Source organism: Chrysemys picta, chromosome 2, assembly GCF_011386835.1.
Source record: "Chrysemys picta bellii isolate R12L10 chromosome 2, ASM1138683v2, whole genome shotgun sequence".
In the NCBI taxonomy this organism is placed as follows: Eukaryota; Metazoa; Chordata; order Testudines; family Emydidae; genus Chrysemys; species Chrysemys picta.
The window spans coordinates 109,065,584-109,137,672 of record NC_088792.1 but is presented as its reverse complement, the minus strand read 5'-3'; the positions used below and the strand labels follow the sequence as shown (position 1 = coordinate 109,137,672).

The 72,089-nt window shown below is 43.1% G+C and overlaps 1 long non-coding RNA gene across 1 annotated transcript; it reads left to right on the top strand.

The window, feature by feature from the left end:
* The first annotated feature begins 23,700 nt into the window (after positions 1-23,700).
* LOC101953164 (uncharacterized) lies at positions 23,701-46,356 on the top strand. Its single transcript, XR_010598454.1, has 3 exons — positions 23,701-23,783; positions 27,249-27,318; positions 44,255-46,356. It is a non-coding gene; the product is annotated as an uncharacterized LOC101953164 (long non-coding RNA).
* Positions 46,357-72,089: the final 25,733 nt, after the last annotated feature.

Genomic DNA, 72,089 nt, shown 5'->3' with positions numbered 1-72,089 from the left:
AAGATTCCACAACATCCCTTGGTACATCTTATGGTTAAAAAACTTCTCCTAATGTCTAAAATTAATCTCCCTTGCTACAAATGAAGCCATTACTTCCTGTCCTAACTTCAGTGGACAGGGAGAACAATTAATCACCATACTCTTTATAATAGCCCGTAACATATTTAAGATTATCAGACCCCCTGCTCAGTTTTCTTTTGCTCCTCCCCCCTGCAAGTAGTTTATGCAAACTAGATTTTTTTCAAAAATGTTGCTTACTCTAATTAACTTTTTTTTAATATGATTTCCATAAATACCTCACTCAGATATCCCTTCATGATTTCCTCTCAGAACTTCTTGTGACCTCTCCTGTTATGTTTTTTAAATGTAGTTCCTGTAAAGATGCATCATAATAACATTTTCTTGAAGAAATCCTCTCCTAAACTTTTATGGCACCATATGAACATTTTTTTTTAAATAAAAAGTTTGCATGCTACATATTTTCACCCATTTAACTGCTACTCCAGAGGCATCTTTGCACCTTCTTTTCAGAGTGCCCCTAATGTTTGGAATTGCATTTCAATATTCAAGTATAGCTTTTAAAGAAGTGCTCCATATTCACTCCAGTAATACATGCTCCTATTTTATGTTTTTGCCTGCAGCAACAAAATCCCAAATCACCTAAACTGTCCCAGCTCTCAAATAGTAATGTAGCTTTGGTTTTATATTGAGCATTGCTTTCCTAGCTTATCATGTTCTCATCTGTATGCAAAAGTGTGATACACTACATAAACATGACATATGAAAAATAATGTTAATAGATATTAACAAAAAATTGATCACTTGCCGTTTAAATTGGGTGTTATTCACATTAATCCTGATCCTCAAGCCATAAGCCACAAATTTCAAGAGGTTGAGATAGCAATTAAGTAACTATATAGCCAGCAGTTAGCAACTACACATACAAGTTAGTTTTATGTCCCTACTCAACCTTAATTAAACTGCAAGAACCAACTGACTTGAAACTTTAGGGATTTGTATGTTTGTTTTGGGGTTTTGCTTTGCTTTTATTGTTTTGTTGCAATTCTGCATAGATTCAACAGAATAAGGCCATTTTTTTTTCTATTTAATATCCATCCTTTGGTATCCAATCGTAATTTTTTTTGTTAAGGGACTTCCGTTACCAAAAAAAAAAGGGGGTGGGGTAAACAAAACTGCAGCAATGAGACACTCAAATTAATCAGGTTTGTTGGTTTGACTTAGGACGTGACACCCTGGAAGCAATTACTTGGGAGAAAAGACTTCACGGCAACAGCAGCTAACTGGCCCGAGTCAAGGGACAGGCGGGGTGTGGAAGCAGCGCCCTGTCAGCTGCAGGGTGTCTCCCCTTCGCCCTCCCTAGCAGAGATGGCAACAGCCAGCGGTGCAAACCCCACACAGGGAGCAAGGCGCAGTCCCTCCCCTCTCCGTGGACCCGACGGACCCGCCACAACGGCGCACGGGACCCATTCACCCAACTGCTCACGAGCTCCCACACCCCGGCACCGCCCACCCCGCCAGCGCCCAACAAAAAAGGTGGGGGCGGCCTGTGGACGCTCCGAGGCTTGGTACTCGTTCTCGCGAGAGTTCTTTAACTGCCCTTTTTTCCGCCTTCCCAACACGTCTGTATCCCGCTACCGCCACAATCCCGCGAGAAGGAGCGAATTTCTCGCTCTCCCCCCCGCCGCATCTTTACCCAGCCCCCGCCTAGCTCTGCCCCTTCATTGTAGCGCCGCTAGCTGTTTGTCCCGCCCCCACGTCCCAGCGCCTGCGCACTGGGGCTCTGCCTCGTGGCTTCTTTATTGGCGGGAGGGCGGAGCTGCTGGGTTGGCGTCGCTTAGCTGGTGGTAGCCGGCGGGTGTGGGTGGCTGGCTGTATGCGCGTGCCTGGGTGCTGAGCCCACCTGCCTGGAGGAGGAGAGAGGCAGCCCCTCCACCCTTATAAAGTGGGAGGGTGCAGAGCTCGTGCGGGGTGGGACTTGTGGGTTGACTCGTGCTGCTCCTGGCTGCAGTCAGGGGATGGGAGAGCCTGATGAAGCCCCAGCCTGACTTGAGACACTGTGCTGTGCTCCGCCAAGATTCCCTCTGTTAAGAAATTAGTGACTCTTTGCCCTCCCTCCATCAGTTTCTAGTTAACCCGTTTCAGGGTTTGAGACCGGAGTGGGATGGGTTGGTCTCTTTGGCCTGATAACTGGCCTGTGGCGGTGGGTGATGCTAGGAGGGCCGGCTCCAGGGTTTTGGCCGCCCCAAGCAGCCAAAACAAACCAAAAAAAAAAAAGCCACAATCGTGATCTGCGGCAGCAATTCGGCGGGAGGTCCTTCACTCCCAGGTGGAGTGAGCGACCGTCCGCCGAATTGCCGCCGAATACCTGGACCTGCCGCCCCTCTCCGGAGCAGCCGCCCCAAGCACCTGCTTGAGAAGCTGGTGCCTGGAGCTGGCCCTGGGTGCTAGAGGTTCCAGGGGAAGGTGGGGAAAACAACAACAATCTGGGTGTGTGCTAGGTATCCTAAAATTCAGGATCATTTTGCAAATTGCAGAGCATCAGTCCAAAGTACTTTGTATAAAAACGCTCTTCCTAGAAATGAGTGCAAACTGAAGCATCAAAAAAGGAAACTCCTGATTCCAGTATTGAAAATCTTATTGAGGGGTAGGTCATTGCCTCACTCCTTTCAGAGCTTTTTCTGATATGTAATAGACATGCAGTATATTTTCTGGGTGGTGATGAGCAGTTCCTTCTTTACCCCTAAAGCAATTAGCTGGAGCCATCAGGCATGAGATTTAATTACACTTGTTTTAGGTTGCAGAAATTAGAAAGCTTAACTTTGTCCAGGAAATTGTTCAGGTCTTCATTAAACATAGTACTAGTGAGGACAGCAAACCTGTGTACGTGTTATATTTGCTGTACTATGAATATGTAACTTTTCTAAGTATCTTTTTTGTTTGTTTTTAAATAAATCAATGCAAACAAGATCTAAATGAAATAAATTCCAATGAGTGTTTTTTTTTCTTTGCTGCTTTTTATAGTGTTGTACGTTGAGGACTATAATATTCTTTTATTTTAAAGGTGTTATATGTTTTCATGTGTTAATTGGCCATTATGCCAAATGACAAAAAGCATCAATTTAAATTACTTGCCTGTGCAATACTTTCTTAATATGGAAGAAGAAATGCAGGGGGCTACATACAGTTCTTGCTATCATTTACTGTAAATGAATATGAATGGGGTTAATAGTAATATGGCATCTTATATAATTCTCTTAATTCATACTAATTCTGTTATTCCCTATCCTTCAGTCTATGACAGTGTTTAGTCACATACTGAAATAAATCAAACAGGGAAAAAAAGATCTTGTTGCTTTTTAAATTAAAATGTTACATTTATAATGACCTTTACTAGAGAAGCAAAGCTCAAAAATTAATTACGCTTTCTATAGGGGAAAATATTTACAACACAGGTCTTCAGTCAAAAACTTTTCTTCAAATAAGAGTGAAACTGTCATTTCCCACATTGTTCTCTGTTATTCAGTTGGTAATAAAAAGCTACTGATAGTCACTTCAGTACCTGCTTCTATATTGTCTTAAGTTACTGTCAATAAACACATAAATGAACATGTGATAGGGACAAACCAGTATTGTTTTTATAAAGGAAAATTATGGCTCTCAAATCCACTAGAATTCTCTATTTATGTCAATAAAATACTAGATAACAGATATAATTTGATCTTCAAAAAGTCTGATACAGTCCCTCACAAGAGGTGACTATGGAAGTAAAGGGTTTATCTATGCAAACAATTAGCTCCACGGTGAGCTGGGGTGTTAATCTAGCCCACCTAGCCCAATGCCATCTAGCTGATGTGCATAAACAGTTTGTTAGAGCGCTTTGACATACTCCCTTTTGAAACAGGACTAGATCAAAGCACGCTAGTGGGCTGTTAATGCACATCAGCGGAGTGCACACAAGCAGACCACAGTTGGTTAGTGTGGGCTAGATTCACACCCCAGGTTGCTGTGAACTAGATGTTCTTGTGGACAAATCCTAGATAATCCTGCAGTGAGAACATGGCCGGTAGGTATCCTCTGTCTTCCCAAACAGCCTGACGTTGCCCCACCCATGCTCTATCCCCAGATCCCATCCTGCCTGTTGTTCCCTTTGTGCCAGAGGCTGGGGCAGGCAGGCTTGGGGCCGCACTACGCTACCCATCCTCCTGGCGCTCCTGCCATGCTGTGTGCCCAGTGCTGGGGCTGACGGGGGGCTCCAGCCATGCCTCCTGCTCAGCACTGGGGCTGGAGACGCCCCAGCTGAGCCACCCGCCCAGCACTGGGGCTGGCAGCTCTGGGGGCAGCGGGCTGCGGGTTGGGCCAGGTGGCCCCAGACCCCGCGGCCCGGGGAGGCTGGAGCATGCCGGTTGGGCAGTGCAGCCTGGGGAGGCTGGGGCTGTGCTGCCTGGAGCTCTGGGGGGGAGGGAAGGGTTGGGCACGCTAGCCTGGGGCAGGGGCCAGCGGCCACAGTGGGGGCACTGAGCTCTGATGGGTCTGGAAGGGGCGGGGCCTTGGGCGGGAGGGGTGGGGCTGGGGTGCTAGTCTCCCCAAGCCAGGGATTCACCCGTCGCCCATGAGTGAGAAGTAAAATTATGATTTACAGATTACAAAGTGATTAAGAGGCAGCATACAAAGACTAAGAATAACTGGACAATTTTGGAAATGGCAAAAAGTTAACAGTTGGGTGTTCCTTCTTTCGTAGGGCCAGGGTTACTTAATATAATTATTAATGATCTGGAAAAGGGGATAAAAATGAGGTTCCAACATTTTCACATGACTTATTTAGAATAGTCAAGACTGAGGAACTTCAGTGGGATCTAAAAAAGGTGAATAGGCAACAGGTAAAGCAGGTAAAGTTCACTGTTGGTAAATGCACATTGGAAAGAATAATCTGAATTATTTATACACGTTTCTCAGTTCTAAACTAATTGTAACCAATCACGGAATCATGATTGTAACTAATCATGTTTGCCAGAAGCTGGGAATGGGCGATGGGATGGATCACTTGATGATTACCTGTTCTGTTCATTCCCTCCGGGGCACCTGGCATTGGCCACTGTCGGAAGACAGGATACTGGGCTAGATGGACCTTTGGTCTGACCCAGTATGACTGTTCTTATGGAAAAGGCCTAGTTCACTGTGTTAAATTAAAACTTAAAATCAGTGGTCATCTAATAAAATTGGCAAAAATATAAAATTGGTAAAAATAAATATTTTTATACAGCATATAATTAACCTGTGTTACTTAGCACAAAGCAACACTGAGTCTGAGTTTAGCAAGTTTGTAAAAGGATTACATGTTTATGTGGCTAATGCAAAGAACATTCAGTTACACCTATGTGTGAATATCTATCATATCTATATGAGTTAATTACCTGCCATTGTTTAAAAACAAAAGATAATCACTAACTTCCTTAGTTTAGGAACTAACTTCTGTGAACATGTTAATCTATAAATGTTCGTTATGAGGACTCTTGAATCTTCCCGTGGAGAATCTGATACCAGTGTTGGAGACAGGGTACAAGGAGTAAATTGGACACGGATCTGACCTGTTATGGCAACTAAATGAAAGCCCCATCAGGTCATGGAGAAACCCCTGTGATAAGTGCTGGCAGATAGGGGATCCTGAAAACCACTGTTGTGGATGACCTGAGGATCTTATCCGTGCAACTGGTGAAGTGGAACATGAGTAACTATGTTCCGCTAGTTGGGGAAAACAAATCATATTGCAGTTTGGTACAGTGGCATTATGCTGAGTTAGAAGAGATAATCAAAGACTCATTAAGACCTTTAATAAAGTTATGGTATAAAAATTCTAAAATTAACTTAGATTTCTTAAAAAAGAAAATTAGGCTAAACTCTCAGAGTTCTTAACATATATCTGCTGGTATTTACAGTAGTCTTTGCAAATACTGGATATTAGTCATGTACTGTGTAGTAGTCTTACAAGGCATAGAAAATAGAACTGTGAATTTGAAAGTGTTTTAGACCTTATTCATATTCATGCTTAAAGTGTTTTTTAAATGATTAATACAAAAATGTTCTATTTTCTATTTATTTAGTTGCTTAATTCTTTAAACTGTGCTTGTCAAAGGTAGATGGTTTTAATTTTTGTTGCATACATTATAGTAATTGTATTCTTTAATCTTCTAGCTAAAGTGGTTTAAATCATTTTAGAAAATGGAATATAAAGAGCTCTTTGAAAGCAAAGTAGTCAACAAGAATGGAAAACTAGGAAGAAAATGTAAAAAAAAAACATTCTAGTTAAAACTATATATGACAAATAGAACAAGCTTTAGACAGAAAAATAAATTATTTATAACTGAAGGAAACTGGGAAGTAAAATATATTTGACCACATACTTTTCACCAAAATTAAAAGAAATACAAACTCATGGAAGATTAAAAACAAAGGAATACTGAGAAAATAACACAAACTGGAAAAAAATGATACAATTCAGCAATAAAAAGCAAAACAATAACATAAAGAGCTAGTGAACAGGCGACCGCAGACAGAGGAGTTTGAGAGGGGAAGAAAAAGATCCCCCTGCTGAATGAAAAGGTGCAAGTACTAATTTTGGGGTGAGTGAGTTTGGCTGTTTGTATTTTTCTTGCTCTTTCAGGTTTTGAACGTACAGGGTCAGTTGGTATTGAGTGTTTGGGGACTGTTTGAGCCTTTGTTCCCTGGATCTTCTTTGATCAGCCTCAATCAGCTTTGTGATCACTCTCCTCCGGTGTGATGAATGAGGGGGTAGAGCTGACCTAGGAGAGAAGGCCTTAAAAGCCAAAAACTAAGCAACCAAGGGGAATTTGAGAGGGAGTTTGTAAAAGGGAGTCATAATATAATTGCAATGGTTAGGAAGGGCCGCCTCACCAATGCCAACACTGCTCTTGTCTCCACCTGCACTTGTATCCAGACAGAGAACCTAACTATGTATTCCTCTATCCAGATCCTGGTGTGGAATTGCAGAGACTGTGGCCTGCATTTCCCACTGTCAGCAAGCTAGGCTGTGGGGGCCTTCAAGTGTAAAAGATTCCAGCTCATGGAATCTCTCAGAAATTAGGAGGGAGAGCTACTGGAGCAGATGGCTATGCTGAGGAGCATCCATGGCCATGAGGAATTCATTAGGAGTATTCATATGGAGACGTCCAAGGCTGAGGAAGCTATCCAGCTAGCCAGGACTGCTGTCATGCCATCGGGAGAGGAGGATATGACTCTGTCACAGGGCTGCTGGTTACTTCTGGCAGCAAGCACTGCTCCAGCCCTACTCCCAACCCACACGCAATAGTGATGAAGAACCTTTATGCTGCCTTGGAAACAATTGATGAGGAATCACCCCCAAAGATGGTGGAGGAGAAGCCATGTACTCCAAGGCTGGGAAGATCCACCAGCCACCAGTCCCAGGAGGAAACGTAGGGTAGTGGTGGTTGGTGACTGTGTTCTGAGGGGATGGAGGCACCCATCCGTCACCCTGGTATGACATGCTGAGAGATATTCTACCTGCCAGGAGCCTGTATCCGCGACTTTACGGAGGGATTGTCAAGGATCATCCAGCCCTCTAATACCCCATGTTACTCATCCATGTGGGCACTAATGATACTGCAAGGTATGACCTTGAACAGATCAGAAGTGACTACAGGGCTCTGGGAATAAAGGTGAAGCAGTTGGAGGCACAGGTGGGGTTCTCTTCAATCCTTCTGGTCAAGGCTAGTGTTACCCCAAAAATGGATTTTGGGACCCTGCTACAATAACCTGCCCATTGCCCCTTTCGTCTGTTCTTCCTAAGGTAAAAGTTTCCAGGGTTGTTAAGGAAACACTAAAGGACATAGATATAACCTTCTGATAAAATAATTGACACAGGCAGTATTCTTTCCAAAACAAAGTATCATTTATTGATGGAATTAATAATCCATACTATAGCATCATCTAAAAATCCTAAACAAGGCACAAAATCCCTGAGACACAAATTCCTTATTGCAAATTAAAGAGCACTCAGACTACAATAGCATATAGTTCAAATGATTCTAAGCAAAGTGATTTGTTACAAGTGGCCAGTCTGCAACAAATTGCTGACAGCACATCTTAAATTGCTTTAAAGTTGACATAGATATAATGCAAATAACAGAATTTTATGCATTCTTATCAACGCACACACACAAACACATACTAACCCTATATACTATCCTATCCTATACTTATACTAAACAATAACTAAATGAATATCAAGCTTACTGTATACATTTATTGATTTTTACTTTTAAAAATCACTGCTGCTGCTGTTCAGTTCCTGGTCAATCAGCTTTGCTCCATTCCAGCTTTCTTTTCTCTCTCTGCAGCAGTTTTTGTCTTCTCTTGCTGCCTTTTAGGCTTTTCCCAAATGTCTCTCTCTTCCTCAAACTCTGACTCTGGACTACAAAATTGTTACTGGCAGCTAGCCTTTTATGGTGCATTGTAGCTCTTTCTTAATATAACTTTCTATTTTTAGCAGCAGTTACCTCAGTGACACATGGTCAGTCTTAACCCTTATTTCAGAATTCTGATTGACATCTCTGACCTATAAAACAAATTGTGACGGGCATAGGTGGGTTCTGACCAGCTAGCTGCTCAGCTAACTGACTGCTCTGTCACCCCTTACTGTACATGCTCAGTAGCTACCAACCTGCTCACTGTTGTCATTTACCTCAGAGCTGTGATTCTGCTGAGCCACACACACATACTTGGCTCTTTGCCAGTGCACCATTTTAGAAACCCTAAATTTGCTTATTCAAAATAAAGATTTAGGAAAGCAAAATGGAGATTGGAGAATTTATCTGCTAATTGTAGTGGTGCAGGCAGAGACAGATGTATCCTGGAGGTGAATGCCTGGCTGTGAGGATGGTCTCACCAGGAGGGTTTCAGCTTCTTTGACCTTGGGATGCTGTTCCAGAAAGAAGGACTGCTCAGCAGAGATTTGCTCCAATTACTGAGGAACGGGAACAGCATATTTGGATACAGACTGGCTAACCTAGAGGGGAGGGCTTTAAACTAGGTTTGATGGGGGCAGGTGACAAAAGTCCACAGATAAGTCAAAAACATGAGACTGGGAGAAGAATCAGAATCTGGGGAGTGGGGGAGCATGGGCCATTATAGCTAGGATAAGGGAAAGACAAGAGAGAACAGAGGGGGGAAATCAAATTAGTATCTTACGTATCTGTATACTAATGCGAGAAGTAGGGAAATAAACAGAAAGAACTTGAAAAGTTAGTTAATAAACACAACTATGACACAGTTGGCATCACAGAGACTTGCTGGGATAATACATATGACTGGAATATTAGTATAGAAGGGTACAGCTAGCTCAGGAGAACAGGCAGGGAAAAAAGAGAGGAGGTACTGTCTTATAAATTAAAAATGTATATTGGATTGAGGTTGAGATGGAAATAGAAGACAGACTTGTTGAAAGTCTCTGGATAAGGATAAAAGGGGTAAAATAAGGGTGATGTCATGGTAGGGGTCTACTATAGACCACCTAACCAGGGGGAAGAGATGGATGAGGCTTTTCTTAAACAACTAACAACATCACCCAAAACACAGGACTTGGTGGAGATGGGGACTTCAAATACCCAGTCATATGTTGGGAAAATAATACAGTAGGGAACAGATTATCCAACATGTTCTTGGAATGTATTGGAGACAATTTTTTATTTCAGAAAGTGGAGACAGCTACTCGGGGGAGACTCTTCTAGGGTTGATTTTGACAAATACGGAGGAACTGGTTGAGAATTTGAAAGTGTAAGGCAGCTTATATGAAAGTGATCATGAAATGGTAGACTTCATGATGCTAAGGAATGGTAGGAGGGAAAACAGCACAATAAAGATAATGGATTTCAAGAAGGCAGACTTTAGCAAACTCAAAGAGTTGGTAGGTAAGATCCCATGAGAAGCAAGTCTCAGCGGAAAAACAGTTCAAGAGAGTTGGCAGTTTTTCAAAGAGACGTTATTAATGGTACAAGAGCAAACTATCCCACTGCATAGGAAAGATAGAAAGTATGGCAAGAGATCACCCTGGCTTAATCAGGAGATTGTCAATTATCTGAAATTCAAAAAAGAGTCCTACAAAAAGTGGAACCTAGGTCAAATTCCAAAGGATGAATATTAAAAAAAAAAACCCTAAAAGTATGTAGGGACAACATTAGAAAGGCCAATGCACAAAAAGAGTTTAAACTAGCTAGAGACATAAAGGGTAACAAGAAAACATTCTACAATACATTAGAAGCAAGAGGAAGTCCAAGGACAGGGTAGGCCCATTATTCGATGGGGGAAGGGGAGGGCAATAACAGAAAAGGTGGAAATGGCAGAAGTGCTAAATTATTTTTTTGTTTCAGTTTTCACCAAAAAGATTAGTAGTGATTGGATTTCTAACATAGTGAATTCCAGTAAAAATTAGGTAGGATCAGAGGCTAAAATAGGAAAAGAACAAGCTAAAAATTACTTAGACACCTTAGATGTCTTCAAGTCACCAGGGCCTGATGAAATGCATACTAGAATACTTCAAGGAGCTGACTGAGGAGTTACCTGAGCCATTAGCAATTATCTGTGAAAAATCATGGCAGATGGGAGAGATTCCAGAGTACTGGAAAAAGGCAAATATAGTGCCAATCTATAAAAAGGGAAATAAGGATAACCTGGGGAATTATAGATCAGTCAGCTTAACTTCAGTACCCAGAAAGATAATGGAGCAAATAATTAAGCAATCAGTTTTCAAATACTAAGACAATAATAAGCTGATCAGTAAAAGCATGGATTTGTCAAGAACAAATCACGTCAAACCAAACTAATATCTTTCTTTCACAGGGTAACAAGCCTCCTGGATGGCGGGAAGCGGTAGATGTGGTATATCTTCATTTTACTAAGGCTTTAATACTGTGTCACATGATCTTCTCATAAACAAACTAGGGAAATACAACCTAGATGTAGATACTATAAGGTGATTGCATAACTGGTTCGAAAACCTGTTCCCAGAGAGTAGTTATCAGAGGATCAAAGTCAAGCTGGAAGGGCATATTAAGTGCGGTCCTGCAGGGATCAGTCCTAGGTCCGGTTCAATTCAATATCTTTATCAATGATTTATATAATGGCATAGAGAACATAAGAACAGCTATACTTGGCCAGACCAAAGGTCCATCTAGCCCAGTATCCTGTCTTCTGACAGTGGTCAATGCCAGGTTCCCCAGAGGGCAGAGGGTACGCTTATAAAGTTTTTGGACAATACCAAGCTGGGAGGCATTAAAAGTGCTTTGGAGGATAGGATTAAAATTCAAAATTATCTGGACAAACTCGAGAAATGGTCTGAAAAGAATAGGATGAAATTCAATAAAGACAAAGGCAAAGTATTCCACTTAGGATGAAAGAATCAGTTGCACACGTACAAAATGGGAAATGACCGACTAGGAAAGAATACTACAGAAAGGGATCTTGGGGTCATAGTGGATCACAAGCTAAATATGAGTGAACAGTATAACATTGTTGCAAAAAAAGCAAATATCATTCTGAGATGTAGTAGCAGGAGTCTTGTAAGCAAGACATGAGAAGTATTTCAAGATATTTCAGGAAAGATGCGGACAAATTGGAGAAAACCCAAAGAAGAGCAACAAAAAAGGTCTAGAAACATGACCTCTGAGGGAAGAGTTAAAAAAAATAGGTTGTTTAGTGTGGAGAAGAGATCACTGAGAGGGAACATGATAAAAGGTTGTTACAAGGAGGAGGAAGAAAAATTGTTCTCCTTATCCTCTAAGGATAGGACAAGAAGCAGTGGGTTTAAATTGTAGTAAGGGCGGTTTAGGTTGGACATTAGGAAAAACTTCCTAACTATGAAGGTAGTTAAGCACTGGAATAAATTGCCTGGGGAGGTTGTGGAATCTGCATCTGTAGTGAGACAGTGTGGTTCCCTGCCTCCCCAAGAGAGACAAGAGAGACAAACCTGGGCTAACCTCTCTACACGTGGTGGAGAATGCGGGCGTGATCCCTTGGCTCCTGTGAGACGGGATCTGAGGGGGAGCGTAACCCCGAGAGAGCTATGGATATGGACCAACTGATCAAGCTCCTGAAGGAGAGCCAGGAGCGGCAGCAGGCCGCCCAACTGCAGCAGCAGCAGGCAGCAGCAGCTCATTCAGCAGCTAGAAGTCCAGCTGCAGCAGCTGGCTATGGCACTGCCTTGCCCCATGGAGCTGCAGCTGGGAGACGCGGCCGGGGCACCGCACCCCACCGTGCCGGTGCGGCTAACCAAGATGGGACCCGATGATGACCCCGAGGCCTTTTTGGTAACATTTGAAAGGGTGGCGCTGGTCGCAGGGTGGGCCCCTAACCAATGGGCCACTCTTTTGGCCCCATACCTGACGGGGACTGCCCAAACGGTGTACCGAGGGCTTTCTATAGAAGAGGCCAGGGATTATAGCCGGGTAAAGGCCGCGATCCTCGATGCCTTAGATGTCAGCCCAGAAACCTTTCGGCAGCGGTTCCAGAGCCAGACCTACACCACAGGTGCCAGACCCCAGCTGGTGGCCCAAGCCCTGAAGGAAACATGCAAGCGGTGGCTACAGCCAGAGAGGAGAATGGCAGAGGACATCACGGAACAAGTATTTTAGAACAGTTGGTGCACATTCTCCCAGCGCGAGAAAGGGCCTGGGTGCTGCGCCCTCGGCCAGTGACACTAGCCAACGCCATCACGCTTCCTCGCAGCCAAAGCGCCGCTACCAGAGCCCACCCTCCCGGGCCACTACGTAGTAACGCCGAAAAGAAAGAGGGTGCACCGACCGAACTGCGGAATCTCCCCCGCAAGCAAGAGGCTCGCTCGGGGCTTTGGGCCAGATGCCCCGAACTTCCTCCTCAACAAGGGTCTGCGGCCCCCATGTTGAGTGTCCCGGGGACCAATCGGAGTGCACCCAGGAGCCCGCTGTGAACCCCCACCCAGGCGGTCACCCAGAACTCGGGCCTTGCTTTCTATGCGGGAAATATGGACATTTGCAGCGGGACTGCATAGGAATGGACTGCAGCTTCGGCCATGTCTGTGCAGGAGAGACCCGGGCCTGGCTAACACAGGCCCCCAAGATCACGGTTCTGGTAGTTGTCTGGGGCCACCCAACCTGGGCCCTGATAGACTTCGGCTATGGCCAGACCCTGATCCATCAGAGTTTGGGACCCCAGGCCGACCCCCACGTGGGAATGATTTGGCTGCAGTGCATCCACGGCGATGTGCAGCCCTACCCCAGTGCCTGGGTCCCGCTAACAGTGGCCGGGGTCACACAACGGATGGTCGTTGGCCTGGCTCCATGACTAGCCTACCTGGTAATTCTGGGCGGGACTGGCCAGCGTTCTAAGAGATCCTCCGCTCAACCCCCGCACTGCAAGGAGAGTGCCCTGAGGCCCAACCGGAGGAGGAGACCCCAGACGCAGAGGGCGGGACCAAGGAAGCAGATGACCCCCTGCCGAGACCGGCTGTCGAACCCCAACCCAATACTGATTTTTGCCGCAATCAAAAAGCTGACCCCACCCTTAGCCGGGCCTACGAACAGCTAGCTGAGGTCAATTGGGCCATAATCGACCCACAGCGCGAATCCAGTGGCCCCATTTCGAGCTGCGCCGTGACCGTCTATACCGGGTCGAATGGGACTCCCTCACGAAAGAACCACGGCCACAGCTACTGATGCCGCAGTGCCACTGACAAGCCATAATGAAGCTTGCCCACGACATCCCTGCCGCCGGACACTTGGGCCAAGAAAAGACCCTCGACCGGATTTTGATGCTGTTCTTCTGGCCCGACATTCACCAGGAAGTGAAGAACTATTGCAGCTCGTGCCTGGAGTGCCAGTTAGTGGCTCCCCCATGAGTGCCCAGGGCCCCATTCGTTTCCATGCCTATAGTGGAGACGCCATTTGAGCGAGTGGCTATGGACCTGGTGGGCCCGCTCCCGATAAAGGCTGCAGGATTCCAGTATGTGTTGGTCATAGTTGACTATGCCACTTGTTTTCCCGAGGTCGTGTCATTGCGGAGCACCACCGCCCGAACCATCGCCGGTGAACTAGTAAAGGTCTTTGCCCGAGTGGGCCTGCCCCGGGAAATCCTAACGGACCAAAGCACCAATTTCACCTCCTGGTTGTTGCAACAGGTATGCAAGCTCCTGGGAATTAAACAGTTACGCATCTCCATCTATCACCCACAGACTTACAGGCTGGTGGAACGATTCAGTCGGACCCTGAAGGGGATGTTGCATAAATTTCCCCCAGAGGAGCTATGCCGGTGGGACCAGTTACTCCCTCCCTTGTTGTTGGCAATCCACGAGGTACCCCAGTCATCAACAAAGTTCTCTCCATTCGAGTTGCTATATGGTCGCCGCCCCTGGGGCCTGTTAGACTTAATGCAGGAGACCTGGGAGGAGTCTCCATCCCTGACCCAGGGCCTCCTGAAGTATGTTCTCCAGCTGCGGGAGTACCTCGCCCAGGCCAGAGTCTTAACCCGCGAATACTTAAAGGCCGTGCAAGTCTAGGAACGAACCTACAACCAGGAAGCGCAGGTACGTGCCTTTGAACCAGGGGATCGGGTCCTGCTCCTCCTACCGTCGAGCAAGACGAAGCTGCTGGCCCGTTGGCAGGGACCCTACGAGGTGGTCCGGGAGGTCGGCCCTGTTACCTATGAGGTCCACCAGCCCGATCAGCACAAGAAGACCCAACACTATCACCTGAATTTGTTGAAACTGTGACGGGAGCAGGAGGGCCTACCAATTAACCCTTACCAGCCAGAACTGGAGTTGGGTGCCCGCGCGCCCCTGACCGAGGACCCCGCTGGCCCCCAGCTTGGCGACACGCTCACTGAGGAACAGCGGAAACAGGCCCAATGTCTCCTACAGGCTTTCCAGGAGGACCTTTATGGCCCTATCTGGTTACACGGTCCTGGTCCATCATTCCATCCAGATCGAACTGGGGAAGGTAATCCACAAGACGACCAGGCCTCTGCCACACTGAATGCAACAGGAGGTCGAGGAGGAAGTACAGGCCTTGCTAGCCTTAGGAGTCATCAAGCCGTCGCAGAGCGAGTGGCGCAGTCCGGTGGCCTTGGTGACCAAGGCCGACGGCACATGGCACTTCTGTATAGACTTCTGGCGGGTTAACGCCATCTCATGGTTCGATGCTTATCCTATGCCCCATGTGGATGAACTGCTTGGCTGTCTAAGGGAGGCCCGTTTCATCACAACCCTCGACCTCAGAAAGGGATACTGGCAGATCCCGCTCGACCCCATCTCTAAAGAGAAGATGGCATTTGCCACCCCAACAGGACTCTACCAGTTTACCCAGATGCCTTTTCAGCGACTAATGGATCGCTTTTTATGGCCCCATCAAGACTATGCGGCAGCATACCTGGACGATTTCGTAGTATATAGCCGCCAGTGGGAGGACCGCCTGGAACGCGTAGCTGCGGTCCTGAGATTCCTGCGACAGGCAGGACTGATGGCCCACCCAAAAAAATGTCGCATTGGATGGCAGGAGGCAACGTACCTCGGATACACCATCGGGGTAGGACAAGTGAAACCCCTTGTAGGGAAGGTGCAAGCACTGGCAGCCTGCCCGCCACCCACCACGAAATGCCAAGTGCGACAGTTCCTGGGGCTCGCCGGCTACTATCGCCGATTCATCCCCCAGTTTGCCTCCATTGCAGCCTCCTTAACAGGACTTTTGACGAAGGATAGTCCCCGGTGGGTGCCATGGCCCCAAGAATGTGAAGACGCCTTCCGGACAGCCCAGAAGTGTCTCTGCCAGGAACCAGTCCTATACAGCTCGGACTTTGACTGTGAGTTCATCCTCCACATGGATGCGTCGGAGGTGCGGCTCGGGGCTGTCCTGTCCCAAGAAGTGGATGGAGAAGACCACCCAGTCTTATATCTTAGCCGAAAATTATTCCCCCGCGAGAAGAACTACATGGTAATAGAAAAAGAAGCACTTGCCGTGAAGTGGGCCTGTGACACCCTACAGTCCTACCTCCCTGGGCCGCCGTTTACACTAGTCACGGATCATGCCCCACTCCAATGGTTAATGAGGATGAAAAATAACAAGAATAGATTACTGCACTGGTATCTGGCCTTACAGCCCTATGCTTTCACCATCCGACATAGGGCCGGCAAGTACCATGCAAATGTGGACTTCCTGTCCCGCGTAGGAGGGATGGAAGAGCCTGGCCCCAATGAGCGGGAACCAGACTTGGGGGGGGGGGGAGGATGTAGTGAGGCAGTGTGGTTCCCCGCTGCCCCGGAGAGAGATGAGCCCCTCTGAGTGGGCGGAGCTAGTGAGCTCTGAGCCCAGCCCCCAGAGGCCCCGGAAGTATAAAGGCTCGACCTCAGAGCTCATTGGGAAAGCAGCCCCCGGAGAGGCCAGATGCTTCTGGCCTAGGCCACAACTGGAAGCACCAGTGACCCGCGGTTCATGCAAGGACTGGCCCGACCTGCCCTGCACCAGCTACCCGGAGGAGTTGCTAGGCCTGCCTCTCACCAGCTACCTCGAGGAGCCCATGGTGCTGGACCCCCCGGAGGGCACAACCCCGACCCAGGTACCACACGAGGGGGAGGTAGGAAGTAGCCCAGGAGCAGCCGACCCTAGTCTGGCTGCAGCACTGCCAGAGCCCATGTCAGTGTGTTGCAGCCAGGATCCCCACTGACACAGCAGCGGGTCTTCTGCTGCTGCTAGGGCCCCGGGCTGGGACACAGTGGAGTGGGAGGGCCTGTGTCCCACCTGCCACCCAACCCGTGGGTGGCAGTCTCCCCCTCTCCCAGGCCTTTTGGAAGCTTGGGCCTACTGTTGTTGCTCAGCCCTACCGGAGAGCCTGAGCTCTGGACTCATTATTGCCCCGCCCTGACCTAGGGCTGGGGCTTACTACTGTTTATATTGCTACTGCTATAGCAATATTATTCAGCCCTTGCCTGAGGGCCTGAGCACCTGACTCATTGTTGCCCCGCACTGACCTAGGGCCCCAGCCTAACTACTTATTTCTGCCCCCACCAGGACACCCAGGGAGGACTCCTGCGGCCAAGCTAATTCCCCAATACATAAACAGAGTGTAGTGAGGCAGTGTGGTTCTCCGCCACCCCGGAGAGAGACGAGCCTGGGCTAACCTCTCTACAGCATCATTGGAGATTTTTAAGAGCAGGTTAGACAAACACCTGTCAGGGCCAGCATGTGCCTCGGCCCGCGCCACTTCCTGTAGCCCGCATTGGCCTGGAACGGGGAACCGCGGCCAGTGGGAGCTGCGATGGGCCAAACCTGCGGACGCAGCAGGTAAACAAACCTGCACGGCCCGCCAGGGGCTTTCCCGGCACAAGCGGCGGCCCTAGTTTGAGAACCACTGGTCTAGATAATGCTTAGTCCTGCACTCAAATGCAGGGGACTGGACTAGATGACCACTTGAGGTCCCTTGCAGTCCTATGATTCTATGATAAATTATTGATGAATAATTTAAAATACATATATAAAACCATGTAACAGGACATCTCAGACAAAACCAAGTATCTCAAAAGGGCACAAAAACAACAGGAATGAAAATTAAAAAAACTGAACTTGACAAATTAAAAATACTGAACATAAAATGTGAGGGAAACAGTCATCCAGTTGTTCAAAGCCAGTTTATTATTTTAACGTCTCTAATTTTATGGTTTTAAATTAAATGCCTTTCATTTGTCTCCTTAGAGGAAAATGGTGTTATTGATAAACCCACAAAATTTAAATCACATATCATTTTGAAACGGAGATTCTTAAGTTTTATTTTCCGTGTAGAAACTGCCCTTTTAATATAGCCTGTCAAGTTATTTTGTGACAATTAAGCATGTCCTCTATTTCTCGTCTGTATGTGACAAAGTAATTGAGTACTGAAAATGGAATGAAACCAAGATGATTTAATATTTTGTTATTGAGATAAAGAGGTGAATTTTATAAAATAATCTAAATAATTGATATAATGGTACAGTTAAACGGAAATACCGCCACATAGAATTTTTGAAATAGGAAAAAAAGCTACTCATTGCATGCAACATATTCAAAATGACATATGTAATTGTTACCTTAACTGATTTCAGTAAGAATAATATGTTGAAGTGATGCTACCAAAGTGGCCATGACCCTAGTTGAGTGGGCTCTGACACCTTGTGGAGGAAGGGTGTCTGTTAACTCATAACAGCAGAATTTAGCCTGAAATCCACTTAAAAAGCCTTTGGGAAGCGATATCTTTCCCTCTCATCCATTCAGCAAAGGATATAACAAGTTTAAGCTATTTCCTAAACAATTTTTGCTCTTTGTAGGTAGAATGCCAAAGCTCGGTGAATCTAGAGAATGAAGTCTTTTGTCCTCACTGGTGATGTGCGGTTTTGTGAAGAATTGAATTGCTTGGTTCAGATAGAAAGCCGAGAGTACTGTGGGAGTAAATTTAGGGTGAAGTCTTAGAGAAATGTTCTCCTTAGGAAAGTGTATTTACAATCGATCAGCCATAAGGGCACACAACTCACCTACCTGCAAAATTTGATGATGGTGGCTGGAAAAACAACCTCCATAGTCAAGTGGATTAAAGAGAATGAAACCAGGGACTTGAAGGGAGACTATGTTAATACTGAAAGGATCATATTGAGGTTCCATGACGGAATAAGTTGCATAAAAGGAGGGAACGTTCTGACCAGACCTTTCAGAAATCCTGCAGTCATGGGATGGGCAAAGATGGAGTGATTTTTCAATCTGAGATGACATGTGGAAATAATTGCTAATTGCCATAGGGAGCTACGGAAAAGCCTTGAAGTCTTTAAGGAAAGAAGATATTCTAATGTGGTGGGAATGTCAAGGTCATTTGTGGTTATATGGTGATACTGAATCCGGACAGAACCTTTCTACTTAGCTGTGTAGCACTTTGTAGTGAATTTCATCCTACTGTTTTTAAGGATGGCCTGAACAGTTTCCAAACATGTCCTTTCTAAATTCAACACCTATCCAACCATGTTGTCAGATGGAGGGAATCTTGACTGTGATGCCTGATCCTGCCCTTGTCCTGGATCAATAGGTCCAGAAAGGATTGGATACTGATACAGGGCATGCTGACATCTGAAGAATACTGGGGAACTGGAATTGCCTTGGCCATCTGGCAGAAATGAAGCTGAGATTGGTCATTTACTAACAGAGCTTTCCATGATTCTGAAACAACATGTTGTACATTCCCGGGTTGTCATCTTTGATTGAGCGTCTGCCATCTCACAAGATATCTTTGTAAGATGAAAACGATCTCTTGCAGTCCACACTGTTATTGGGCACCAATAAACACCTCTGAGATTTTACAGCCAGACTTTAAGTTGCACCAAAATTCCAGAATGTCAAGGCACTTCATTTCAGAAACGGCACTGCTGTAACTACAAAATTCGGCTTTTGCCATCTCATTGTCTTCAAATATGGGAATAGACTCCGATACATTTGGTGATGCAAGCTCAAGAAGTTTGGCCTGATTGGAATCAAACATTCGGCAGGCTTTAAGAAAACTGGCAGTGGGTTGACCGTTCAGAACCAGTCATGTAGGCTTCGATTTTATCACTGTTTTTTGCAAAGGGCTTTCTTAGCTAACAGGTGGTTAGTCATGCCACTGAAGGACTTTGCCCAACTGGCAAGATCGACGAAATCATTGAACACATTATGTGATCTGATTTCTGGTTTTTCATAAGCTGTGAGAGTTGCCATTATTCTTGGTGCAAATGCTTTAATTGTTGCAATATCTGCTTTTATTTTTGTTGATTTACTTAAAGTGGTCACATCTGCAACTGATGAACTACAGCTTCGCTCACACTCCTCCTCAGAAAAGTCCACATAATCCTGCAGGTGGTTGGTATGCAAATGGACAGCTTCAAAGCAGCTGTTCCACCATGTGATTACTAGGGTAGGTGGAATTGCAGACACTTTTTTTTTCCTGCAATGATTGACGGAACTGTGCTTTGTGAGCCTCAAATCTAAAACTAACTACTGTTCTATGCAAGCTAAAGCATTACAATTAAGGCTTCCTGTTTGTCATGGAATTCATGGATTCTATGATTTTCCCTGACCTCTCCGACTTCTGCAGCAGCCGGTGTGCCTGGCTTGAGGGCCACCTGAGCAGCTCGAGCAGCCCCTGGGCCAGGCACACCAGCCACTCCTGGGGCAGTCTCGGGCCCCTCCCCCTTCCCAGCAGCAAGATGGGTGTGCTGGGGCCTCAGGGTTGGGGGTTGACGTGTGGGGCAGTGCTTACCGGTGGGGGGTCTCCCCGGAAGGGCAACAGGTCCTAGCTCCATGTGCTGCCTCCGCCCACAGGCACCGCCTCCGCAGCTCCCATTGACCATGGTTCCCAGCCAATGGGAGCTGCAGAACTGGGGCTTGGGGCAGAGCAGAGGCAGCACGTGGCGCTAGGAGTTGGGGTGGCAGTGCTTCCCAGGAGCTGGGTAGGGAGCCAGCCCCAGCCCTCCCCAATCCCCCCCCCAGCACCCGCGGTGCCCCCTTGGCCACAACTCCCCCCCCCAAGCACCTGCAGCGATCCCCTCCCCAGCACCAGTGGGCCCCCCGGGCCGTGACCCCCCCAGCCCCTCCCAGGCCGTGCCCTCCTCCCCAGCACCTGCAGCGCCCCCAGGGTTGCTCTCCTGAGCTGCCCTCCCCCCACAACTTTTAGTCAGGGGTATATAGTGAAAGTCATGGACAGGTCACGGGCTGTGAATTTCTGTTTATTGCCCGTGACCTGTTCATGACTTTTATTAAAAATACCCGTAACTAAAACATAGCCTTAATTATGATGCTGTCACTATCTTTGTTATGCTAATTGGGAGAGGTTAATTGTTCACTATCTCTCTTTCCCCCCCTGCCCCCCCCCTCCCGCTTATCAGTATCTCTATGCCTGTCTCTGTCCTGGGTGCTGCAATCTTTATACAGGATCAAAACAGGTAAAAATCTCTCGTGTCAAGACCCCCGTTGACAAAATATGCTCATACCACAGAATTATGGTCATTTGAAAAGTATCTGCTGAGGCTATCTGCTGGTGTATTGTGTGTCTCTGGAAGATATACTTCTGACAGATAATCTGGTGGCAAATACACCAGTTCCATAGGTTGACAGTTTGTATGCAAAGGGGTAACTCTTGCTCCCCACTTTTTTCTGGATGTAGAAAACTGTTGTCATGTTGTCAGATATTACTTGAATATGTTTGGATTGTATAAGTGTTAGGAATTGCTTGCCAGCCTCACGGACTGTTTGCAGTTCTATGAGCTTTTTGTGTATCCTGGACTCTTGTCAGATTCCAGGTCCCTCACACTATGTGCTCTTCCAGATATGTGCCCATCCTAGCAAGGAGATGGCCAGGATCAAAGTTTCCATGGGATGAGGTGGATCCCCATGCACTTATGCTTTCTGCTCTTCCACCAGACTAGAGAATCCCACACTCTAGAAGAGAATGAGACTAACATCTCCAGCTTCTGTTTGTTTGGCACATAAACCATCCAAAGCCAAGACTGTAGGCAACAAAGAAAGAGGATCAGAAAGCATGTCACATGGGTGCAGGATGCATATGACCTATGAAGATAAACATGAGGAAACTGATGTCTGTGGGCTCGGTTTGGGTTGAGTAAAAAGACTCTTTATGAATTGGAATCTGTCCTGAGGGAGGTACACTTTAGAACTGATACACTCCAGTGTTGTCCTGATAAACTATAGTTCAGTGGTTCTCAAAGCCTGTCCGCCGCTTATTCAGGGAAAGCCCGTGGTGGGCTGGGCCGGTTTGTTTACTTGCCGCGTCCGCAGGTTTGGCCAATTGCACTCCTACTGGCCGTGGTTTGCCGCTTCATGCCAGTGGGGGCTGTGGGAAGCGGCGCGGGCCGAGGGATGTGCTGGTTGCCCTTCCCGCAGCCCCCATTAGCCTAGAGCGGCAAACCACAGCCAGTGAGAGCCGTGATCGGCCGAACCTGCGGACGCGGCAGGTAAACAAAGCGGCCTGGCCCGCCAGGGGCTTTTCCTGAACAAGTGGCAGACCAGCTTTGAGAACCACTGCTATAGTCTTTGTGGAAACCAAAACACACTTTTCTGTGTTTATTCCAAATCCAAGTGACATTACAAGGTTGAGAAAACTGCTGTCAGTACTTCCTGATGAGATTTCTCTATCAACAGCCAATTGTCAAAATAGAGGAAGACTGATCAACAATGGTGTTGGAAGTGCGCTGCCAAAACTGATAATGCTTTGTGAATTCCTTCAGCAATGTTGCCAGTCCAAAAGGGAGCACCCTTTATTGTTTCTGTTGAACGAGGGAATAAATGATGCCAAGGTTTCCCTCCTGAATCCCAATCTGTGTATAAAGAAATTGAGCTTTCTGAGATCTAAGGTGGGTCTCCATGCTCCCCTCTACTTGGGGATGAAGAAATATTTTGAGTAAAAATCCTTCCCCCAATGTTGAGGGGGTTTTGGCTTTATGGCTCCCTGATGAAACAGAGAATTTGCCTCTTGTGAGAGTCATACCTGTAGACGAACAGGAAAAGAGATTCTGCAGGGGGAGGGGAAACGAATTCTATGGTTTATCTGGAATGAATGATTTTGAGAACCCATCTGTCTATTATTATCATCCACCAGATGTGGGAAAAATGAGCAAGGCAGTCACCAAATTGGGTTTGGGGCTGATAGATGCAACATTTGGGTTGATTCGCAGCTCTCAAGGTTCTCGTCAAAAGTATTTTTGATTGGAATGAAGAAGGAGGAATGTTATGTTTGATCTGCTGTTTTTAAGGTGGTTCATCCATCTGCTGATGGTAAAAGAGTTGAGGTGCTGGCCTAGCCTTCTATGATTGTGATCCCTGATATTTCCTCTTGGGTGTTGGAGCGTAGATTCCCAATGAGCAAAGGGTTGCCCTTGAGCCTTTGAATGTAAGGAATCATACATTTTCTCACTGAACAGGTTGTTGCTGTGAAAGGGCAGATTATCCGCAGTAAATTGAACTTTCCTGGGGAATTCGGATGAATGAAGCTATGACTCTCAACGTATGGATCAGGAAGCTGTGTCTGCTACATCATCTGGGGTCTGGAGGGATATCCTGGTGATGAATTTACCCTCCTCAATAAGAGGCTGAAATTGTGTTGCATATTCTTGGGGGAGCTTGTCCATGGGTTCTGCAATTGTTTGGTAACTGACAAAATATTACTTAGAAATTAATACCTGATAGTTAGCTTTTTGGAATTGTAGGGTGATTGAAGTGAAAACCTTTTTCCTGAGGAAGTCCAAATGTCCAGTTCCAAAGAACTAACTTTGATAAGATGTGATCTCCTCTAAACCAATAGAGTCACTTATTATGGATGTTACTAACTGGGAAAGTCTCAGGGATGGAAATACCATTCTTTTGTAAGGATTTTTTTTCCTGACCAGAAGACTTCAGGGAGCCTTACAGTATACCTCTTCCCGCTGGGTTCCCCCTTAAGCCCATCTATCAGAGCTGGAACAAAAGGACCCACCACTCGAATATAAACTCACAACACTTTATTTACTAAAGGTGAAGGAATGAAGGGGCGGGGGTGGATGACGGACTCTGGAGATTTGGTATACAAAACACATGCATGCACATACACTCGATAAAGCAAAGGTGTTCTTCTACCTTTTCCAGGTTCTGATGATGGAGAGGCTGCAGAATCTGGATCAACGAGATCAACGATGGACACCAACGGTGGATCACAGGCGTAGAAGACAGGTATGTAACCCTATCTGAGACCCCTCCCTCTCCCTAGCTGTGTCGTCTCTGGTTGTAAATCTGAGCTAACTAACTGGACCGAGTCCGCGCATGCAGGTCTGCTTCCCAAAAGAAAATAACACACAAACCCCAAAACATTTAGTGACTGGCTACTGCAGGCCAGTAACCAGTGTGAAAGGGTGTGCCACACCACAGAGAGAGCGAGCGAGCGTTGGACACCCAAGCCCCCAAAGACTCAAGAGCTCAAGAGCCCTTGGCCCCTCCCCTTATCTGTCTTTATAGGAACCTTAGCAACAACAGATTCCCGCTCTTTTTACTTTCCCGTCTTTTGCTCAGCGTAGGGGAGCAAGAACCTGTCACAACATGGAGGTCACCTTGTTCTTATCCCAGACCAAGATGGCCATCTAATAAACAATACTTAAAACCCAACTTTGGTATGTATCTTTCCCAATAATTTTGCAGGGGCGAAGCTGTGACTAACACTTTAATCCCAGGATGTTTCATATTATAGTTTTCCTGTATTGGGATGAAAGGGAGAAGAATGACTGGGAGAGGGAGAGACCCCCGATTCCTAACATAACCAAACTAACTAACTATATAATTGCCTAACATATAAAACTTACTTACAATAATTACAGGTAAACACTGAAGTCTTTATGGGCAATGAAGGGTTCCATCTCAGACCATGTGGCAGTAGAAAGGAACTGGGGAGGTGGGTCAGTCTGCAATGCCCCTTATGTCCTCAGTTTGGAGCATGAGAAGGAGAAAGGTGAAGGCGCAAACCAACAGACTCTGTTAGCAAAAATCTTCCCATCTCAGGCACCTGGAGCACATGTGCATCTACAGTGGAATACACACGTAGACCGTGCCTTGGACAAGAACTTATTTTGGAACTGAATCTTGGTTGTTGTAAAGATAGTTTGAGGTGTATCAATTCACACCAAAATGCATTTACTCCACTTTTATCTTTATTTAATATAGGTCATTATCAGGCCAGAATTGGTAGTCAGAAAACTGTTCATTTAAACATGACAGTTGTCTGTCAAGTTGAAGCCTTAAGTCTGAAGAGAGATTACATTGAGTTGTTATTTGCATCTGGATAAATATGGAGTACATTGGACCTTTGAATGGGAACTTGTTTAGCATCTTGTCCATTACAGCAAGATAAAACTGCCTGACTGTCTTGAAAAATTGAGGTTACTGTTGAAAAACAATGTTTCCTTATTTAATATTAGAAAACTATTCCCTGGTTCTAAGGACTAAGAATATTATTCTATCATTAAGTGGTTTCTTATCAATACTGAAATCATCATTGGTTATGTCATCGTTGCAATCTTTTAGACTTGCGCAATCTTGCCCAAGTTCTTCCTGAGTAATCTTCTTGTCTCAGCTGTTGGGTAGCTTATTTTGTCATCATCAGCTTGAAAAACAGTGTTAAAATAACATTTAAGTTGCACCATTTTAGCTTTGTCTCCAGTGAAAAAAAGTGTTTGGCTATTCTTCTGTCTCTGTCATGCTTCTCCATTTTCTGAAGGCTGTTGTCACTGCTTAATGCAGTGTTAGGCCAGATTATAGCTTTGTCTCCCAAATAGTTAGATTTTTTGACCAGTTCAAAAATTCAATAGTGAAAGGTAAAACTCTAGTTGCTGCTATTCCAATATTTTTGTGAAACAATCTGACCATTAGGTTTCATTTCCATTACCTGGATCATTGCTCACATTAGTGATAAGAGTAAACAGTGGCTTCCAGCAAAAGACTATAACTCCGTTATGCTTCTGACTAAGCATTTGTCCACATGCAAATTTATGGCATCTGTACTTTCAGGGGACACAACTATGTGAGGTGACTAGGTACTGTAAATGGAAAATTATGTTCTGCAAGGAAAATCGAACAGAGCACCTCAGTCTTGATAACGTTTTGGCAAAATGCCTTCTTATTCACTTAGAAATACCAATTTTGTCTTTCACTTAGAAGAAAATGGTGCTTTTCTATGAATAGTGGTCTCTGTATGACCAACGGTCATTTTCTGTTCACATTGCAGGGCTGGAAGAAAGCATGATCCTTACAGTGTCCACTTCCATCAATACATTTCTGCTTGAATTTACAGGAGTACTTTTGCTTTCTTTTTTTCTTCTGCAACATCTTCCTGAGCAGTTTAGTAAAGGTCATTGTCACTATGAATGGTTTCTCAGATGTGCTCCATATAATAAGGTCCATTATGTGAACTAAACAATTGTTGTATGCATATAGTTTGGAAGTGCTACTGATTATCTTAAAAGTAATTTTCATATATGGTGTATTGTCTTTTGTGAAGATATGAATGACTTTAAAAGCAATTTCATAATCTGTGACTGTTGCTGCCCCTGAATTAGCCATGATACTGGGAGACACTGATAACAATTTTGATCAAGAAAATAAGCATGGATTCAGCTACTGTCATCTTTCACTAAGGGAGCAGACAAAATGTTTAAAATTGCACTGTGCTCCACAGCAAGCCTCATCCACAATGATGACATTCTTTTTGCTGGATTGGTTTGTTCCACAAGGAGTTTTTGGTTGTTATAGAGATCAGATAGGTTGAGGGACAGTACCACCGGTTTTCACGTGGTGGATTAGGAAGGCATGGATTAGGGTATGGTCAGCCATCTTGAGAAGAATATTGGCTTCTATGCACATTTTCACAAAGTCTTGTGTGATTTCTATGTTGTCTGCCTCAGCCTTTCAATGTGGCATTGGACTGAAATCTTCTGTTTTTTTCCTGATGCTCTGCTATCTGAACTCAGCCTTCTGCTTAATTTAAAGCTTGGAATTTGAGACAGTTGTTGATGGTGTTAGAGGAAAGGACAGAAAGACAAAGAAATATATGCATCCGAAGAAGTGGGCTGTAGTCCACGAAAGCTTATGCTCTAATAAATTTGTTAGTCTCTAAGGTGCCACAAGTCCTCCTGTTCTTTTTTTTAAAGAAATATATGTCGGCCTATGCTTCCTGTTTCCTTAGATTCGACCCTCCCTATCCAGAATCTGTCAACTGGTAGGTTTGATTTTCCCATAAAGGGTCCCTCCCACCTCAAATAACAAGGAGTCAGTTGGGATAAGGTGAAAAACAAATAAAATGTATTGAAGAATTGGTGTACAATGAATAGGGCAAAGAAAAGGAGGGAGTAAACAGTAAAAGTATATTGTTTTAAATGTAAAAGAATCATTGCAGTAGAGTGATTCTCCAAAATAAACCCTATAAACAGGTAAGTAAACCCCTCAATAGAAACCTTCTTCTATAGATTAAGCTTTGATTGTTGCCTAGGACCTCAATCCTCCAGCTAGTTGAAAGCCATCGGAGAGGAGCTCCAGGGAGTCCCTTGATGTTTCTCTGGGTCTGAAGAAGAGTAGATGGTACGTTGGGGGACAGCAGCTGAAGGTGGATGATGGTAAGTGGTACGTGGCTGTGTCTTTCTCTTCTCCTTGCAGGTGATGGCAAATGAATGTCCAAGTGGAAGCAGAGCTGTGAAAAGTAAATCCTAGCTCCTTCTACCACTAGGTAAGTGAAAGTTAGACCCGCGACAGTCCCTTGCTGTCACTCGGATGGACAGCCCCTAAGCAGTGCTTGGGACAGACTTATCTAACCTTGCCCGGGAAACTCCATAGAAGGAGCAGAAAACTCCTTCTGGGAAACCCCATGGAAAAGGCAGTAAAAACCAGTTCTATCCAAAAGTTGTTTACCACTTCTGAGGAGAAATAAAAGGCAGAAAACTGTGATCAGCTGGGTCACATGGGCACAAACTCCATTTTGGGAACCTGTCATAGGTTTCAGCCCCACTCTGGACTCTGGAGTACTGATATGGGGACCTGCATGTGAACCCCTAAACCGAATTACCAGTTTAGATCTGTTTTTTGCTGCCACCACTCCAAAGTTCTAACTCCTTTCCCTGGGTAGCCTTGAGAGACTTCTTCACCAATTTCCTGGTGAACACCGATCCAAACCCTTGGATCTTAACACAAGGAGAATTTAACCATCCCCCTTCTTTCCCCCACCAATTCCTGGTGAGTCCAGATCCAATCCCCTTGGATCTTAACACAAAGAAAAATCAATCAGGTTCTTAAAAAGAAGACTTTTAATTAAAGAAAAGAAAGGTAGAAGAAAACCCTCTGGGAGATAGCATACCAGCGGATCTCACAGACAACAGATTCAAAACACAGAGGATGTTCCCCTGGCAAAAACTTAGTTACACAAAAATTACCCAATTTGATTATTCCCTAATGCCCAAGACAAGTTACAAAGAAAATAAACATAAACCTATTTATTCCCTTCACTAATACTCACTACTTGATAAGAGGCTGATTTCTGGAGCTTTCCCACTCCGGTCAAAACTGAAACTGACCCAGACAAAGGGAACTTCCCTCCTTCCTTTTGAACCACCTTTTCCCCCCATTGGTTCCTCTGGTCAGGTGTCAGCTAGGCTAAGTGAACTTCTTAACCCTTACAGGTAAAAGAGGCATTAACCCTTAACTATCTGTTTATGATGGAACACATATTGGTTCTGAAATTATACAAAACATACAAAATGGACATAACCCAACAATGGCGATCTTTTAAAATTGGTACAGTATCACAGGAAGTACAGGAAGTACAGAATATTTACCTTCCATTTACATGCAATTCATCACTTAACACTGTGATTTGATCCTAGTCAGGTTCGCTGCAGGCTTGGAGATGTTATGAGAAGATTTATTTCTTATCACAAATCATTTTATTCTCCTTCTCATAATATATATTCTCCTGAAAATATATAATTCTCTAGAAAAAAGCATGTGCAAGTGAATATTTACACTCAATAAAAAATGTAAATAAAAGCAATTGGTCAACAAGTTCACTAAATAAAGTTACACCAGATGCAAAATCAAATGTATTTATTCATTTAATTTATTTGAAATAAGGAAAGCCAACTAGGATGTAGTTCAAAGTGTAAAATAATGGGTTCTTTTTGATTATTTATGGATTAAGACATGAACTGGTCAAGCTCAAGTTTGGTTTATTAATCAAAAAATAGATATTTAAGATCAAGCAGACAAGGCTAACTCACCAATTCTGGGGTGCCAGTCTGTTGTGAAATGCAACAGTTTCAGTGGGCCTTTGTAGCCAAGAGTTTATCACATGTTACAGTTTGTAATATTGCATAGCTTAGTATTAGTCAAGCAACAGCAAATGTTCCCAGTTACATTTTCATTATTCTTCATATTTTCAACTACAAAGAATCAAAACAGTTTTGTCCTACTTTGAACTGGTTTCAAAACCAATCTTCAGCCAGTCATTATTAAACGTTATATTCTCTCATTTCCTTTTCATTATATTGTTCTCTTTTATAATGTTCTTATCCATGTATTCTTTTATTTTGGTTTTCATTGCAGCTTTACAATGTGTTATTCTAGTAGTCAGAATACTTTTCGTGCTTTTGATGGACACTAAGCAGGTTGCAAAGATAGATCATAGTAAGGTCAGGCATTTCCATTTTATAAGCAACAGAAGCTTAGTATACTCAAAGTCATGTTTACTTTTTGTTCCTTGACACAACGTGTGAAGGATTCTGGAAGCTCTTAAGCCATGTAGCAACAAAAGCAAGAGCTTCACAACCTTGCTTATGGAAGGGATTTACACCCACACTCCCATGTACGGAGGGCCATTTCCACTGGGTTTTCATCACCACCCTGAATTGCAGTTTCTTTCTTTCCTGTCCCAAAGGCATCTGCAGAATGCAAGGTGGCTACCTTTATGGGCTCAATACTTTTCTTCTGAAATGGCAGAGATTATTTGCACAGGTCAATTTAGTTAGTTTTGAACAAAGATTTAAAACATAGTGGGTGATATGGAAAACAAAAAAGATCTCCCATTCAGGTAGCAGTCTGAGCAATAATGGGAACATTGGAGAGAGCAAGACAGTCTCCCAATGTCCAGACATGTCTCCAAACTCAATTGCATAAGGTATTGCTGAGGCCTCTTGAACTGCAGTCATTTTTTTTATGATACCCCTGGATTAGGGGGATAAATTACTAAATGTTTAGGATCCTTGTAAAGTACCAGGTCCTGGCTGCTGGAAGGACTTTGGTTAAGTCTACTCAACAAAGAAAAACCTGCAGCTGGCCCATGTCAGCCAATTATGGCTTGCACGGCCCAGGCGGCAGGACTGTTTCATTGCTGTGTAAACTTCAGGGCTCAGGCTGGAGCCCGGGCTCTAGGACCAAAGGCGTTGACTCCATGGGTGCTCTGGGGCTGGAGCACCCACAGAAAAAAATAGTGGGTGATCAGCACCCACCAGCCCTAGTGGTTCTTCAGCCCCTGCCACAGATCAGCTGTTACAGGGCAGCCTTGTCCCTACCAATCAGCTTTTAGGCAGCTGTGATTATCAACTGTTTGTTGGGCTCTACTGAACAGTTGTTTAGCAGCCCCGCCCCTGCCAATGAGCTTTAGATGGTCACACCACCTATCAGCTGTTTTGTGGCCCTTGGGCTGGCAGCCACTGCTGTGGCAGGACTGACCCACCTCTGCTTCAACCCTCAGTGTGGGTGGGGCTGCTCCTCCTGCAACCTCGGGGAGCTGCTTCAGCCAGTGTTAGGGGTGGGGAGCGCAGGGCTTGCTCTGCAGAAGCCCTGTATGGTCAGTAGTATGAGACCCTCCTCACCTGGGGCTGCCTTGCCTGTTACCTGCATCTCCTGGGCCGGCTCCCTGTGTGGCTGCAGCTCCCAGCCGAGCTCCAGCCACAGGCAACAGGTGAGTCACATTCCAAGCGGAGGGAGCCTGGCTGCAGCTGGGGGTGGGTGGGGCCCTCTGCAGCATCAAGAGAGGGGGAGGGGCATCCATGTGCACAATTTGGGATGGTGGCAGGGGGGCATTGGCCCCCCAACTGAGGTAAGATGTGGTGTGTTGGGAGTGTGTGTGCACGTGGAATCACTGCCATTGCGCCGTCCCCACTCCCCTTTTCTGCGAGTGCAGAGTTCTCTGCTCTGCCTGGGGGATGTCTGCCTGTGCACTATGGGGGGGTGACTATCCTGGCCCCCCAGGATAGTAAAAGTCTGGGGCCAAATTTGTCTCTCTCATCCCTCCTAGTAATTGCATCCATGCATCCTTTATCCAAAATATTCATTTGTCACTGAAGTTAAATAGGTGTTACCAAAATCAGACAAAACAGAGTTTTTCAAAGTGTGATTTAAAATCCCTTCCCCTCCCCATTGCTCAATTTTCAGTCACTTGACTCTTGTGATGTCATCATTTCACTCGTTCTCCTGTTATCATAGGTTTTGTCTAGACTAGCATTTGTCCTCCTGTTGTAATTGATCGTAAATGCTAATCTAGACACTCAGCAAAAGTTTGTATCGTGACATGGGGGCTCAGCCTCCGGCAAACATCAAAACTTTGTGCTCCAGAACAAACATTTGTGGAGAGCCTGTTATCAACATAAACTGCATTTGCAATCAGTTAGCTCAATTTATAACAGGACCACCAACTCTAGTCTAGACAAAGCCAAAACATGAGTTCCCCAGGCTAGACATTTCCTGGATTTTTAATATAAAAAGAGACAACATAAATGTATCTTCCCTCCCCAAAAAACCCAAACCAACCAACCAAACACACAAAAAAATAAACACCCCACCGAGGCCCTCAAATTGTCATGCCTTCCTTACACGTCAGAAGAAAATCAAACAAAGGCACAGTCACAGTTATTGCCTCTTTACAGATCACCTTTAAAAATGAAATTATCCTTTACATTCCTAATTCCCCCAAATCAGGGTAACCGCTGACTTTGTGGGGCTGAAAGACTGGATCTGGGTGTGAAAATATGTCCCTTTCTACTGTGGGAGCACAACAGAATAGGTTAGGGTAAGAGAAAGTTGATGAGGGGAAAGAGGCCCTCAAAAAAAACCTTGTCTTGAAAATAGCCACAGGGTTGGTGTAGTCAAGATTTTTGGGGTTGTTTGAGTAAGATACAGTCCCACTAAAAAACATCACATAACATCCACATTTTACACTTCTTATAACTCTTTTTTTTATACATACTTGGGGCTCAAACTATGGCTCTGATCCTGATATTTCTCTCTCAGGATCAATCATGGATAATTTTCATCACACACTTCACTTTTTGGGAAGAAATAATTAAAAAGCTATTCAAGGGGCTGTGGTAGAATTTATGGTGCAAATGTAGGTCATTTGATCAAGAGGGTCCCAATATATGTCCTCCTCTCCCCCCGCCCACATTATGAGCTTTTAAATTTCAAAGTACTCTAAAATCCACATGCATGATGAGATTATTTAGGGTATTGGTATGCCACAACAGGGCAATGGTTCAAGTTTGGAGCAATTTGGTTCAAGTTTTCCTCAGATACTGTCCCCACCCAATAAGAAGATTTTAATATTCCAGTTCCTGTAAAACCAACATGCATAGTGAGATTACATGAACAATGTTATTCCACAATTGAAATTGAGGGAGAGCTCCCATTGAGATTAATCGGTCATTTCACGTCACTCAGAACTATTGTGTTATAGTGTTCATCTCTTTGGGGTGTCCTAATTCAACTGAGCATACCCTACTGAGGTGAATGGGCCATTCCACACAGCTACAGTACTCCTGTACTGCAGAGGGCTGTGCAGAGCCCCTTCCTTTACACTAGCTTCCTCAAGTAGATACAAATTCCTGGGCTTCCTGCTATTCCACTTGCTACCTTCAGCTGGTAGATGTGCTCCTCACAGCCAATCATTTACCATCTTCCTTTCTTCCCATGGCCCTTCCAGTCCTACTGAGTTTGTTATCTATTATTTGGACTTAAGGTGTCCCAATAGTGGCCTGCCTATAATTATAAATTGATTGTCACTCTACTCTGTCCAAATGGGTAATCAGGTGGTGACCCGCCTTAAAGGAATTGCTAGGGTATTACCGGGGATTTGTTCCGACCCGCAGAGGACTTCCCAGAGCAAGCTAATCCTTCCAACCCTGGAAAGGACACGGATACAGCCCTCCGTTCAAAGGATTGTCATACTAACAGTAATTCTTCAAAAACAAAGTCTTATTTATTGAGAGAAAATTAGGTGATTACAGTATATTCAGTAAATTAAGGAAGTGAACTACTGAAGCCCATCTGTCTGTGTCTCCTCCAATCCCTGCCACATTCTCTCCTGAGATCACAAACCTTCTTAGGCAATCCAGCATGGGACTGATGAGTGAAATGGGTGTGGTTCCACACCAGGTAGGCACTTGGAAAGACATGTCCCTCTCCCTGACTTTCCTTTAATGCTTCTGCTCTAAGGTATTCCCCATTGAGATGAAAGGAACAGAGGAAATGGAAGCGGCAACCAGATCCTGGCAGTATAAAGAAACAAAATGTATGGTGTTTGGCTATTGCAAAATGGTGCATTCCACACCTTAGCTATGTTGAGTTAGAGGATGGAATATTTCTAAAACATGCTCCCCTCAGGTCTTACCTTATAGTACTTAAGAACTCCATTCTTGAAAAGAACCAAATATTAAAATTGACCAGTTGTCATCTAGTGCCCTTCGCAACATAAGGAATCATGATGCATTTGGGGTATCTTTAACAAACCATACAGGATGGAAAATAAGCCACTGTCTAACAATGTACACATACAAACAAAAAGGTTAAGTAAAATCTGTCTAAAATTAATTAGAAAAAGAACAATATAATGTTAGATAAGATAATGCTACACTGTTTAAAAAGAGGAAATAACTCAGACATTTCAGCTGCCTAAAAATACTAAGAATAAAATTTATTTTGTATCTTTATTATTTATATTATTTCAGTGCCTACAAGCCCCAGTCATGGACCAGAACCCTATTGTGCTAGGTACTGTACAAATACAGAACAAAAAAAGGTTACCTGCCCCAAAAAGCTTACAATCTACATTTATTTATGAAATTTATTCAGAAGCTATGTAACTTCTATAGATCAAAGTGTTAAGCTTGGTTGCAACTTTTGTTACTTGTCTAAACTTGCCATCAGAAAAGTGGAACATATATTTGGGGGGCATAGGAGAAAACTTCAGTCACTATACAGTATTTCAACTTCATAGGCTTTTTGGGGGGCATAGGAGAAAACTTCAGTCACTATACAGTATTTCAACCAAAATTTTCTTTTTATTTTCTTGTGCTCGGTACAATAGCCTTGATCGAACCCCATACAGTATGCATAAAATGCTTATATTAGATATATAAAAATAATTGGTTTGCCTATTTGTCAAATATACTTTATTAGTAAAAATAGTTTGCAGTTATCAAACAAGGCCTTTGGAACAATACTTATGTGTACAAAGTACCTAGGCTTTTTATCTTGTGGTTTATAAATGTTTCAACATACAGGTATGATTTTGTCTTTTAGAAATATGGCAGTTGTGTGACTGGTGTTTTTCAGGTCTCATGTTCCAGCACTGCCTGCATGTGTGTTCAATATGTACTATATAGCAGTATTATATTTCTTCCTGTGTTTGTGGAGTCTGATCATTAATATCTTTTAGTGCCCTGAAGGTTTTTTCTTTCCTCGTTCAAGGCTGAGCCTTGCAATGATGCATGTAGTGGTTACAGAGACGCATGAGACTGCCATGATTTTATATTATCTAACACAGCTTGTTGAGCTCAGCATGCTTTACTTAATGGGCAACTTTGATTGAAAGATCAATCCATTATGAAAATAAATCTTAAATTATATATGTTTTACATCAATACCGTTTTTCTTCTTTCCATGCTACTATGGAATCATATACATGTGGAATCATTTAGAATTTGTAATTTAGATTTGACATTTTGAAAGTTGTTTTTTTTTTCTGTCTTTCCCCCTCCCCTTAATGTACTTTGTTAGATATATGTTTCCCAGTGGATGGATAAACAGATAGATAGTTTCAGTACATCATTGTTACAGTGCAGTAACCATTGTCAGCTATAAGTGTTATGAAGTGGGAATATTTATCTAAACTGCAGTACAAGGTATCAAAGTCTCATACTAATATTTATCAAAAATCAGGTGACTCTATTGCAAGGTATTTTTTTCATTTATCACATAAGGAGTGTAATAAATATTTCAAAAAATACAGTTGCCTCTTTATTGACTGGTTTTAATGAAGGGTTATAGAGCCACAGGCAGGTTTGTGCAGTTAATCAAAATGAGAAAGTTTGGAAGATTTATGTTATTCCCTAAAACCAATAAAATTAAGTCTGGTCAGATTAACCATATGTGTCTCACTGGACCATTAGCTTTCTACTAGTGCTTTTCATTATTACTATTTATTTATTATTATTTTATTTTTAATTGCAGTTTATTGCAATACAATCATTCATTTAGCTTTCAAAATGAAGCCGATATTTGTGGTTGTTACTTTTACACAATTCCATTTTGGTATTGTACAATAAAATAGTCTCTGAATTTGTGCAAATTATATATACAGTATATGCCTCTGTATTTTAAGTCTTCTGGAGCCATCTAAAAACAATCTAAAAATATTTTTGTTTGATTTTTTTGTTAATGTAATTGAGATTTTTTTTTAAATCATTTCTAACAGTTCTTTAAGTAAACTGTCAACATGGATCCATATTCTTGGGATGCATATGTACACTCCATATCTTGCCTGTGACTCTTTAGAAAGATAGTGGGGGGCCATGCAAACCCTCTTCCAAGCCATTGAATACTCCATGTGAGGTTATCTACCGGCTTGTCTACACTTACCGGGGGGTTGACGCGCGGCAATCGATGCATCGGTAGACCCATTAAATTGACCGCCGATCGCTGTCCCGTCAACTTGTGTACTCCACCTGAATGAGAAGCACAAGGGGAGTTGTTGAGAGTGGACCCCGTGGTAAGTAGATCTAAGTAGGTCGACTTCAGCTATGTTCACATAGCTCAGATTGATCTCCCCCCTGTAGTGTAGACAAGGCCTGAAAGTCATGCTCACTCAATTTCTTCCTCCCCTTGAGAATCTCAGGGACACAGAAGAAGTGACACGTAAGGACAATCTACTCAAAGGGTTTGTGTTTCATAGGTTAAATACCTGCATATCAGATGAACTTTCTGTTCCCCTTAGGTAAATACCTGAGTCTAATCTGTGACCCTTACATAGTGCCCATCCTCACAGTCTATGATCTCTGTTTCTGGTCTCGCCAGAGCCCAGAGCTGGGGGCAGGAACTGCACGGCCGGGGAGGAGATCAGTGCCTGTGCCCAGAGCAGGAGTTGCACAGCTGGGGCAAGGAGTTGGAGCCCAGGGCCAGTGTCTGCCGCCATGCAGCCAGAGCCTGGAGCTAGGTGCTGGAGCCCAGGGCCACATGGCCGAATCCGGGGGTCAGTGTTCACCACCATGGGGCCAAAGCCAGCACCAGCTGCCACACGCCCAGGGGTCTGTGCTGACCTGGGGCCAGGGATCGGCGCTGACCTGCAGCCAGCGCCCACTGCCATGCGCCCAGGGCAAGAGATCTGGGCTAGTGCCTTCTGCTGCATGCCCGTAGCCAGGGATTGGCACTGCAGAGGAAGGCCTCTGCCAATCTGCCCTGGAGGAAAATTCCTTTCCAACCCCCAATATGGCGATCAGCTAAACCCTGAGCATGTGGGCAAGACTCACCAGCCAGACACCCAGGAAAGAATTATCTGCAGTAACTCAGATCCCACCCCATCTAACATCCCATCACAGGCCATTGGGCATATTTGCTGCTAATAGTTAAAGACCAATTAATTGCCAAAATTAGGCTATCCCATTATACCATCCCCTCCATAAAGTTATCAAGCTTAGTCTTGAAGCCAGATATGTCTTTTGCCCCCACTACTCCCCTTGGAAGGCTGTTCCAGAACTTCACTCCACTGCTGGTTAGAAATCTTCATCTAATTTCAAGTCTAAACTTCCTGATGGCCAGTTTGTATCTATTTGTTCTTGTGCCCATATTGGTACTGAACTTAAATAGTTCTTCTCCCTCCCTGGTATTTATCCCTCTGATATATTTATAGAGAGCAATCATATCTCCCCTCAGCCTTCTTTTGGTTAGGCTAAACAAGCCAAGCTCTTTGAGTCTCCTTTCATAAGACAGGTTTTCCATTCCTTGGATCATCCTAGTAGCCCTTCTCTGTACCTGTTCCAGTTTGAATTCATCCTTCTTAAACATGGGAGACCAAAACTGCACAAAGTATTCCAGATGAGGTCTCACCAGTGCCTTATATAACAGTACTAACTCCTCCTTATCTCTACTGGAAATACCTCGCCTGATGCATCCCAAGACCGCATTAGCTTTTTTCACGGCCATATCACATTTGCGGCTCATAGTCATCCTGTGATCAACCAATACTCCAAGGTCCTTCTCCTCCTCTGTTACTTCCAACTGATGCGTCCCCAGCTTATAACAATAATTCTTGTTATTAATCCCTAAATGCATGACCTTGCACTTTTCACTATTAAATTTCTGTCTGAACGGTCTGTGCTGTTTGTCCCCTTACCTTGCTCTTTCCAGATTAATTCATCTGTATTCTATTTCTGCTATATTCTGAAATGGAAGTCTAGTATTAATATTGTATTGAGTTGTCATCCAAAAATCACATGCATATGCACCAATAACTTTGGCACTTTCTATAATTTTATGCTAAACAGTTCAGTACTAACATTGCTCTTTTAATCTAATATTTCAAAATATTTAAGATTATAAGAGGGAGGGGTTATCTCAGTTAGCATACTTGAATAAAGATGGGAGAAACTGAGAGGATATTCTCTGCCATGCAATTAATTGTTAGGCCCTTGCCTAAAGCATTTCAGAGCTCTGGTGCAATTTAAGGATTCATACGGCTTATTTGAAGAATGAGAATCTATTCCTTGGAAGAGCATTAGAACCATGGGATAAATTGTGACATAGCAAAATCCTTTTTCTGACAGGATTTGCTAAGTGAAATCAAATGTAGTCCTTTGTCTCTGCCACTAACCAGAGAAACCCTGAAATATAAATTCCATTTCCCCTCATATTGCAGCTGTCAAAATAGCTTGATCATATCTACAGTTGAGGATCCATTTAAATATAGTTCTAAGATGTCCGCTTTCTTCAAGATCAGGGCTTAGAGCTCAGTGAAATGTCCCAGGTTTCATTTTGCTCCCTTTTTGCATGGAGGTTCACAATAGCTGACAAGCAGGTTGCAAAAGAATTGTAGGGGTTTCTATATCCACAATAGAAGTATTAGAGTTTATATAATATCCCATGGGATAAATTGTGACATAACAAAATCCTTTTTTCTACAGGATTTGCTAAGTGAAATCAAATGTAGTCCTTTGTCTCTGCCACTAAGCAGATAAACCCTGGAATATAAATTCCATTTCCCGTTATATTGCAGCTGTCAAAATAGCTTGATCATATCTACAATTGTGGATCCATATAAATATAGTTCTGAGATGTCTGCTTTCCCCAAGGTCAGGACCCAGAGCTCAGTGATATCTCCCAGGTTTCATTTTGCCCCCATTTTACATGGAGGTTCACAATTGCTGATAAGTAGGTGGCAAAAGAATAGTCGGGGTTTCTATATCCACAATGGAAATATTAGCGTTTATAATATCTCATGGCCTCAAGGGGCTATTTACAAATAGTGCATGGCTCAATGAAAGAGAGCAAACAAAGAGCGTGAAAGAAGTCATCTGGGAGGGAGAAATGTATAAGTGGATGTTGTTCAGTGGGCGAGAAGCAGTAAGACAATCACCTGGGATATGCAGAGGGCATAGGGTGGGAAGGAAAGGATGCCCGGTAGTGGGATGCTGACAATTCCACAAAGAAATCCACTATACATATGACACACAAATGCACACATCTCTGTCTCTGTGACATGGGCAGCAGGCAACAAGTAAACACATTTTGATGAGGGTTGGAGGAGCAGGCTACATCCCTGTGTAACTTTTAATCTCCACCAAAATCAGAATAATTTGTAACAAGTATTTTTTTTCTTTTTAAATGAGGAAAAGTACCTTATTTTCAGCCTTTGTTTTGTTTTGGAAGATTCACCTTGTTTCAATTTCATAGAATGCCTGATGGAGATCTACAATATCCAAGTATTCTCAGCACTTGGATACATTATATTACTATCCTTTCTTTAGTTTTTTTCCTCTGTCAAAACATTTATACACCTTGTAATGTTATATAGGGCAGTAGGGGTGGTAAACTATAAGACATTCTAAACAATATTGTTGGGTACTTATATGGTTCTGAGTGGGATTAATATTTTAAATTCTTAACAATAATCAGAAACATATTAACAATTCAGAGATTCCAGACTCTCTACCCTGCTTTCCCCAAAAATGTTAATGACCCTAGTAATGGAATTAAGGTTGGAAGTACATGTCAATGACTTTAGGGTAAAAAAGCTTCCAGGATTATTTTGTTATGAGAAAATAACTATTAGAAACCCAGAAAGGTCACTTTTAAATTTAAACCTAAACATATGAAAGTCCATAATATGGAAATCCACAGTTTGAAAGCATGAAGATTGAATACTTCTGTGTTTGGAGTTTGGGTTTTCTGTAGTTTATGTTTTGTTTAGTTTTTGTTTTTTGCAGTTGAAATTGTGGTTTCAAAAGCCTTCATTATGATAATAAAAAATATTGCTTCATCAGTCTCTTCACCAAACAGTATACAGCCCATTCATGGCATATTCTAAGTGGTCATCTGCAGGGCCTTTGGAGTGCCCAAGGATTGGAGACATAGAGAGTGAATCATAGCTGTAGCAGTTGCCATCAAATGGGAAATTGTTTGCGCTACACCGATGGCTGCCTGAAGAGATGTCTTCACAACCAGATGACCTTCAGGGGTAGTGGTGTTGAAATGCCCTTTATATCTCTTGCAGTTTACTTGAGAATTATGAAATTGAGTCCCAGTTAATAAATGTATATTTTGCAAGAAGTGCCTCATAATTATATATCCTCATTTGGAGACTAACCATGGAATAGGCTTTTCTGGCAAAGGAGTCTAGTCATTTGTGATCTTTGTCTTTAGGGTTAGACTTTGGTGGGACCTACTTAGACCTCTCATTTGCTATTGTAACTAAAAAGGAGCCTGGCACAGGACATGTAAAGAATTGTTCAAAGCCCTGTACCGGAAACTGACTTTTCCTGTCAGCTGTTTTTGGAGATGGGTGGAAGGGGAACAGGAGTCTGCCATAATATTTTTGCAGGATCAAGAAGCATTTCATTAATAGTAATCATGACTCTTCCAGGGACTGCTGTCTTCAGTAAATCAAACAGTTTGTTCAGCGTGTGACGTTATTGACATAAACTGTGACCGTATAAATCATTGTTGCAACCAGGGTCCTATGGTTGCACCAATTCTTATACAGAAGAGGCCAAGTGGGGTGCCTATGGGAAGGTTGTAGTTTGCTGGTTATGATTATGCTGTTTGTATGTGTGTATCATTTTGGTATTTGAAGTTATTAATATTGACTATATATTTGTCTGATTCTAAGTAGCCTCAGTGAAGCATTTGGTCAGCTTCTTGAGAAAGGACTATTCTCCGTAAGTGCCCCATCAAGAAACACGTAACTAACAATGGACTTTGGGAGATGCCAATCACATCTGAGCTTTTCTGGGAATGTTCAAACTAACATGTAAACAATGATATTGGCCTGCAAAATGCTGAATCATTCATAGACATGTGACTTGCCCAGGTGACTGCAAACTCCATCTTATTGATTGGATTTTACACAGGAGAACGAAGGGGTTTCCACCCACAAGAGAAAGATTATATAAGGCCCTGGAAACCCCTCCATTTTGTCTTCAGCTAGCTCAAAAGATAGCCTCTCCACCCCAAAGAGATGCCTGAAAGAAACTGGAAAAAAGGACAGTAACTATGGGGGTGTGAGTGATTGTTGGACCCAGACTAGGAAGGAGTCTAATCTGTCAAAGAAGCTTATTGGAACATCTGTGTGGGTGAGATTTACCTGCATTTAGTTTCCTACTGCATTAGGCTTAGACTTGCCTATTTTGTTTTATTTTGCTTGGCAATTTACTTTGTTCTGTCTGTTATTACTTGAAACCACTTAAATCCTACTTTTTATATTTAATAAAATCACTTTTTCCTGATTAATTGACCCAGAGCAAGTAATTAATTCCTGGGGACGCAAACAGCTGTGCATGTCTCTCTATCAGTGTTATAGAGGGTGAACAATTTATGAGTTTATCCTGTATAAGCTTTATACAGAGTAAAACGGATTTATTTGGGGTTTGGACCCCATTGGGAGCTGGGTATCTGGGTGCTGGAGACGAGAGCACTTCTTAAGCTGTTTTCAGTTAAGCCTTCAGCTTGTTGGGGGCGTGGTTCAGACCTGGGTCTGTGTTTGTAGCAGGCTAACGTGTCTAGCTCAGCAAGACAGGGTACTGAAGTCCCAAGCTGGCAGGGAGAACTTCCGCCCACACTGGTGTTCCATGTGCATCTGCTTTGTGCTACAATTTCAGGGGTAGAATCCCAGCGTTCTTTTTGTCAGACCAACTGGAGTCACTCTATGAACTGCTTTGTGGTGTGTTGTAGGTTGTACATTCCTCTCATTTCTGCTGTTGGCCTCCCCTTTGGTTTACTGCTGTGTCTGGTGTAGGAGAACTAGCATAGTGTGATGGGATTACAAGATCCTGCAGACTTGGGAGGGACAGCAGTGACTCCAGAACTTCTGCATGAGGAAACATACCTTCATGGAGCTGTGTGAGGAGCTTGGTGCCAGAGGACTTGATTGAGGGATGCCTTGCTAATATAGAAGTGGGTTGCTATGGCCCTCTGGGAGCTGACTACCTCTCTCTGCTACAGATCCATAGCAAGCCACTTTAGGGCTATGTTATCAGCATGGCTTTTCTTTCTTGGAAGCTGGACAACCTATTGAGGGTATAGTTGTCTTTCTAATACCTGTAATAGAAAAAAAGATGTGACTTTTCAGCGGTGGGGATCCATTGATATATGACAAGGAGATTTTTAGGCATATGGTCACCGCACCACATACCAGTGAGTGGAGAGGTTTGGTGAGTTATCAAGGTGGTCCTAACCGGTTTGCACTTAATCTGAAAGACTATCTAGAATTCATGCTGCATGAAAAATTTGCTACAACTAGCTACCAGGACTGGGAGAAAATGAGGGAAAGTGACCAAATCCTGAGCTAGGATAAAGAGCATTGCTCCAAGCAGAGTATGAAACCCAATGATCACCCCACCCTTCTCTCCTAACTGAGTGCTATGGAATGAAGGGATACAAAGGAACACTGATTTGCATTTTCCAGCTTTCTAAAGACTGTGGAGTTTAGCACAATCTATACAGCCTGTACTGCTAATTCTTTTAAAAAATAGTAATGCTTGTTTTTAATAATTTTTTCCCTGCTCTGCATGCATTTTGGATCTCCCATGTCAGAGGATGTTTATAGCAGGAAAAGGTGGGGGACAGAGTGGGAGTGGAGGGTGTACCTTGCAAATGGCATGGTTTCTGCACTATGCTGTAGACACAGAGAGAGAGAGAGAGAGCAATGCATGGCATATAATCCATGACAGTAGATTATTTGGTGATAATTTACAAAGTTTGTTTTAACAAATACAATTTGTTCAGAAAACAAATATGGGATTGCAAGGGGTGGTGGCAGTTACCAGCCTGGGTTCCTGATCTCTGGACAGGCACATCTCCCTCTTCAGGGTTTCCACTGATATCTTCTCCAAACCTGGTCCTCTAGGGACAATTCCTCTAGGATTGTCTGCAGGACCTTCATTGTTCCCAGCTGTAGCATCGCCCTTGCTATCCTGCATGAAAATGAGCCCACCAGGTTCTGCAAAACGTGATGGGTATTGGGCCCTCTTGATAGTGCCAGTCCAGATGTGAATAAAAAGGACACATGGGGGGCATGTTTCCTGACTTTGTATTGGTGTCCTGGACCTTCCAGTATTATTGCTTCAAATGTTTCATTCTCTCTCTTGTGCAGAACAGCAGTACGCCCAATGCCCAACTTAACCAGCCTTGTGGATATACAAGCATTCAGATGTATAGTCCTTCTGCTCCAAGAGAAATCATGCTCATGGCCATAATCTTGCCATGTATTGATTAAAATCCTAGTTTGCTTCTCTGGCCAATTAGTTGTTCCCTGATTTATGGATATTTTAAGCTGATGATGGCTGTAGCATGCAATTTCAGGGGCATACTGGGGCAGTAGGAAGTTAATAGAAGGGGAAGAAGATATGGATACAGAGTATCAGGGGAATGAAGGGCTATTCAGACTCGAGACTAGGTGTCTGTGTCTTTGCTACAGCCACATTGCAAAGCGGATAGGTTTGGGGCTGGGCCACAGCTCACCGAAACACATACCTACACCTCTCAGATGAGCTGGCTAGCTTGGAATCTACTTGCCCCAAAATGCATGCTTTAGGAGGTTGAGTGTGAAAAATAGGAGGGTTTGCATACCTCTCTGTGCCTGGACACCTGTAGAGGCTGCAGTGTAGACATCAACATAGTGATTCTTAATTGGAGTCTTGCTGAGGAATAAACTTTCCCTCTAAAAAGATCCAACTTCAATGATCTTATTTTCTGGGAATGGATCTGGATTGTTGTTCCAATCTCTACTGGATGGCCTGGACAACCAGATACCCCAGGATGGGATGCTGGTATCTCCTAACAGTACACATAGAGGCAATGAGGATGGAAGCAGGAGTGCACCCATATCAAATTTGCTGGTTCTAGGAGCCCTTCATTAATTGATAAGGTCATTGTACCCAACAGGGGGCATTGAGGAATGTCCTGGTGTGCACGGTGCCAGAGAAGGGTCAGCACCTGAGTGCACCAGAAGCATCACAATGCTTACTGTGTTAAGTGACTGTCAGTTCCAGTTTTGTCTTAGAGATTGGGCAAGACTTAGTCTTGAGGCTGTAGTATGTTGGAGCCTTCGGAGAAAGTTTACACTTCCTGCTGCGGAGGGAAGATCTGAGTCTTCCCTGATCTCTGGAGTAGTGCACCTTATGGCCTCTCTCCTGCGTTGAAGGTGGAGAAGAGGGGCACAAGTCTTCTAATTGTCCCTTGAGCTCAGGATGACACCACAGTTCAAGGCACAAGAGGAGTGTGACTGGCTGGTTGTTTGTCAGGATCATATGATGCTTGCATAGATGTCTCCAGGAAATGAAGCTTCATTCTCCCTTCTCTACCCTTCAGAGTGTAATTTCAGAACATTTTGCACATTGAACAACGGTCAGGCACATGCCCCTTTCCTAAGTATAAGAGGCACTTTGAATTGCTGTCATTGATGGGCAGTGTATCGCAAGAGGGGCAGATCTTAAATCATGGAGATTTGCCTTTGGCCATTTTAGGTCTGTGTGCAGGGGGTTCTAGCCCTTATATAGGGTGAGGAGCATTCAGTTCCCTGAATCTAAATAACTGTTAAAAATATTTTTTAAAGCAACGGGCTTAAACTGAACTTATCTAGCATCTGTAACAAACTACTAAAATAACAATAACTCAAACTAAATTTTCAGTAGGTGAAGATACATGATGAAACAAGGTTCTGTCCTGGAATCTCCGGCAATAAGAAAGAACTGAGAAGTTGTTGGGGCCACCCCTCCCCTTAACCCTTTACAATGGCTGTGAGGCCTCCCAGGGTTCAAGTACAGCCCCAAAGGACAGTGCTATTTTGAAGAGTCCAATCTTGCAAGCATGGGGCGAATGTACACCAAGAATGGAATCAGTGTGGACAATCACTCGAAGATTTATTATTTATTTCTCCGACGTTTGGATTCCCTGAAGTTACCTTGGCAATATTCTCTGAGGGAAGACTGAGTCCTACATCCTCCTTTGCCATTAACTTTTGCAAAATAACCTCTGTGTAGCTGAATTTATACCCATATTAAAATGCAAATTGCTGGACCAACTGAAGCCAGGCAGGAACAGATTTATCAAGATGACTCAAAGGTACTAGCAACATTTTGTATTGCTTATAGTTAAATGTAAATCCCTGAATTTACTGAATATATTGCAATTGTTAGGATTTAACAATAGACATATTGGACACGTTTGCCTCTTGGCAGTTGAAATTTATCAGACTGGAATCATTAACCCATAACCTCAATGAAGGGTGACTACAGTGGTTGCACTTAAAAATGTTGTTACTTGTAGTCATTTGCTTCTCATGCAAATTGCACTTATTGCTCTTTTGGTGCCCTTTAGGTAGATTCTTTACCCCACTGGCATCTATCATCCAGGATCACTTTGAAATAAAAGAGGAAGATGAAGATAAGGATGTAAACAAGTAAGGGGTTTATTAAGGGATGAGTTAAAAAACTAGGGAGGGGAAGCAAGGTAAACAGAATGAAATAGCTCGGTGGTTTATCCCCACAATGGGCCTAAAGCCAAGATCCACAAACCCCCTTTACAAAACTATGGGCATAAAAACAACAGGAGTCAACATTACTGTTTTGAAGGACAGGAACCCAGGTGGTATGGTGTGCTGTTTAAGGGTTGCTTCTGTCTCTCTCCGGATCCGGACCTTCTACCATGGTGCCTGGTGGAATGGAACCACAGGAGGAACTTGGGTCCTCTGGGAAGATGGAGTTGATCTAGGAAAATACAGATGACCGTGATCTTCTGCTTTCCTCGGCTTCGATGGTCCTCTTGCCTCTCGCAGACCACACAAACCAAACAAACACAAGCTGCCTCTAGGGAGGACAACACTAAGGGGAGGGTGACTTCCCCTTAAATAAACTGGTTATCTCCGGGCAGATCAGCCTGAGTTCAGGAGATCCTTTCCCGCCTTTGAGGGTTACCAGGTAAATTAAGCCCACAGGGCAACCAATTAGAAAAATCATACTACAAAAAGGGTGCCTGTGATGTTGCACCCCATAATGCTTTATAGAAATATGCTTATAAGTGTAAATATGACATAACTGGAATATGTTTTATGCTAGATATGCCATGTAACATATCTTTGCAAAGGTTGTGTTCTTCTGCATGTATTCATTCTATTTGTATGCACGTATCATTTTAATATCTGAAGTTATGAGCGTTGGCTCTATGCTTGTATTTAAAGTGTTTGCGGTAGAAAGCATCTAAGGCAGATTTGGTCAACATAATGTGAAGGGGTTATTCAAGTAATTGGGAGTACTTGGCTAACAATGGACCTTGATAGATGCCAATCCACGTCTGAGATTTCCTGGGAACATCCTGGAGAGAACTGAGTCATGCATGGACATGTGACTTGCCAATGTGACTCCAAAACTCCATCTTGTAGCTGAATTCTGCATAGGAGAGGAGAAGGGGTTTCCACCCACAAGAAAAAAGTCTATTTAAGCCCCTGGAAACTCCTCCATTTTGTCTTCAGCTGGACCAAGATATAGCCTCTCCACCCCAAAGGACTCCTGAAAGAAACTGGAACAAAGGACAGTAACTACAGGGGTGTGTAATTGATTGCTGGACCCAGACTAGAAGGAGTCTAGTCTGTCAAAGAAGCTTATTGGAACATCTCTGAGGGTGCGATTTACCTGCATTTAGTTTCCTACTGTATTAGGCTTAGACTTGCAAGTTTTGTTTTATTTTGCTTGGCAATTTACTTTGTTCTGTCTGTTATTACTTGTAACCACTTAAATCCTACTTGTTGTATTTCATAAAATCATTTTTTATGTATTAATTAACCCAGAGTAAGTATTAATACCTGAGGGAGCAAACAGCTGTGTATATCTCTCTATCAGTGTCATAGAGGGTGAAAAATTTATGAGTTTACCCTGTATAAGCTTTATACAGAATAAAACTGATTTATTTATGGTTTGGATCCCATTGGGAACTGGGTGTCTGGGTGCTGGAAATAGGGGACCTGCTGAGCAGTTTTTGGTTAAAGTCTGCAGCTTTTGGGACGTGGACCAGACCTGAGTCTGTGTTGCAGCAGACTAACAAGTCTGGCTCAACAAGGCAAGGTACTGAAGTCCCAAGCTGCCAGGGAAAACGGGCTCAGAGGTAGTCCCAGCACATCAGGTGGCAGTTTCCAAGGGGGTTTCTGTGACCCAAACCATTACAGCGCCAAACTAATTGGAGGAGAAGGAAACAAACACGGAGGGCAAACAGCAAAGTAAAAACAAATATGGCTAAACACCCTCAACAATTCTCTCCTTGACAATAGGATATCCTTAGGGATCCATATTATTGCCTTAAATTTGCATTAAATTCAAGGTAGGTGTTTCATCCTGGAGTGAGTAGCAACCTTTTTAAGCTTACATATGAACCAATTTACTGTAATAATAATAATGAGAACAAAAGTGAGACCCTGTAAAATTAGCAATATTATAAACTGATGTAATAAAATGTGCCATGCATTGGATAATTCAGCTGGACTAGAAAACAAAGTCTCCCACCAATGATTAAACCGGGAAGCTTTCAGAAGCCTATCCAATATCTGCTCTATTTGATTAGTTGAGTGGTGGACTGCTAGCATTATTTCTTTACCATCTTTTTTCCAGTCCCATAGCTTAGCAACCAGATCCGGATGCTGAACCATCTGCTTACGGGCGGAGATGTTAACTCCTAAGTGGATGGGGTCCACATGACGACACAATGCATATGCAAATTTTACATTCTGCATTGTTAACTTTTCAGATACATTTATTTTGCATCCAGATATCGATAAAACAAGGCACAAGCATAAATGAATAACCTTATATAAGAAGTTCACAGTGAATTCTGTCCCCATACTTCTTATACATGACAATTATTTGAGACTAGTTACCCAGTCTGGAGCGTACAGAGTAATGGCATTTATCCTTATTGGCGTTCAGACAGATGTGCATACCTGAATGTAGTTCTACATTACAAATATAGCCATTATTTGTCTCCCAGATATATGAGCCTAGATTTGCATCAAAATGTTGATTATTTCTTTCCATCACCCAACTAGGTATATCCAGGAGTGTCATGATTGTATGATTTATAATTAAGCCTAGAGGTATCAGAGGATAAACCCAAGTTGTGATAGCATTGATGATGGTCATAATATGAGCAACTACTGTAGTAGATTCCATTTCAAAGCTTAGTAGCTTCCATCAGGAATGGTGTTCCCGTTCAAAGGGAGACACCTCCCTCATCATCATACCTTTTATTTCCCATGGGATTTTATCTTGATATCCAGCCATGATGATACCACTGGATATGCGCTGTATCCAGGTTTGGGCTTGGGCACATGTGATGGCTCATGATGCACGGATCTGCAGTTTCCTCCCGGAGTACACTATTTGGACCAGGTCCTTCTCTTGAATTGAATACCACGAGGACATGACTGATGTGGCTCTGTATGTTAGTTCTCTGATTTTATTAAGTGAAGAGACCAACGGCTGTTGAAGTGTTGATAAGTTGTACCCTATATTACTAATTTTCTTTGCAAGGTTACCGACATTGGCTAGATTGGCCACACCTAAGCCGGTACACACACCTCGAAGTACCTTGGACACTAGATCTTCTACAGAATTTTAGGCCTGTAGGAGCAACAGTGCTAAGCCAAGCATGCCAACCCATAAATTGAAATTTTATATATGGGATACATTTGGGTTCCACGCTGCTAATGCTGGTTTGCAGATCTACTAATACACTTTTGGTAGAATAACTTGGGTTAATAATGACAAGGCTTTTGAGGTCTTTTTTAACCACAACGAATCCTAAGGAACTTTTATATGGCTCAGAGAGCACCAATATTTCCATCTTTTGTTTTATGCCAGAATCATTTACATATACAGATATATTATGTTGGCCATAACAGCTAGCCACAAAATTAATGGAACTCGCATAACAAAAATTGTTAACACTGAAGGAGGCATTACAATATGGTTTGTTATCACTACTGCAACTTAACCATGTTGCATATGCCTTAGAAGGAGTGTGTAATCTAACAGGAATGGATGCCACATAAGATTGAACGTTAGCAAAGATGTCAATTTGAATAGTTCCCATCCTTATGTGAGATTTTAGGTTAGACCTCATACATATACACTTTAAGGCACTTTTTGTTACAAGCCCTCCAGTGCAATTGTTAAAATGGTTGCTAAGGAACTTCCATCTGCAGCTGTTTGGGGGTTTTACTACACGCAAGGAGGAGTCTGACTGTGAATCTGTGAAAGGACTGGTAGCCAGAGAGCTTGTGCTACCTAATACTTCCTTCACTGATATTACACAATTAGCTCCATTTTTATAAGTGAAGATCATGAATGGTCCACTATCAACAAATACTGAAAGACTTTGAAATAACCTTCCATGGTTTGAAGGTTCCCTTTTTGCATAATCATTTAACATATCCTTCCCCAAATTACAAAAATAATGGTGTCATTTGTTTACAACTAAAGGACTATACATATTTACAAGTGTTAACAGTTAAACCAGACAGATAGCAATTCTGTACAGAGACATGTTACCTCATAATATAGAACCATAGGCGATTGTTGAATGTCTACCTGTAACAAATGAGAGAAGACAAATCGGTAGTTACCATGGGCTCTTAATTGTTGACCCCTTTCCACTCCATAAGCTGGGTGGAGTGAAACTATTTGAGGTTTTTCTTTCCCTTCTTTCCACATATTTCCACCTGGTAGATGGTAGAGTTGGCCTTATTTACAACGGGGATAGGACCTACCCATTTAGGGCAAAGGAAGTGATCTTTTTTCTGAGAAAAACCTGTACAAAACAGTCTCCCACATCCCACTCAGTTACTTTTAAGGTGTTACCCAATCACTTGTCCATTTGCCTAGCATTTAACTTACGTTGCACAGCTACTTCCTTGTGAGCATTGCTGATGCTATTAAGCAACTTTTCCGTATATTGGTCCATCTGAACCCTAAGTTGGTATGCATCGGGGGAATGCCTCCTAACCACCATTTCTTAGGGGTTCTCATAGTTCTTCCAGTGAGAACCTTGTGCAGTGTGTATCCGTGGGTTGCAATGGTAGATCGTATCAGCATCAGGACAAATGGCAACTGCTTAACCCAGTTTTTACCATTGGTGGATATGATTTTTCACAATGCAGTCTTCAACAGGTGGTTGCTCCTTTCCACCAACCTGGAGCTTTGCGGATGGCCCACTATGTGGAACTTTTGTTTGATTTGCAGGGCTTGGGACAGACACCGGAACACTTCTCCCACAAAGTGGGGTCCTTTGTCAGAATCAACTACCTCTGGCAAACCGAATCGAGAGAAGGTTTGCTCCAGCAATGTTTTGGCTGTAGTGGCAGCAGTGTTATTTCTGACTGGATAGTCTTCGATCCATTTCGAGAATGAATCGACTACCACAAGGCAGTATCGCTTACCAGCTATAGTACACGGCAGAAGACCTATAAAATCTATTTGGAGATGGTACCAGGGTCCCTCTATCGTTTGATGGAACATTGGGCCTTTAACAGTACTTCTGTCTGGATTGTTCTCATCACACGGAATACAGTTCCATACATATTTGTCTATGGTATCTTTTGGTTAGGCCACCAATCCACTGTCAATATTCAACTGACAGTCTTGTTAGTACCAAAATGTCCTTGCTGATGTGCCAGAGTAATTAGCTCCTTTCTAAGAAAGGTTGGAATGATGAGAACTGTGAATCTTTTTAGTTTCTATGATCAATCCTCTGCTGTGTTTAGATATCACAGAGCCATGATGCACAGACTTCTTTAATAAATCTTTAATTTCTGGGTCTTATTGTTGCAGCTCTACAAGATCTGGCTGGATGTTCACATCCGATGAATGGACCTTACAAATTATATCATTGGATTTATCCTACAGGCTTTCAGGTCCCAACATTGCAGCTTCTTTTGCAAGCAGATCCACCTTGTTGTTCCAAATAGAAATTTCTGCTTGGTTCTTTCTGTGTGCACAGACTTTAAACAGGTAAGTTGTTCTAGTTCTTTTCTCTGCCAAATGTCACGCATGCACTAAGTATTTGGTGTGTGAGATGGGCTTAACCAAATAGGAATCCAATTAATTAATGCTTGAATCACCCAATCTAAGTCAGAGCAGATTAATAAATCTGGGTCTAAATCTGCCTTATATGAGGTGGCTAACACAGCAGCAATTTCTGCCGCTTGAGCAGAGCTTTGCATTACAGTCCCTTGGAGCATTCTTCAAGTTCTTATTTGGAGAGTGGCATATCCTGCCTGTGGTCTGCCTTCATGGTAGTGGCAGCTCCCATCTACCACTCAGATATCTCTATTAACTTCCTTAGCAGCTTCATAGGAGGTCTCTGATAAGAAAGATGACTCACTCTCATTTGTGTCTTCTGATGGAAGAGGACACTCATAGTCTTCTCCAGATGTAAACAGGGCATACGGAATTGTGGATAAGGACTGAGCTTTCTCCATTTGGATATCTTTATTGGCTCAGAGTCCAGTTCACCAGCTGTGGGTTTCAGACCTTTCCTTCATTTATTGTTCCAGACAGAATATACCTGACTGGGATGTGGATTGTTCTCAGGACTATGGGAGACATTACGACTAGATACTCCCAGTGATTAATTGACAAGACAAGAGCTAAGGCTTCTCGTTCAGATGGAGAGTACGCTTTTTCCACCTCACTCAAGGTTTTAGAGCCAAAGGCGACTGGTCTAAGACCTGTGCCACTGTCCTTCATTAGACTGCACTGAGTCCATTCTTTGTTGTCGCAGTTTGCAGGATAAAGTTTGCTGGCTGCGGGTATGCAAGTGCTGGTGCTTGCATAAGGGCTTGCTTTAATTTACAAAATGTCCTTTTTTCTACATCAATCCAAGTCCATTCTGTTCTTTTCTTCAGCAAATTATAAAAGGGGCTCTGCTAATTCAGAATAACCCTCTATAAAGTTGCAGGAGAACCCCATCAGCCTGAGAAATGAACGTAGCGCAGTTATGTCCTAAGGGGCATGTAACTTTCTGATCAGCTCAATCCTGCTAGCATCTGGACGACAGCCTTGAATGCCTAGCTCCATTCCTAAGTAGGTTACCTCTTGCTGGAGCATCTGTGCCTTGTTGAGACTAATTAGGAATCCTGTCTCTTGGATCTTTTTCAGGAGGACCTCTAAGATTTCCAGATTCAGATACAGATGACCGTGATCTTCTGCTTTCCTCAGCCTCAATGGTCCTCTTGCCTCTCGCAGACTGTGCAAACTGAACGAACATGGACTGCCTCTAGGGCGGACAGCACTAAGAGGAGGGTGAGTTCCCCTTAAATAGACTAGCTATCTCTGAGCAGATCAGCCTGAGGTGAGGTGATCCTTTCCTACCTTTGAGGGTTACCAGGTGAGTTAAGTCCACATGGCAACCAATTAGAAAAATCATACTACAGAAAGGGCGCCAAATTAATTGGAGGAGAAGGAGACAAACGTGGAGGGCAAACAACAAAGTAAAAACAAATATGGCTAAACACCCTCAACACTACCACTAAACTGATATACCTCGTTTCAATCTAATTTAAGTCATTGGGAATCCCTATGTGAGTAAGCGTTTGCAGGAATCTGGGTTTATACTCTATAATCTCTCTTTCTGATTAACTCATCCTCTTTCAGTTAATGTATTTTGCATATTTGGTAAACTCCTAATCATCTTTCTTTGTTTTCTTTCCTTGCTTTCAATTTTATAGTAGATAAAGATATTCAATTCCAGGATATTCCAATTCCGTATCAGGAGGATACTCTTTCCAGGTTTCAGAGTGAAAAATCATCTATTGTGATTCCATTTTGGAATTGAATTCTTAGCAATCAGTCTCCATTTTCTTCTGGATTGCTTTTGCCCCAGGTCTTGATTTGTAAATGAATTGCAGCACGATACATAATTAGAACTGGATCAATAATAGAGGAAATTAATTTCTACAATGCAGAATAAGAAAAAAATCAGTCTTTGAGTCAGAGTCCCCTTTCCAAATGGGTTTACTAATATCTCACAGTCAGACAGGTTAAGATTTTTTATAACACACTATAAAATCAGTTGAAAATTGATGTTTGGAGGTTTGGTGTTGGTCAAAAGGTAGGTAAAAATCACTTTAAATGCGAATAGATTTTTAGCATTTATTATAGGATTAGACAAAATAGAGAAGATGACAGTCATCTTTGATTGGAGGCTAGATATTGAAGAATAATAATTTAATCTCATCTAATTTTACTTTGACCTCTATCCATAGTTATTTTCATTTCCCAATTGGTAATCTAAAGAATTTAGCCAATGTTGATTGAAAAAATAAGCAGCCCACTATCTGTCACTCCCTCTAATTAGTGTACAAATTATCTCTGAAATCCAGCCCTTTGAGAATGTTAGGTTCTTTAAGTAAGGCATCATCACAGCTCATCTTGAAACATTTATTTTAATTTGACTGTTTTATGTTGATCTCTAACATTACTAAAACTGGGAGACTTTCCAGCAATAATTTGTCCAGTCAAGGTCAGCCTTCCTTCAGGTATTTGTGCCATCTGTGCATCAGCTGCTTACAGCTTCCCAAATCTTTTCAACCTGGAAACTTATACCGGCACCCTTGCTTGGACCACACTAGCCCTTACCTCACACAAGTTTTGATGGTCTGGAAGAAGAGAGGTTGTCCCTCATGGTACCAGAAGTTAGGAGCCCTACTACCTGTCCACACCTTATTTTGGGTATGTCCTTCCTTAATGCTGATCCCAATTCCAGTTTAACAAGGAACCAGGCCCTCTCTTGAACAAGTCCCCTCTAAGTCACCTGCCAATTGTGACAATATAATCATCTTCCTCTCTGTGTAATGGCAGTCACAAAAGGTGAGTACCCAGATTTACTAAGCAATGTTTTTTGCTGTCACTAAAGTAGCACTTGAGGATACTGAAGCATCTTAAAAGAAGAAGTTACTCACCTGGAGAAGTAACGATGGTTCTTTATGATGTATGTCCCCATGAGTGCTCCACTGTAGGTGTGTCTGCGCCTTGCGCCTCTGATCAGAGATCTTTGGTAGCAGAGTCCATTCAGCCTGCACATGCACTCTTCCTCCCTCATGTTCTGCCTCGAGGCTAATTAGCGCTGCGCAGGTGAACTACCCTCAGTTCCATCTGTACCGCAGAGTCGCTATAAAGAACTCTGAAGCAGAGGGGAGGAGGGTTGGTTGTGGAGCACCCCTAGGGTCACACATCTCAAAGAACCATCGTTAGTGCACAAGGAGAGCAAATTCTTCTTCTTTGAATAGTGTCCCTATGGGTGCTCCCTGTAGACGACTCCCAAGCAGTATCCCCAATGGAGGATTGGAGCTTCAGAGTTGAGTCTGTTACGGATGGAGAATACAGTTGAGCAACGATGGCATGAGAAGCAGAGTCTCTAGCAATTGCAGTGTTCTGCAAAAGTATGAGCAGACACCCAGGTTGCTGCCTCACAGATTTCTGGAATAGGAGTGTCTTTAATGAATGGGACAAAAGTGGAAACCAACCTGATAGAATGTGTAAGGATTCCAGGTAGAGGTACCAAATTATGTGCATGATAATTGTAGTTCATACAGTTTGAGACCCATTTAGAGAGTCCCTGAGCTGATATCTCCGTGCATTTTGATCTTTCTGCAATTGACAGGAGATTTCCTAAATGCCTTCATCCTGCCCAAATAGAAGGCCAGTGCTCTCCTTACATCAAGCATATGTAGTATCACCAGGTTCGCCGACTGGCGGTTCGTCCACAGGGCCCGACTCAACTGCGTTCCCCTCAATGGAGCCATCCACCACGGCAACCGGGACAAACGCTGCAGGAAGTGCGGCTATGCAAATGAGACCCTGCCCCACATCCTGTGTGGATGCAAACAGCACTCCGGAGCCTGGCGGCACCGCCACAACACCATCTAGAACCGGCTGGTGAAAGCCATCCCGCCATCCCTGGGGAAGATCACCCTCAACTCTGCCATCCCCGGGACAGACAGCAGACTGCGACCTGACATCGTCGTGATGGATGCAGAAAAGAAGAAGGTCCTCATGGTAGACATCATAGTGCCATTTGAAAACAGGTCACTGGCCTTCCATGAGGCCCGAGCCCAGAAGGCGTCGAAGTACACCCTGCTGGCCGAGACCCTGAGAGCCCAGCGCTATGAGGTCCAGATACACACTCTGATCGTGGGAGCCCTGGGCTCGTGAGACCCCCACAATGAGCCGGTTCTGAGAGCATGTGGAGTCGGTCAATGCTACGCCCAGTTCATGAGACAGCTCATGGTGTCCAACACCATCAGGTGGTCCAGAAACATTTATACGGAACACATGACACGACGCTGTCAATACCACATTGAGTAATCGAGACCGCTGACCAGGGAAATAACCCACTTCCTTCCCTGACGAACCAAGGGACGCACCCCACCCATGTACTCATTCGCTCCACCGATACCGACTTGGACTCCTTATACATTCCATGGGTGGCGTACCCAAGTCCACTTATCCACTGACACTTTAAAAACTCTTGCACCCCAATCTGGGTCTATGCTGGTTATGTGGTATGTATGTATCTCTTCATCCTTGCAACCGATACCTGTAATCCCTCATAAATCAAGTTTGACCCCAGATGTACTGTACCTTCCCTCTTAACTTGCGTATATTTAATTTTAAACATTAACTTTAATAAAAATTTTAACCTCCCTGTTATCACGGTGAGGCTTTGGGTAAAATGTGGGAAGATGAATGAGTTGGTTCATGTGAAAAGATGAAGTCACCTTGGAAATGAATTCTGGGTTTGGTCTGAGAGTGACCTTGTCTTTAAAGAAAATTGTGAAAGGGGAGTACCAAGGTGATCACTACTAAGAACACTGGCTTCATTGATAGATGAGCAAGAGAACATGTGGCCGTAGGTTCAAAAAATGGTCTAGTTAGACTCCTTAGATCTAGATTCTGGTCCCATGTTGGTGTGGGGTATCTGGGTTAGGGGAATAGGTTCCCTATGCCCTTGAGGAATCTCTTTGTTGTTGGGTGGGTGAGTAGCATTGTATCTGCTGGTGGAAGGCTGTTATGGCCACAAGATGTACTTTGAGTGAGCTGAGAATAGCCTCTATGCATTGGAATCAAGAAGGAACCAAGCCTTGAGCCAAAGGATACATAGGGTGGGATGTAGAGTTTGTCTGTCATTCTGTAAGAAGATGTTAGGAGTGATATGAAGAGGGATTGATGGACACCTTGCTAGCTGTGTCAAGTATGGGTACCACACCTGTCTCAGCCAGGTGAGAGCAATCAGTGTAACTCTTGTTTTTTCCCTCTTTATTTTTATCAAGACCTTCAGCATCAGAGGGAATGGGGGAAATGCGTACAGAAGGATCCTGTTCCATGGGTGAAGGAGAGCATCCCCTAATGAGCATTTTGACAGGCTGGCTCTGGAGCAACAGAGAGGGCATTTCCTGTTCAGGAAAGTGGCAAATAAGTCAATTGTTGGGGTTTCTCAGTGATCGAATATATGGTGGAGTACTGCTGGGTCCACTTCCCATTTGTGGTCATGTGAAAACATGTGGCTGAGACTGTCTGCTGTTATATTCTGTACTCCCACTAGGTAGGCAACTGATATGAGAACATTATGGCAAATGCACCAAATTTCAGAGATTCAGTGCTTCTGTCCTTAGGGAGCATGACCTGGTGCCCCCTTGATAATTTATGTAAAACAGGCACAGTATCTTGTCCGTCATGACTCTTGTGTAGGTGTCCCTGATCAGTGGAAGAAAGTGAGCACAAGCATTTCTGACTGCTCTTAGTTCCAAGTGGCTGATATGCAGAGATGACTCAGTGGGGGGCCATTTGCCCTGAACTTTGTGATTGTTGAGATGAGCTCCCCAGCCTGTTAAGGATGCATCCATTGTTAGAAGCAGCGTTTGGAGGGAGTGGGGGAGGTTGTGTGAATGAGTCCCCTGCACAGATGTTCTTAGGGTCTTTCTACCATTTCAGAGAATGTTTGACTCTGGAGGGCAGCAACAAGGGTTTGCCTAGTGCATCTTTGTTCGGTATCTAGGCAGACCTGAGCCATGCCTGTAGGCACTTCAGGTGTATTCTGGCATGAGATATCACAAACATGCATGCCACCATATGACTGAGAAGCTGAAGGCAATGTCTGGCTGGTGTTTGTGGCTGGCTTCAGCTGTCTATGAGAGTGGTCAGAGTGTGAAACCTGTGTTATGGAAGGAATGCCCTTTCTTGTATTGAGTCAAGATTGGCCCCTATGAACTCCAACCATTGCATTGGAGTCAGGGTCGATTTTTGGACACTGATTTGTAAACCCAAATGTGTGAAGATGTCTCTAGTCCTTTCGGTGTCCCAAAGAGCATCTTTGAAGCTGTGTGCTCTGAGAAGACAGTCATCCAATAAGGGTAAATCATGATTTCCCGGTTACATAGGTGAACTGCTACTACAGAGAGGACTTTGGAGAATACTATGGTTGCAGATGAGAGGCTGAAGGGGAGTACCCTGTACTGGTAATGGTCCTGACTGAAGGTAAATCTGAAAAATCGTCTGTGGGATGGCTGGACAGGTATATGGAAGTAGGCATCCTGAAGGTCGAGGGCTCAGAACCAATCTCCCTACTCTAGAGATGGGATAACAGCTGTTAGTGTGACCATCTTGAAGTTTTGTGCCTTCACAAACATGTTCAGTGCTCTTAGATCTAGTATGAGTTTTTACCCTCCTTTTTTCTTGGGAATCAGGAGATATCAGGAGTAGAAGCCTTTGCCTTTGATATGTACAGGAATGGGTCCTATGGCTCCCAGGCATAGCAGGTGATCTATTTCCTGTCTTAACAGTTCCTCATGAAACGGATCCCTGTGTTACCCCAAAACAGACCCAAGGTACTCTCAGAATAGCGTATCTATGCCCCCTCGTGGGTTTACCAGAGGTTCCCTTCAAGATAGCCTACTAAGCTATTAACCAGTTTCTGTAGGGTGAAAGGTGGCCCACCCTAGTGGAATTACCTGGGTTTACCAGAGGTTCCCTTTTAGAAAAACTCACTAGAATATCTTAGACCAGTTACCCTTGGGATGACATGGATACAGCCTTCCGATATAATTGATTGACACACAGGCAGTACTTTTCCAAAACAAAGTATCTTTTATTACAGTAGCACACTGATGATCCCAGGCTACCAGGAACTCGTGTTCAGTTGAATATAGACCATGATCTCCAGCTCTTTTTTAGTCACCACTTCCTAGGATAGAGCGTCCCCCATCCTATATGTATGGCCAACATTCTTTGTCCCTAGATGTATGACTTTACATGTGGCCATATCAAGGCCTTGTCTACACTGGGGACAGTGTACAGAGTATGTGTAACTATACACCATAGTGAAAAGCAAGCTGTGTCCATGCTGCAGTGTGTAGCTACACTTGGCAGTGAAAGGTTCAGGCAATGGGGCAAGGCTCTGCCTGCGAGGAGCTGCTGGAGCCTTTTCCGACTGCCTCCCCCCTTGCCAAAGCCTTTCCCCACTGCTGGAATATTTCATTGAGTTGGGAAAGATACTAGCAGTTGCCCGCTTTTACTGCATCAAGGAAAGTCTTTGGCAGGAGGAGGCCAGAAGGGAAAAGTTCCAGCAGCGGGGAGGCAGCGAGACATGCACTGCTAAAAATAGCAGTGTAGATGTGGGAGGCACTTCTTCACCATGTAGAGAACTGTGTATGTACTCTAATGTTCTGGTGTGTTTTTACTTGCCTAAGCAGTGCCTCACCATCTACACTGTGTGCTGGGGGGCCATGCAGTGGATGTACTCCACATGCTGCCATAAGTGTAGACATAGCCTAAAATGCATATTGTTTGCTTGGGTTCTCCTTATTAAGCTATCCAGATCAGTTAAGATCAGTGATCTGCCCTCTTCATGATTTACCAGTCTCCCAATTTGTGTGTCATCTGCAAATGGTTATCAGTAATGATTGTATATGTATATATCATTTACATTGGTTTTATAATCTTCAAAATATAGGTCTATTCTCTTTTGTAGGTATATCAATCAGTGATATTGGTAAGTGACTTTTCAGCTATCTAAGTACTTTTATGCCTCCCCTGCCACCATTGAAGTATTTGAGCACCTCCCAAGTACTAGTGAATTTATTTCTCACAAGATCCCGGTTAGGTGGGGAAGTATTACTATTCTTATTTTACAAATGAGGAACTGAGGCCTAGAGAGATTAAGTGACTTACAGAAGATCACACAGGAAGTCTATTACAGAATTGGGCACTACTGAACCGTTATCTCCTGACTGAGTCCCAACTCCAGAGCCTTAGCCACAAGACTATTCTTCCTCCTTTTTGTATGCATCTTTCTTTTCTTTTTCAGTTTTCTTAGAGATACCAGGAATGCATTGTTAGACTAAATGCCTGTGTCCTTCATAAGGAGTTATTCATAGAATTTATCACAAGTCTTAACAGAAACAGCCAAATTAATTCCCCACTTGTTAAAATATTTATTTTGTGGGTCTTGTGACTATAGTAAAATTATGTAAAACATTTGATATTCTACATTTATAATATTATTACTTTTGTAAATAACTAACTAAGTTTATTTTAACTGCCTATTTTAGCAGCTGATAAATTGTTATGTATTGAAATAATGGACAAACTATGGAGGGTGAATTGAGTCTTTCATTGGTCAAATGAAAGTGCGTTCTTATATTTGTCTATCTTTTCAATAAGTTTTTTAGAATCTAAAGACTCTCAACGTACCCTGATATCGGCAGACATCTCGTGTGCAAAAACAGATGAGTCAAAGGGTTAGGGTATATTTAAGGAATTTAGATTGTCTCTGAGACTTAGTAAATATGAGGATATTGCTTTGAAACTGAGCTTTACATAGCTAGCATCTAGCAAGAATCATGATACAATGGAGATCATTCTTGTTCATACTCTAATACAGCTTGTTCATTTACTTAAACCAGGGGTCTCAAACTCAAATGACCACGAGGGCCACATGAGGACTAGTGCATTGACCCAAGGGCCGCATCACTGACACCCCCGCTCGCTGCCTCTGTCCCCGCCCCTGCCTCACCTCTTCCCACCCCTTCCCTGCCCCATTCCAACCCCTTCCCCGAAGTCCCCACCCTAACGCTGCCCCCAGGGGGTGCAGAAAGGGTGCAGGGTGCGGCAGGGGGCTCACGGCAGGGAGTTGGTGTGTGGGGTTGGTGTGTGGGGTGCAAGAGGGTGAGGGGTGTGGCAGGGGGTCGGGGTGCAGGGTGCAGTAGGTGGCTCAGGGCAGGGAGTGCAGGAGGGAGTGTGACGGGGGCTCAGGGCAGGGAGTTGGGGTGCAGGAGGTGTGCAGGGTGCAGCAGGGGGCTCAAGGCAGGGAGTTGGGGTGTGGGGTGCAAGAGGGTGAGGGGTGCAGCAGGGGGCTCAGGGCAGAGGGTTGGGGTGCAGGAAGGGTGTGGGATGTGGCAGGGGGCTCAGGGCAGGGAGTTGGGGTGCAGGAGAGGTTCAGGGTGCGAGCTCCAGCCTGGCGTCGCTTACCTAGAGCGGTTCCGGGGTGGCAGCGGCACACACCGGGGGCCAGGGCAGGCTCCCTGCCTGCCTGCCCAGAGCCTGCCCTGGCCCCCAGCCCCACGCTACTCTGCTCTAGGAAGCAGATGGAACCGTGTCCCTGCAGCCCCTGGGAGGGGGGGCGGGAGGCTCAGGGTTCCGTGCGTGTGCTGCTCTTGCCGCTCCTCTAGGTACTTCCCATGTAGCTCCCATTGGCCGCGATTCCCTGTTCCCGGCCAATGGGAGCGGCGGGAGGTGGTGCCTGGAAGGAGTCAATGCAGGAGCCCTTTGCCTCCTTCCCCCTCCCCCCCGGCTCAAAGGGGCATACTGTCAGCTGCTTCAGAGAGCAGCGCGGGGCTCGCAACGCCACTGGGGGCAATCCCACGGGTAGGCAGGGGGAGGGTGTAGCTTGGCGGGCCACACGCAAGAGCCCCGCGGGCTGCGTGTTTGAGACCCCTGACTTAAACAGTATGCATAATCTAAGGGCTTGTCTATGCTACCACTTAAGTCAATGTTACTTACACCACTCAGGGATGTGATAAAGCCACCCTCCTGAGCGACACCAGTTACATCAACTTACCACCCATCGACATAGGTTCCCCCTCTTGCTGAGATGGAGCAATTATGCCGATGGGAGAGCGCTCTGCTGTCGGCATAGCACATCTTCACCAGGTGCGCTACAGCAGTGCAGTGGTGCAGCTGTGCTGATGTACCACTTCTAGTGTAGATTAACTTTATGGTTATTTTATGATATCCCTACAGAACATATTTTCCATCCTTATTAAATACAAACCATTTCAGTAGTCTGCTTTATTTCCTTTAGGCAACAACTAACTTCAGTTCAAAAGTCGCATATTTCACAAAGTTATAAACATATAGAACGAGAAGTTTATAAAAGAAACTTATTTCCAAATTTACTGTAGCGGATGTTAGCATACTCCTCCTAAAGCATTGTAATAGTGGTTTGTAGATGTAATGACAGGACTTCTAAGTATTACTTTTAAATGTATTTATCCTAAATGTTGTTAAGACAAAAAGAAAAACACATAGACCCCAAATTTGCAATACCTAATGGATGTGCTTAACTTGAAGCACGTGAGTCATCTCATTCATTTCAATTGGGATAACTCACGTTTAAAGTTAAGCACATATGTAAGTGTTTGCGGTATCAGGTATAAAGGTATCAAACAAATGTATACAAATATGCCACTGGATGATGTAATAACTCTACAACTCAATCTAATTCCATATTAATCACAACAAAGTATTGCAAAGAACCCCAAAATAGATAAAACATGATGCAAAACAGAACAGTGTTGTTGAACTTTAAAACTTTCATCCATTTTGAAAGACTGTAACGGTCTGAGAAAGTCGCTCTATAATTAAAATGAAAAATATGAGGCTACCTTTAATATGTATGAAATGGAAGAAATCTTTTAAGTACAATAATTGTATATGCAATTGTGAATCGTGTTCCAAGATGGAGATCAAGCTCTACTTTTATCAAAAGAGGCTTCATATCAATGCAGTAATCCCATAACGGTGTAGAAGTTTTCCTATCCTGCTTTATGTAATTAATGCTACTAGTATCATCATGTGTTAATCTTGGTCTGAGATCTTCAACGGAGTGAGTTCCCTCGTGAATAGTCCCATTGTGAATACAGGATGTAAATCTGCCATTTAGTACTGAATGAATATCTCTAGCTGGGAATACTCTTCTCCAATTTGTTGATACTGTATATCTGGATTTATTTAATTATACCATTACAATATGATTCATAATTATTGGCATTCTAAACACCATTTTAATAGTTATAACTAACTATAGTAAACTCTATTCTGAATTAATAAATAATGTTTTAAAGTCTTTTTCTATATGTTTTTCCCCTGTTATTTTTGGAGTATTTATTTTGAGCTTTTCCTTGTAGTTGTTCTTTTATTAAAGCTGAAACTTGTGGTTATCAGCTTCCAGCTGTCTTAGCAGTCCTGTTTCCATGGAAATACACATCAGACCTTTCAAAATAAATGAAGAAAATATGTGAAAAGAAAATATTTTAATTTTTTTTACCTTATTTTGTCTATTTCCATAAGTAAGGGATGCTGGAAATGGCTTTAGAATCTGGGGAAGTAAAACACAAGTTTCGAAAGTTATCTAATACAAACTTTCACTAACCTCATTTTGGGCAAAATCTTGGAAGCTTGCAAGGAGACAAACAACAAATATTACTGGGCTGTGCAAGGAACCTAGAGGGGTTTTGTGAGGTCAGATTCCTTCTTCCAACTTTATGACATAATATTGGGCATGTAACAGCAGCTGTTGCTCCTTGACTTCTGTGGCATTGGGATTTTTGTCCATTTGATACATACAGCCCTGCCGTCTCATGTCCATATGAGCAGGAGTGGAATAGCCACCGGTGGCCAATAGTCAAGAGTGAAAACTCTCCCTTAAAGATTTCAGTTGCATGCTCCAAGTACCAGTTTCCATAATCACTTAGAGGTATTGGGCCGAATTCTGTGGTGAGTTTATGGCTCTTTAAAGCTGCTCATGTGGAATAACGGGGCTGTAATCTGGCTATAAATTCCACCAGAGAATTTTCCTGGAATATGGATCGTGTTGGGGTCAAGTTGAGATGGAATAATGTAACTCTACTATGCCATTTCTACACTGGTATAGGGTCTATTAAGGATCCGACATCTAGCATGTAATTTAGAGCTGAGTGGCAGTAGCTGTGTAAGATCATCATCAAGAACACAGCTGGCCCACGAAATCAGAGAGCCAGAACCAGCTTCTTGAACCCATCACACCTCTCTTGCGCCTAGTGCAGTTCTGGCACAGGGGAGAATCTTGTTCAGTTTGAGCCGAATGACTTGTAAAGTCTATAGTAATGGAAACTTTGGGGATAAGAACCGAATTTTTTAAAAAAGGAAGAAGCAATGTTATTATCCATCTGCTCCAACGTCTGAAACAAAATCATTACCTGCATGAAAAACAGCTGGCTTAGGCTTGTCCTTTGGAAGACATCTACGCTTTGATTGTCAAAGTGGTATAAAGTCTCAGCATCCTATATGATTTATAGCTACTTTAGACACCCAAACACAACAGTAGCCAAAAATCAGCTTTCCATGTTCTGCTAGCCAGGAGACTCTCCTTCCTCTCATTCTTGGTCTTAGCTACAGTAATTTATCCTTTTGACATTTCTTAAGTGGATTGCTGCAATGACCTCTACGATGGGACTGATTGCAAAGGCCACAGAAAACAACCTGCAGTATAATATCTCAAGGTAAAGTTTACTGAGAATGTTATACCCCTTTTTTTGTTTTCTACGTTCCCCATCCAGTTCCAGAAAGTCCTTTTCCTCCTCCTCCTCCTCCTCAGACACCTCATCTCTTACACTGAACAACTAAAATTAGACCCTTCCCAATAATGTGAGTGCTTTATAACAATTAAATGGCTACTTAATTTAATGTAAAGAGTTCTATGTTGGTTTATGGTGAAAGGGGTAAATCAAACATGAAAATAGTTAGGACATGCTTAAGTTAATGTTCTCATAGTATCTTTAATCTATCCCAAGGCAGAAGGAGTCCCAAAGTCTGGCTTAGGTACAATTCATGAAAGCTTCCCTTTAATCTAAGAAGCCTCAACCCTTCTGCAGAAGAAATGACCAAGTCATAACTTTCCCTGATAAAAATTCAAATGGCTGGGAGAAGTGTTGGGAAGAAGTGGTTCCGTTTCTTTTCTTTTTTCTTTTGTATGACATTTTTACTTCCTTTACACACATATACATTTATATATATAAAAGATTGCTCTACTAAATGTTGTACCATTATGTATTAATAAAACTGATAAAATATATTAGGGGAAAAGCTCTTTTAAATCTTTACTCTAGTCTGAGAGTGATTAATATGATCCATTACTTTACACATAAAATACTTGGCAAACCAGTTATCTCTCTTTTGCAGATCAAGCGAACCATTACCATCCATGTTCTCTCTAGCGTCAATAGAATCTGTGAAATTCAGTGCCTCTTTAAGATCACAAGATATAAATCTTACTGTGATAAGAAACTAAGACTTGCAAGACCTAGCAGCACATAATATATCTTTAATGTCTTAAAACGATTTTTTCTTTTAAATAAGAAATGAATTTTAGTGCCTGTGAAGGATTTTGAATTGACAATATTAGAAACTAAAGTCCTTTATCCACTTCGGAGGTACAGCCTGAGCAGCAGCAGTTTAAGCTTCCTCACACTGATCCGCCAATGTTGCTTGTGAAATGTTGGAGGATCAGTGGGGGGAAGCTTCTATTGCTCATCTGGAAGGGCTAAATATAGGAGTGAGACATAATTCCATCTCCATGCCCACTCAGCCTTTACTTTGCACAGGAGTCAGCCATTTTTTGTCACAGTTATGGGGATTACCATTAAGAAGTCAACTTTTACCAACAGCTCTCACACTGTAATATATGTGATATTGCAGTTATCTCCTGCTCTAAGCATAAGGAAATAATGTCACTATTTCAGGTATCAAGGTATAACTTTTTAGTAGCTGACAACATATTAGGACATCTGAGGGACAAATCTGCTGTGAACGAGTGACCAGGACGTTCAGGTGAAAGAAAGACAAACACGGGAATGTTATTAAGCAGCAGGCGTTAACTTTATTAATGTAACAGTAGTGAGGGGTATTATCCACACATACCAGGTATTTAATTGGGTGTAGGGCAGGATAACAGGGCTCAACCATGTAACCAATCACTTGGGGCAGACTCTCTTCAGCCTATCTATAGAACTTAGCTGACTTCTGAATCCTCTTGCCCTCCCCTCTCTGAGAGGATAAGAGAGTACCAAAGGGAGCCTCAATATCTGAAGACTTCAGGTCTCCCCTTATTCCACCACCAATATCCTGAGTCTCATTTACCTCTAGGAGCAGACCCTTTGGTCTTTATCCATACTAGCCACTGGAGGGTCTAACAATTAATTTGGTCACAGCCACTTGCCTACCCACTACTTGGGGCCTATGTCCCATCTGATCCAATCCCTAATGTTTCACAGTCTAGTTTAACTACTGGGACCTTAGTTTGATGTAGTTCACTCAACAACAAATGCAGAAGAGGCATGAGCTGATCCCAGGTCTATTGGCAGTGAAATAGGAGAGGAAAAATTGACTGACATTAGTGAAACCAGTAAGAAAAGATATCTAAAAATTAGGGCTGTTGATTAATTGCAGTTAACTCACACGATTAACTCCAAAAAATTAATCGCTATTAATCACGATTAATCGCAGTTTTAATAGCACTGTTAAACAATAGAATACCAACTGAAATTTATTAAATATTTTTGGATGTTTTTCTACATTTTCAAATATATTGATTTCAATTACAACACAGTATATAAAGTTGACAGTGCTCACTTCATATTATTATTTTTGATTGCAAATATTTGCACTGTAAAAGTGGCAAACAAAATAAATAGTATTTTTCCATTCACCTCATACAAGTACTGTAGTGCAATCTCTTTATTGTGTAACTACAACTTACAAATGTAGATTTTTTTTGTTACATAACTGCACTCAAAAACAAAACAATGTAAAACTTTAGAGCCTACAAGTCCACTCAGTCCTACTTCTTGTTCAGCCAATCGCTCAGACAAACAAGTTTGTTTACATTTGCTTGAGATAATGCTGCCCGCTTTTTATTTACAATGTCACCAGAAAGTGAGAACAGGCGTTCACATGGCACTTTTGTAGCCGGCATTGTAAGATATTTACATGCCAGTTATGCTAAACATTCATATGCCTCTTCATGCTTTGGCCATCTTTCCAGAGGATATGCTTCCATGCTGATGATGCTCGTTAAAAAAAAATGCATTAATTAAATTTGTGACTAAACTCCTTGGGGGAGAATTGTATGTCTTCTACTCTGTTTTACCAGCATTCTGCCATAAATTTCATGTTATAAAAGTCTCAGAAGATGACCCAGCACATGTTGTTCATTTAAAGAACACTTTCACTGCAGATCTGACAAAACGAAAAGAAGGTACCAATGCGAGATTTCTAAAGATAGCTACAGCACTCGACCCAAGGTTTAAGAATCTGAAGAGCCTTCCAAAATCTGATGAGGTGTGACGCATGCTTTCAGAAGTCTTAAAAGAGCAGTACTCCGATGCAGAAACTACAGAACCCAAACCGCCAAAAAAGAAAATCAACCTTCTGCTAGTGGCATCTGACTCACATGATAAAAATGAACTTACTTCAGCCACACTGCTTTGGATGGTTATAGAGCAGAACCCATCATCAGCATGTACACAAGTCCTCTGAAATGGCGGTTGAAGCATAAAGGGACATATGAATCTTTAGTGCATCTGGCCCATAAACATCTTGGATGCCGGCTACAACAGTGTCATGAGAATGCCTGTTCTCAATTTCAGGTGATATTGTAAATATGAAGCGGGCAACATTATCTCCTGCAAATGTAAACAAACTTGTTTGTGTGAGTGATTGGCTGAACAAGAAGTAGGACTGAATGGACTTTTAGGCTCTAAAATTTTACATTGTTTTCTTTTTAATGTGATTATTTTTTATACATAATTCTGTATAAAATTATAATCCTTTGTAAGTTCAATTTTCATGATAAAGAGATTGCACTACAGTACTTGTATTAGGTGAATTGATAAATACTATTTCTTTTGTTTCTTTTTTACAGTGCAAATATTTGTGATCAATAATAATAAAAAGTGAGCACTGTATACTTTGTATTCTGTGTTGTAATTGAAATCAATATATTTGAAAATGTAGAAAACATACATAAATATTTAAATGAAAGGTATTCTATTATTGTTTAACAGTGCGATTAATCACATGATTAATTTTTTTAATCTCTTGACAGCCCTACTATAAATATCACCAAGAGGGATGTCAAAGACTTGTGCATGCAAGATTTGGAAGAGCATGGGGAGAACATAAGGCAAAGATTAAAAAAATAATTTGATGTGGTATGAGCCAGAGTTCTGGTTGCTTGACGGTGAAAATTTTGTTTGTCAAACAGTAAATATTCACTGTATAAATATTTATAAAGTTATATATTTGGGGGGAAGGATAATTCTCTATGGGATTTATAGTAGAGCTGTCTGGAAAAATGGAAATCCCTTCCTATGAAAAATTTCACATTCTGGACTTTCCCCCTCAAAATCAGGACAAAAAGCCGAAAACACAAACCTTTTCATTGTTTGGAGAGAACCAAAACAGAATTTCGTAGGTTGCCAGCTTACTGCCTGAAAGGCTTTCTGCAGTCAGAAAATAAAATTGACAGGAATCTTCTAGGTGGGCAGCCAAGGAGCTGTTATTTCAGTCTTCCAAATGGAAAATCACAGGTTTTTTTGGCAACATTGAATATTTCCTACACAAAATTTCAATTTTGCAAAAGGGTGTTTCCCATCAAAATCATTCTGACAGAAAATTCCTGACCAGCCGGAATTAATAATTATAACAGCTATATATGGTACTGGTCAATTAAAACCCATTAGGCCATTAAAAAGTCAACATATATATATATATACCCTGGGTTATCTTAGATACTACAGTTGTGTACTATTTTAAGCATAGGAAAACAATGTTAAATCTTAGATACGACAGCGTGTAAAAATGTTAGCTTTTTAATAGTTACAACTGTATTTGAAGTTTTCTTCCAGTTGTAATTATTACCTTTTGTAAATCTCAGTAAAGAAATACCAATAATACGTAAAATGCAATTTTATCTGTACCAGACAAGGACTTCAACAAAGGAAGAGGCCTTTGGTTTGGCCTCAGTGTTTCCTAAGATAGATATGACCAGGAAGTTTAACATGCCAGTCAGAGCTGCTGAATTAACTAATTTCGCAATGCCAAAATATGACTCCTTTTGGGTGTTTAATGTACTGTAAAATTCCTTGGCAGACATGAAAGAGTCTTTCTGCAGTTTTAGAGATTTAGATGCTAAATTGCCTTGTCTATTAGCTAAATTGTCTTTTCTGTTGGTCTACCAAAGTGTCAGTTGCAATGTTTAGGGCTTCTCTTACCATTATTTTTCTATATAAAAGATCAACACTGTGGGATAATCTCCAGTGTTAAAAATTGATGTTTCATTCTTTAGGGGGCAAATTTGATTGAAAAGGGCATAATCTGCACATACTGTTTATATAAGGATGACTCTACAGCCTACTTTCATCAGTGCACTGAAGAGTTTAATTTGCAGAGGAAACATTAGCAATATCTCTAATTTAGGAATAGATGTAAGCAGATGTTTAATTAAATTGGAATGGACTGTAAATAACATTGCAACTACTAGTAGTTGGCTTCCTATATCACTAATTGTTTTTGAGATCATTACCAATAGTTATGTCTTGAAAATTTCTAAGCTACTCAACAGACATATTAAGGTTGGCTTGGAGTTCTGGGGAGACAAATAAACATAAAGAGCAGCAAGGACTTTGCTATATAATTAGAGCAGCATAAGGGGACAGATTCTCTGCCCTATTCAAGCTCCCTTTGTGCCAGTCAGAGAAGCCCTATGAATTTTGCTATGAGACTATCCCAATAAGCCCAACGGAAGGGGTTTTTTTTGTTTGTTTGTTTTTTGTGTGTGTGAGGTTTTGCATATCTTTCCAGAGTGAAAGGAAACTTGTGTGAGGGAAAAAAACAACAACATAGATCAGTTAGGGTTTTTTTGTTTTGTTTTTTATTCCAAGGCAAAACTAAGCAAGAAATTTATCTGGGTCATGTATTAGACCTCCTTTGAAGAAATACTTTCCCGACATTTGTGGAAGTAGTACCAAAGAAGCCCCTGGGGGAACATAGACTCATTTGCTATCTCTCCTACCCAAGAGAGAGCTCAATGAATGATAATGTTTTGTTGTGTGTAGTTGATGCTCCTCCTTCAATGCCACCATGACCAGAGTCAGGAGATATAGACCAAGTGCTTAGTTAGCAAAGTGTGACATTACGTTGGCTTTCAGGATCTCTCTATTTATCTTAGAACATTAATTCAATTGGGCTTCAGGTTCTGGGTTATTATTTTGATAAGGCCATTATATATAGGCTGTTCCATATCATACTCAGCCATTGATACATTTAGCACAAAGTTTGGTCAGAGAGGCAGGGCTTGGATATTGATTCACTTTTATTAAGAATTCCCTTTTCACAGGGCATGCAGCATCAGAGGAACACACTTATTTGTCACAGACCTTCCAGGAGTTAGCTGAGACCCTGGATATCTAGCAAGTTCTGGAGAAGAGAAAGAGTCCTTCCTCCAGGCTGATATAATTTGGGGTCAAGAGGGACACAATGGCAGACTTCCAAACTAATTCAGTCATTTGAGCACACATATATGGTACATCAGGCTATTATGGGTCACCTGGATTTAGCATGCCAAATGGAGGTTTAATCACAACCTCAGCTAGGTCTTTTATTCTTACCTGCTGACTGCCAGTCCCAGATCATAAAGCCCCATCATTTTGCTTGAGTAACTACAGAGGAGGACCAGAAATGCCAAACCCACGAAAAAAATGCAGAAATTGGGCTTGGTTTTGGCTTAATTGGCATGTGAGTTGCTTGTTGGCTAGTTTTTTGCTTGTAGCTTGTTGCTTCTTTTTTTTATCAGCTCCTGGCAAGCAGGAGCAAGCAGAGGCAAGAGGTGGAGAAAGTCAGGGGTGCACAGCAGGCCTACCACGGTCCCAGACTGCTCGCAGGGGAGATCTAATCATATAGAGCAGTGGAGATCACGTAACATGGTGGAGTATTACTAAGGACACTTAGGGGAATAAAATACAGCACACAGAGAATGAGCTTAAGTGACAGGCTTCAACTTTATTACTAGTGATTTAACACTGGGAACTAATAATCCCCTAACCCTGCTAGGCAATGAAAGGGTCCAGTGTGAGAAGATTGCTGACTGTGTTTTAAAGTCAAGAAAAGAGGAGATAGGTGGCGCTCAGTCTAGACTTTGCAAGGAATCCTGAGGATACAGCCCAACCCAGTTTAGGTCCCCTCCTTACTCATGCAAGGGAATGAGTATATGAATGAGGAATTCCTCATTCTCTCTGATACCTAAGAGCCCTCTCCCTTAACTCTGTAAGGTATTCAAGGCATAGCCAGGAGCCTTTGTGTCCTCTATTTGGGTTAACTCAGGAGCCAGCCCCTTTCTGCTTATTCAACCTTACACTGGACACCAACCACAAGGTTGTGTTAATTATTGGCTTACTGCCCCCATCCTGGTAGACACAGACTGTTGAATCCATCCTCAGATATCTTATAACCAAATATCAGAACTACTATCTCATAAAGGGATGCCAAAATCCTTTAATGGCTTGGGGGAAGTGTAGAAAATAGATCCTCGGTGCGATAGCCAAACTGACCTAGACACCTCTCTATTAACACTACTCCTGTCCTGAGACCTGGGGAGGGTGTGACAGCTCCCCAACAGACCCATCTCAGCAGCATCTCATATTATACTACTTCCACCCAGGGAAAGAGTTGCCTTACCAGCAACAAGACCTGTTCACCTTAATGATCAGACCAATGCTAATACAAGGGCTCAGTGCATTCTCTCCTAATTGCATAATCATCCTTTTTGTGGGGGTTGGGTGTATGAACAGCTAGAGAAACCAGTAGGGGCATACACTGATCTTACAGCATGCCCTTCTTGCCCTATCAAAACAGACAAACTGCTTTGACTCTGAAGTCCAGCTATGAATTGCCTGCTGACCTGATCACCTGGTTTCAGACCTTATACACAATCAAGTGGGAGAAGAACCACACCTCCACTGTGGGCACTGGATTCCTCCCAGATGGCTATGTCCTCCTCACAGTTGCCAACTTTCATGCTGTAAATAAGCTCCCCAACTTTCACAATAAGCCAAAAATCAAGCTAATCCCATTTCAAAAGAAGGCCAAAACACGCCAATCCCTAAGAATCTCAACACTCTATGTCAGTGTTTCCCAAACTTGGGACGCCGCTTGTGTAGGGAAAGCCCCTGGTGGGCCCGGCCAGTTTGTTTACCTGCCGCGTCCGCAGGTCTGGCCAATCGTGGCTCCCAGTGGCCGCGGTTCGCTGCTCCAGGCCAATGGGAGGTGCTGGAAGTGGCAGCCAGTACGTCCCTTGGCCCGCGCCGTGTCTAGGTCAGTTTGGCCTATGCCTTGAATACCTTAAAGGGTTAAGGGAGAGGGCTCTTAGGTATCAGAGAGAATGAGGAATTCCTCATTCATATACTAATTCCCTTGCATGAGTAAGGAGGGAACCTAAACTGGGTTGGGCTGTATCCTCAGGATTCCTTGCAGAGGCTTGACTGAGCGCCACCTATCTCCTCTTTTCTTGATTTTAAAACACAGTCAGCAATCTTCTCACACTGGACCCTTTCATTGCCTAGCAGGGTTAGGGGATTGTTAGTTCCCAGTGTTAAATCACTAGTAATAAAGTTGAAGCCTGTCACTTAAGCTCATTCTCTGTGTGCTGTAGTTTATTCCCCTAAGTGTCCTGAGCAATACTCCACCATGCTACGTGTGGAGCTCGGTCCTCTCTACTACTGTCTGCTATGTATCAGTATCTCATTAACTCAGCTGTTGTGCTTCACTCTGAATGTTTACCATTGCCAGGAGGAATGTTAAAACCAGAGGAGGGGTGGAGAAGGAAAGACACCCAACCTACCCCTCCTTTTTGTGGAAATTAGAGTATAAAACACAAGAAGAGAGACTGAAAGAACTACATTTATATGGTATTAAAATAGAATAGTCCAGGAGGCAGCATTGTGCAGCATGGAGGTGTGCGGGGAAAGAAAGTTGATAGCTGGCTGCACCAGGGTCCTTCATAGCTCTAGAGTGGTCTCAGCTGAGCAATGCCTGGACAATGGTCCCTCTCCCCTGCACATTGGCAAATGTTGGCAGGAGAGAGCTGTTGCAGCTCAGGTAACACCTGTTACCA